General features: G+C 42.9%; 1 protein-coding gene across 1 annotated transcript; it reads left to right on the top strand.

Moving 5' to 3' along the window:
* Positions 1 to 15,531: 15,531 nt before the first annotated feature.
* LOC147625685 (ABC transporter B family member 6-like) lies at positions 15,532 to 56,249 on the top strand. Its single transcript, XM_086817195.1, has 13 exons — positions 15,532 to 15,658; positions 15,869 to 16,037; positions 16,130 to 16,931; positions 17,418 to 17,472; positions 17,563 to 17,738; positions 18,068 to 18,268; positions 18,367 to 18,626; positions 18,800 to 19,110; positions 19,203 to 19,423; positions 19,528 to 19,868; positions 20,101 to 20,930; positions 21,047 to 21,288; positions 54,183 to 56,249. Exons 3-13 carry the CDS (start codon positions 16,560 to 16,562, stop codon positions 55,410 to 55,412), a joined length of 4,239 nt encoding a protein of 1,412 aa, XP_086673321.1. The 5' UTR covers positions 15,532 to 15,658; positions 15,869 to 16,037; positions 16,130 to 16,559; the 3' UTR covers positions 55,413 to 56,249.
* The last annotated feature ends 4,310 nt before the right edge of the window (positions 56,250 to 60,559 follow it).

Here is a 60,559-nt window from a genome sequence, read left to right as displayed (position 1 = left end):
ACTATCCTCCACCTGAATAAGCCAGATAGAAGGAAACTTTCACTGATATAATTTGATCATCTGAGCAATTCAACGCTTTTTTCCTAATCAAGATTAGGCACAGCTGTTGATCCACTCAATCGAGAATTTTATCAGGGAATTAACTATCTACTCGAATCCTAGCGTAATCCTAAGATTTTTTAGTTTGATTATTAAAACTCCACTGATACCAGCCTAACCCCATCCGGCCCATGGGTTAGCCACCACCCTGCCACCACTGGAATCGGTAGATCCAAACAAGTACTCACCCACCCATAATTGAAATGCCTTTCTGAACTTTAGCTTTAGAAAACAGATACACACACACTCCTCTTTAAAACTTTAATATAAAAAAATCCATTAACAAACAATTTACTGGTTACACCTGTCATACTTCAAAATTTCCATTGAGTCTTTGTTTCTCACAAAACAGTATCACTCTGGACTCTCCGTTGAGACCAGCGAGTCAACAACGAGATCCAGTGATTATAATAACATTGGTCTGTCATACAATATCTTCCTCGACATACGTATGGGTGTCCTCGGCACCGCGAGCCCGTGCATCGCCTAGTCAGAACCCTCCAGGATCCTCCTTAGGTGTCCTGGCACTTCACTCAGGGACCGCTTCGTCGGCCCTCGCCCATCGTACCGGAAGCGCACCATTTTAACCATACCGAGGCTGGTCAAGACCTCGGCAGGCCTTGCCGTGTGAGCTGTCCCTCGAACACTCCCCGCCTATTGCAACTGAACTTCCCCTAGATAAACATATATACCAAATGCTCCCTCCAGCATTCTGGCATAAGATAGTCTTTTAAGAAAACAGGGTTTCTATGCAAGTTTTGTTTTGATTTTTGTTTGAAACCATGAATAATCTTAAATCTGTATCCCAATACTTCTAGATCCAGGTCTGAATTCCAAACAGAATTCCTTGAATTCTGTTAACTTGATCCTCAGATCAAAATCAAAAGTCTTAACTAGTTTCAGATTCGGTGGGTGTTTTGAGTGCATTTTTCCTAAACTGATCACATCGTCATTGACGATGTGATTAGGTCTTGGTCAATAGTCTGAATCAGAGTTTGGGTGGTCTGGAAAGGTTCTTCCTAAACTATCTTTCTTGAAAGGTACTATTTCAATTTCTCTTTTTCTAAGTTTCGTTCGACGAATATTTGCTTACAGATTTCTAAAACATGGATTTCTTAAAAGGAATAAAATAATCATTTATCTCGATCTCCGACTTCGATAGTTTAATTGAAATATCTCATTACCATCTTAGTGAATATGAAATGGTAGAATTTCCTCTCACATATTATCTACCTATTTATTTTTCTAATTTTTACGAAAATTAATAGAAGATTAAAGAGAACCCTTATTTAATTATAAAGATTCTATATGCATCTAATTATGCATAAAATCCAATTCTGATGAAAGTCACACTTTTATCATCATAAAAAAATCATTTATGGTGAAAATCACTCTTTTAATAAAAAATATCTTTTATGCACCCATTTATGCATAAAAAACCATTTATGATGAAAATCACACTTTTAATATAAAAAATATATCTTTTATGCACCCATTTATGCATAAAAATCATTTATGATGAAAATCACATCTTTAATATAAAAAAATATCTTTTATGCATAAAAACCATTTATGATGAAAATCACACTTTTAATATATAAAAAATATATCTTTTATGCACTCATTTATGCATAAAAACCATTTATGATGAAAATCACACTTTTAATATAAAAATTATATTTTATGCATATTTCTATGTATGAAAATCAAATATGATAAAAGTAACACTTTTATAATAAAAATTAATCTTTTATGCATACTTCTATGCATGAAAATCAATTATGATAAAAGTAACACTTTTAGAATAAAAAAATAATCTTTTATGCATACTTCTATGCATGAAAATCAAATATGATAGAAGTAACACTTTTATAATAATAATAAAATCTTTTATGCATACTTTTATGCATAAAAATCAAATATGATAAAAATAACACTTTTATAATAAAAATTAATCTTTTATGCATAAAAATCAAATATGATAAAAGTAACACTTTTGTTGCCATATACATATGCAGTGATGTGTGTGAACACACTTAGGACCGTCGGGGCACTTTTTCCCTCTTTAGGAGGTTTTTTCCCCCGGCTTGTATATACGCCCATTATTCTAGGGCTAACTTATCTTTTGTACATTGACACAATCTAATACATTGTGTGTTGTGTGCATTCTTGCTTCTTCTTCTCCAAGCTTTGTGTGCTTTCCTGTAACCCTAATTCCAACAATTGGTATCAGAGCAGGCATCGGCTCTCAGGGCTACGCCGCCAGCACCCTCCGACTCACGTTCTCCGATTGAGGTGAGATTTCACGAGCGTTGCAGGTCCCTATACTCTGCAAATCGGCCCATAGGGCTTTGCTTTCTCAAAAATCGCATCTGAGGTCGTTTCGGGCTCCGTTTTTGCATTTCAAGTTCTCCACAGGTGTTTTCGTCATTTTCTGCAGAAATTTTGACAGTGCAGTTTTCTGCAAAACAGGCATACGTACTCTTGTGGACCGTGCTACATAGCACGAGTTGTTTTTTGTTCAGTCTTTGCTAGCTTTTGCATCAGTTTCAGTCAGTGGCCATGGCTGATAACAGCAATGATGTATTTCGCATGTTGTCTGCTGAAGACAAACTGGATGGAGACAGCAACTACCCACTTTGGGCATACATGATGCAGCATGTTTTGGTTGCAAAAGGAGTGTGGAACATTGTGCAGGGTATGGATGTACGTCCAGGTTCTGTGAATGTAGGATCTGTTGAGGATGTTGTAGGTTCTAGCAGCTCTACTGTTGCTGCTGTTTTACCCACTGCTGAACAAGCTCGTTGGGATGGTAAAGATGCGCAGGCTCATGCCTTGATTGCACTTTCTGTCAAACGTAACATCACCCCACATATTCGTTTAGCTAAAACAGCAAAACAGGCTTGGGATATTCTAGCTGGTTTGTATGCAGGTCATAAAACGAGGCAAAAATCGCTTACCTGCGTAAAGAGCTAGAATTGAAGATTATGCAGGAAGATGATGACATGAATGTTTTTCTTGCTGAGATTAAAGATCTCAAAGAACAGTTGATTTCTGCAGGTGAGATTATTCCTGATCATTCTCTTGTGTAGACTGTTCTTGATGCTTTACCTGAGACATATCAGACTTTTGCTTCCACGTGGAGACTTCTTACTGAGGACAGACCTAATGCTGTCAAGTATGATACTTTAGTCAACAAGCTCTTGCAAGAAGCGTAGTCCAGGCAAAACAGGGCCAGGCAGCGTGCAGTTGATCAAGCATTTATTGCTGCCCAGCAGCAGAGAAGAAGTGGTAAGGCAGCCCCTTCCACTGTTTCTTCTCCTATTAGTAGGTCTGCAACTTCTTCTCCTTCCACAGGTAGCAACAATAAGTCTGAGAAGGCTCTTGATAAAGGCAAGAAAAAGACCAAGTGCAACTATTGTAAGGCAAATGATCATGTCATTAAGAATTGCCCTAAGCTAAAGGCTAAAGAGGCAAAGAAGAAAGAGTCAAATGCAGCCATAATAGCGGATGCTTCTACAAATGTAGATTCTGCAAATGTTGTGCAGGATACAGAATGGGCGTTTAGTGTGTATTGCCAGTATGACCCATCTGTACATGATGCATGTTTGGCAGTTTCTGTTAACTCTCATGTTTGGTATTTTGACAGTGGTGCTACAAAGCACATTACCTCGCATCGTGATATGTTCACTTCTCTTGAGGCTGTCCCTAATGGGAATACTGTCACATGTGCCAATAATGCTTCTTACCCAGTGAAGGGCATTGGTAAAATTATGCTTACGGCTGCAAATGGCAGCGCTTTCACACTTTCAGATGCTTTATATATGCCAGGGATAAAGAAGAATCTATTGTCTGTCTCTGCGCTTGCTAGACTTGGACTTGTAGTCAAATTTGTGGATGACAGATGTATTGTTCATGATTTGACTTCTGGTGATACGATTATTGCATCTGGCACCTTATTTCATGGGCTGTATAGGCTCAATTCTTATGACAAGTGTGTGGAAGATTCAGCAAATGCAGTTTCTGATGAAAAGGCAGTTTCAGATGCAAAACTATGGCATGCTCGTTTTGGTCATCTGAACTTTGCTAGTTTGCTGCGTTTGCAGAAATTTGATATGGTTGCTTCATTGCCCCCTCTTGAGGCACCATTAAAACATGTTTGTGAAGGCTGTATTTTGGGCAAAATGCAGCGTTCTGCGTTTCCAAAGGATGGTTCTGTGCGGGTCACTCGCAAATTGCAACCTGTACATAGTGATGTATGTGGGCCTATGCAAACTCCGTCATTTGGTAAACACTTGTACTTCGTGACTTTCATTGATGATTACTCAAGGCATGCATGGGTATATCCACTGAAGGCAAAGTCCAAAGTGTTTTTGTGCTTCAAACAGTTTTTGCTTATGGTTGAAAATGTATCCAATTGTAATGTGGGCACCCTCCGTTCTGATCGAGGGGGGGAGTACATGTCTAAAGAGTTTGATGCATTTCTGGCTAGTCATGGGATAAAACACCAATGTACAGTGCCGTATACCCCTCAGCAAAATGGAGTTGCTGAGAGAAAAAACAGGTCACTTATGGAGATGGCACGATGTATGGTCAAGAGCCAAGCTTTGCCACATGCGTTTTGGCTTGAGGCTGTCATGTGTGCTGCATATGTACTCAACAGGTGTCCCACTAAGGCCTTGCAGTCTATTACTCCATACGAAGCTTGGCATGGCAGGAAACCTTCTATTGGTCACTTGCGTGTCTTTGTTTGCTTGGCCTATGCTTTAGTGCCTGTGCAACAACGTAGAAAATTGGATGATAAGGCTTTCAAATGCATTTTTGTTGGTTACAGTGCTGAGAGCAAGGGTTACAGATTGTATCATCCGCAGTCAAAGCGTATCTTGATTAGTCGAGATGTTGTTTTTGTGGAAGATGCTGTGCAGCCTTTGTTATCATGTACCAAAGAGACAAGTGTGAGCTCACGGGATGTATTTGATACGTTGTTGCCTCTATTTACAGGTGGGAATTCAAATGTAAGTCCTAATGAGGCAAATATTCAGCCTATGCAGATTTCAAACGACATCATAGATCAGCCTATTTCTGATGCAGATTTACAGGATATAATTCATGAGGATAGGGCTGAAAATGAGCAGACTAGAGGTATGCCTAAATGGCTGGTGCAAACCTTGCGTGATAGTAAAATTGATGCACCTATATCTAGTCGTACTCGTTCAGGTTTTCAGCATGCCTCTTATGCATCAGATTGTTATGCTTTGGCTGTGTCTAGTATGTGTGAAGAAGAAGAACCTCTTTCATTTGATGAGGCACAAAAATCAAAACATTGGTTGGCTATAATGCAAAGTGAATATGATGCTATAATGAAGAATGGTACATGGTCTTTGTGTGATTTGCCTATTGGTAAAAAGGCCATTGGATGTAAGTGGGTTTTTAAGTTGAAACGAAAGCCAGATGGCAGTGTTGATCGCTATAAGGCTAGGCTTGTTGCAAAGGGTTATGCTCAAGAAAAGGGCATTGATTTTGATGAGACCTTTGCTCCCACTTGTCGTATGACTACCATTCGTAGCATTTGTGCATTGGCAGCTCATAATGGTTGGAATGTACATCAGTTGGATATAAAGACTGCGTTCTTGAATGGAGATTTGCATGAGGAGGTGTATGTATCGCAGCCTCGTGGTTTTGTTCAAAGAGGGCAGGAAAACAAAGTGTGCAGGTTGAAAAAGGCTTTATACGGTTTAAAGCAAGCTCCACGAGCTTGGTATGAAAAGATACATGCATATTTGACTGCACATGGTTTTCAGAATAGTCCAACAGAAAGCACTTTGTATGTTAAACGTGTGGATGATGTACATCTAATCATTGCTCTCTATGTCGATGACATGCTGCTCATAGGACCAAATGAAAGTCATATTGCTGATTTTAAGGCTGATTTGAATGCCTCTTTTGAGATGTCAGATTTGGGGCATTTGCATCATTATTTGGGGATACAATTTAAGCAATGTGATGGAGGTATTGCTTTGTGTCAGACAAAGTATATTGAGACATTGTTGCGGAGATTTGGCCTTGAAGACTGCAAGCCTATTGCTACTCCAATGGAGACAGGTTTGAAGTTGAGTCTTCATGATGCTGGAGATCACTTTGATGTCACACTCTATCAGACAGCTGTTGGTTGCCTTATTTATGTATGCATTACAAGGCCGGACATTCAGTTTGCAGTCTCACAGGTGAGCAGGTTTATGCATAGCCCAGGGTCTCAGCATTGGAAGGCAGTTAAACACATCTTTCGCTACTTGAGTGGCACCATACATCTTGGGTTGTTTTATCCCAAGGGGGATCGTTGCCGCCAGATTTACATGCCTTTTCGGACTCAGATGACACAAGAGTGTCCACAAGTGGTTTTTGTTTCATGCTCGGTAGCTCATGCATATCTTGGTTGAGCAAGAAGCAACCTACTGTGGCCACTTCTAGTTGTGAAGCTGAGTACAGGGCAGCTTTCACACAGCTACGGTTGAGTGTGTGTGGCTCAGACGACTTATCGCTGATTTGGGTGTTGGACAGGAGTCTGCCACCTCTATCTACACTGACAGTCAGAGCGCATTGGCAGTTGCGAGAAACCCAGTTTTTCATGCTCGCACAAAGCACATTGAGGTGCATTATCACTATGTCAGGGAGAGACTCTCAGCAGGAGAGATCAGCTTGGCCTATGTGCCAACACAGGACAACCTCGCCGATCTTTTCACAAAGGCGCTTCCTCGTGAGAACTTCGAAGCTTTCCGCAAAGCTTTGGGCTTGCTCCCCTTTGTGGATTGATCTACTTCGGGCATGGCACTCCCCTATACATGAGTGCCAGCTCTCGTTCACACTATCACTCCTAGGGGGGATTTGTTGCCATATACATAGGCAAAGATGTGTGTGAACACACTTAGGACCGTCGGGGCACTTTTTCCCTCTTTAGGAGGTTTTTTCCCCCGGCTTGTATATACGCCCATCATTCTAGGGCTAACTTATCTTTTGTACATTGACACAATCTAATACATTGTGTGTTGTGTGCATTCTTGCTTCTTCTTCTCCAAGCTTTGTGTGCTTTCCTGTAACCCTGATTCCAACAACTTTTATAATTAAAAAATAATCTTTTATGCATACTTCTATGCATGAAAATCAAATATGAAAAAAGTAACACTTTTATAATAAAAATTAATCTTTTATGCATACTTTTAAGCATAAAAATCAAATATGATAAAAGTAACACTTTTATATAGTAAAAAAATAATCTTTTATGCATACTTTTATGCATAAAAATCAAATATGATAAAAGTAACACTTTTATAACAAAAATAATCTTTTATGCATACTTTTATGCATAAAAATCAATTATGATAAAAGTAACACTTTTATAACAAAAATAATCTTTTATGCATAAAAATCCATTTTGATGAAAGTAACACTTTCATAATAAAAGAAAATTATTCCTTTATGCATAAAAATCTATTTTGATGAAAGTAACACTTTTATATAAAAAGATTATTCTTTTATGCATGAAAATTAATAATAATCAATATGCATCTTCTATGCATGAAAATGACACTTTTAGAGTTTAGAATTGATAGAAATTACTCTTTTAGCATAATAAAAGCTAATTCTTATTTTTAAAAATTTTGCCATAACCTCCTTTGAATGGCTAACCATTTTTTAAATTTTCTTACTTAATTTTATCTTAAAAATTAACTCTAATTAATTTAAAGTAACCTATACTAATCAAAATTCACTTATAAAAGAGAAAACATTATAAAAAGTTTAATTCCAACAATTATCACTTAACTAGGATAAAGAAGGGTTGATTCTAAGAAGAGAGAGAGGAAAAGCCTTTCGATCAAGGCAAAGCATCCATTTATCACTTCAAACAATCATAAACATTAGAAAAACATAAAATCAATAAAGAAAATTATAAAAATCTCTGCTTACATAATTTCTTGGAGCTTTCCTTTGGCTTGATGGTTTGAGGGTTCAACTCTTGTTTGAGTGGCTACCAATCTTCTAGAAGAAGGAAGGTCAAAAACTAATTAATTCACAAGTGGAAGTGTCTGTATGTATATGTGTGGTAATATGTGCATGCATATACATGTATGTGTCGATTTTATGTGCATGTGCAAGTGTGTGTGATTAGACGTGTGTCAATTCTATGTGCTTATGTATGTGCACACACGTGGAAGTATATGTGTGTGGAGCATGCATATACATGTATATGTCGATTCTATGTGCAAATGCAAGTGTGTGTGATTGTGCATATGTTCATTTTGTGTGCTTATGTATGTGTACCCACGTGGAAGTATATGTGTGTGTATATGTGTGCATATGTGTGTCGAGTGTGTCCGCACAACTCTGTGTGTACGCAGGTGCATGTGCGAGTGTGTGTGCTTTTATGTGTTGATAGTGTGTGTGTGTGCACCTTTATGTATTAAAGCCTTAATAAAGGTGGCTCTCATGTTACCCTCACATCGAGACTATGTATATTGACTCTCTATGTGTGCACGCGTATGATTGTATGTGTGGATAAAATTGCATGTACGTGTGCAGCACCATGTGTGCGCTTATGTGTATGCATGTGTATGTGTCTCTATGTGCGTGTACGCAAGAGAGTGTGTGTGTGCATCTGTGTATATGTGTGTGTGGATGCACGCCTATATAGATGTGCATATGTGTATCCATATGTACATGTATGCACGTGCATGTGTGCTTGTGTGTGTGTGTGTGTGTGTGCATGTGAGCGTGTGTGCACATTCAAGTGTATGCATATGCCTGTAATTACATGTGTATGTCTATATGTGTGTTGTGCATGTGTTCAAGTCTGTATATACAAGCATGCGTGTGTGTATGTGCATCATGTGTACATGTGTATGCATGCACACATGTGTGGGTGTATGTGTTTGATTAGGCATGTGTCAATTTTGTGTGCACGCATGAGTGTGTGTGTGTGTGCACGCGCGCCTGTATGCATGCATGTGTATATCTCTGTGTGAACATGCATAAGAGAGTGTGGGTATGCTAGATGCACGTGTGTATGTACGTGTGTATGTATGTGCATGTGTGTGCGTGTGTACATATATGTGCATGCACATGAACTTGTGTGTGTATATGTGCATGCGCTTGAGTGTGCATGCACGTGTATGTACGTGTGTGTGCAAGCATGCAAGAGTGTGTATACGTGTGTATACCTTTATGTGTATGTGCGTCATGTGTATATGTGTGCGCATGTCCGTGGGTGTGTGTGCACACACATGCATTTATGTGTCAATTCTATGTGTATGTGCAAGTGCGTGTGTGTTTATTATGTGTTTGCACACAAGTGGAAGTGTATGTGTGTGTCGAGTGTGTGAGAACCAACTTTGTGTGTACACACATACATGCGAGTGTGTGTGAGAACCAACTTTGTGTGTACACACATACATGCGAGTGTGTGTGCCTTTATGTGTCAATAGTGTATGCACATGTTTATGTGAGTGCATCCTCATCTATAAAGCCTTAATGAAGGCGGCTCAAGTTACCCTCATGCTGAGACTGTGTGTTGACTCTATGTGTGCACGCATATGATTGTATTTGTCGACAATCTGTTGCACAGTGGAACAAATCGAAATATTAATTAAACTTTCACGTCAAATCATAATTTGCAATAAAATAAAGCATAGATACATAAACACCATATTGGGTCCAATTTGCCTCCCATGTGTGAGACCCGGTCTCACACATGAGTATTTCAACAATTTATTAAGATATGAAATAATTTGGTACAATCAGTCTCTTTGGAGACATTATCTCATCTCATTGGAGAAGAGAAGAGAGTATAGAAAGAAAGGAGAGCTTCATCCAAGGAACATGCAATTCTTACAAATCACGTTTAATAGAGTTCTCTCTCTCTCTCTCTCTCTCATGAAATAATTAAACCATACAAGAAAAACAGTAAAAGAAACTGATACTCCTTGTAGACTTTTGCTTGTCTCAGCCTGTCCCAGTTCCCTGTATGTAAATATAGGCCTGCAACTTGCAATGGCTGTAACTCTCTGGCCTAATATAGTTGAGTTCAAATAGTGTTGGTCTACAACATAGCCCGGGTCATTGTGCTAAATTCTATTGTATATAAAAATATGCTACTTTGGAGAGGTCTATTTTAAGAAAAGTTTATGTTTTCTATTAATTAGCCGTTTAGCATGTATATATATATATATATATATATATATATATATATATATATATATATATATATATATATTGCTATAGTTTGATATTAAAGTATATTTATTTTTACTTTTGATATTTTATTCAATCTTAAATTATTCATAATAGTCATTTTGGACACGTGTATCTATCGACACCCAATGTTGAGTCTTATGAAATATATTCATGACCACCACTCGCTTGCTTCCATTATCACATCCAATGATTTGCACTTACATCAACTACGCCAGTTAATTAATAAATTAATTGACTAAAAATGCAAGTAACCATATGAAACTTCATATCATCGAGATGCAACCAATACTTTCCACGCATGTATGGATTCACATACGTACATATAAAGTAAGCTAAGATCACCCGGATTTAGAAAGGCGTCCTAATCTAAACCCGTCTAGGAGAATTCATAACATAAAAACCAGGGAATATATATAGAATATTCCATGAATTCTTTAGCAATCCATAAATACACAACATGGGAATATATAAAATATTCTATGAATTTATCCTCATAACACAATCACATGTGCGTGTGTACTGTGTATGCTTGTGTGTACGCGCGCCTATGTATATGTACATGTATGTGTCTTTGTGTGCATGTACGCAAGAGAGTGTATATGTGCATCTATATGCATGTGCATGTGAATGCATGCATGCATGTATGTGCGTGTGTATGCATACGCATGCACTTATCTATGCATGCATGCGTGTGTGTACCATTTGGAGTGTGTGCATACACGTGTATTTGTATGTGTATGTATGTGTGTGTTATGTGTGCATGTGTGTGTGTGTGCATGTGTGTGTAAGTGCAAGCATACGAGTGTGTGCACGTGCATGTGGGTGATTGGGTGTGTGTCGATTCTGTGTGCATGCATGTGAGTGTGTGTGTGACTTTGCATGCATAAGAAGCTGTGTGTGTGTGTATGTGCGTATGTAAGTGTATGATTATGTGTGTATGCTTGTGCGTGTCTATGTATGTGAGTGTACATGAGTGCATGCAAGTGTGTGTGTGTGTGTATGTGTGTATGTACGCACGAGAGCGTGTACATTTGTGTACAACCGTGCGAGTGTGTGTATATGCATCACGTGCATGTGTGTGGGAGTGCATGCATGCATGTGCATGTGGGTGATTAGGTGTGTCGATTCTATGTGCATGCATGTGAGTGTGTGTGACTTTGTGTACATGCGCAATCATGTGTGTGCAATCATGTGTGTGCACGTGTGTATGCAAGTGTATGACTATGTGCATGTATGCTTGCATGTGTCTATGCGTGTATGTATATGCTTGAGTGTGTCTATGCGTGTATGTATATGCTTGAGTGTGTCTATGCGTGTATGTGATTGTGATTGTGTATGCGTGTATGTATGTCTGTGTATGCTTATGTGTGTCTATGCGTGTATGTGTATGTGATTGTGCATGAGTGCGTGCATGTGATTGTGATTGTGATTGTGTATGCGTGTATGTGTATGCTTACGTGTGTCTATGCGTGCATGTGTATGTGATTGTGCATGTGCGCATGCACGAGAGGGTGTGTGTGCATCTGTGTGTCTATGTGTGTGGATACACGTGTGTATGATAATAAATATTTTTCAAAAATATAAATGATTATTGCTTTCCTTTTTTATTTTCATTGGTGGAGATGTGTGGTGAGGTGTGCTCACTTCTTATATCCTCAAATAGATGCACCTTACATATAATGATGGGGTGTTCTATTTTTTAACAATGATAGAGAGAAAGAGAGATATATTTTCATTATATAAGTGACCTCCCTACAACATTGTCCCTTCTTTACACAAAAAATTGATTTTGAAATGGGAATAAAGCTTTAGCCTTCACTCTTTAACTCTCTCTTCTTACATGTGGTAAAATGAGATAGCCAAACAGTGACAAGTGAGTGAATACTGTGTGGCAAGGGTAAGAATAGTGAGAATAATAGTGTAGAGATTCTATTATAAAAGCCTAAATGTAATTAAAAATATATAGGAAACAAGTGGGGGAATGCTGTGTGGCAAGGGCAAGAATAACGAGAATAATAGTGTAGAGATTCTACTATAAAAGCCTAAATGTAATCAAATACAAAAATATATAGGAAACACATCTATTACTTTGCTTGTTGGGCAACTTCTCATGTTGTACCAAGGGCTCTTTTTTATATAGTTATGAGCCTTTTATACTAGCTACCATGATACTTCAATGGCTTTCGAAATAGGAGGGTGCACAAAACATGATAGAAAACTCAAAACTCTACTTAAAAGAATAGCTTAGGTGAATTGCTATACTAAGGTAACCCATGTCATCCAGCTAAATATTCTAGATGCAACAGAACTAGCAACACCTATTTTTTCTCTTGATGTACATCCTCATTACATCTTGGGAGTGAATGAAAAGCTTCCATCATGTCACTTGCCCCCTAATTTTGGCACTTCCAATAATGTAAGAGAGTGTTTTAGTATCACTTATCTAAGTCAAGTATACTTGTACACACAACAACAAAGTTAGAGTTTATAAAAGATATAAGCCAAGGTCCATTAGGTATATTGGCATCTCAATATGGTGTTTAAGTGAGGGTTTTAAATAATACCAATTGAGATTGTTTAAAGCTTGAGTGTTATGTTTGCGGCATGGATAAGCCTAAAAGGAAATATAAGCAAAAATTACGGGGAGATACCTTAGTGCTATAAAATTATGCAATTGCCTTTTCTTTCTTATATATGTAATCTCAACGCATTCTTGCATTCTTTAATTGAGTTATTGACTTACATCCTCCATGACCTTATACACACCATCCTTCCACCATCTTCAATGTTATGCTAGACTCAAACTAGCCTTACAACAAATGAAGTGAGATAATTATTGTGTTTTTTACTTATAGATGATTACCACTTTAGTTAACCACCCTAACCACCATTGTCAACCAATGGATATTATTGGTGTAACAAAAACCATGTATTTGTAACAGTGCACATTTTAGATGGGCCAAATAATTATAAAATCATTCTTTTGAAAAAGTGTTATTGCACATTTAAAGATTGATATGTAAGATCTAAAAGTGCACTTTAGATAGTTGAGAAGGGAAGGTGCACACCTCTTTTGCCTTGTGATATTTTTTATCGTTTAAATGAAAAAGAAGCCTTAATGTATGACGGTGCTTGTAATTTTTACAATAAACTAAGGCCCCTAATGCTTATGAGATCTACTTTTTTCTTAAAATAAATGTTATCACGTGAAAAACATCCAATGCAAATATCCAACAAGGGTTGATAGTCATGATTTGCAGTTAAATCACTTCATTATAAGATGTTGAGCTCTTTTCGTATGTCACATCTAGATCATAAATGCTAGCTTGTATGAATCAAGCATGATATTTTTGAGGTTGGGTTTTTTTTTTCATGTTTAAGTTGAATGTATGTTGTTTGCATGACCAAATACACAATGATACACCCAAAAGTAGACAAATACCTTGCTTGTAAAATTGTAGTTCAAACTTAGAACAAAAGGCTTGTGACCTAATAATGCATTGTACTTCTTCAAAAAATGGGAGTGTTCGAACTTTATATATCAAAATAAACATTTTGGAAGAAAAGGTCAGAGACATGTTACATCGATGAAGTGGAAGCAATAGAAATGTTTTAACTTTAGGAAAAAGTCAATAACTTTGACACCGCTTTTAAAAGTTTGAATCGAATGGAAATGATGTACTTGCTAAAAGCACTCCCAAGTTCCAACTAGATTACAATAGTATTACCTTCAGATATATTTTAAACAACCTAGAATATTAGAGAGCACAATTTTGGTAAACTAAAAAGATGGTGGACATCCTAGAATATTAGAGAGCACAATTTTGGTAAACTAAAAAGATGGTGGTTGAGTAGGGGAAAAAACTTATGCTATCATGTTTCAGTGCCATGCACAATAAATAATCAATGATAAAGAATGTAAATGTGTGGTTGCGATGAAAGGGAAAGGAGTCACTAAGCATTTTCATGATGGACTTTGTGGCATTTTTCAAGTGCGATGAGACAAGATGGGAACTTACCTTAAGAAATTCAAAATAACATGGCATCTCATTAATGTGGAGAGAGGAGAGAGAGAGAGCTCACGTGGCATTTGCTTGTGGTATCTTTGGAACTAGTGTGTACTTGTTTGACTAAGGGGCACATGAAATGCTCAAAACTTTTTCATGATATACTCTAAACTTGCTTGTGGTATCTTTGGAACTACTGTGTACTTGTTTGACTAAGTGGGCGCATGAAATACTCCAAACTTTTCATGATATACTCTAAACTTGCAGGACTTCATCAAAGAGTGAATACTATAGTGTTAGTGCAGTGCGTTGAGGTTTGATCCTTACGCGCTGTAGTTGGTGGATGTGTTTGAATATGTCTCGTGAACAGGCCTTGTCAAACACGACCCGAATCCTTGTACCACTACACAACAGCCATTGCAACTAGTAGAGGTTATTTCAACATCTCAACTTCTTAGTGATGACTAATAGAGTTTTATTGAATAAACTACTAGCATTTAACCCATGGGCATTGTGGCAGGTTGGTTAAGGGAGAGCACCAAAACAAAGAAGTACTTGGTTCAATCCTCGTCCGCCACACCCACGATATGGCATTTCCTTTAGTACCCTCTTATGCAATGCAACACATATCATCTACTAACATTCAGGTGTTCGCTCAACTTTGTGACTTGTTTTGGTTTGCAATAATCTGAACTAGATGTGTTAAAGTGCATTGCCTTGGCATGAATGTTGATTTGATTGGCAATGGTCTTGTTTCTTCCTTTGCATGGCTTCACACCATCCAATCGGTGTGCAAATGGTTGGATTTGTACAACACATGAGCTCGACTTCAATGCCGATGATGAGTCAATGGCGTTGAGGCAGTCAATTGGTGGGAGATGCGAAACCCATCCTTCCTTGGTTGATGGTTGTTGAAACCAACCCTATATGTTGTTGCTTGTCATGTGTGTTCCCTCATCCCTCGTTTCCTCTTTGTAGTTCATCTCAAGATGCGTTTGCCATGGGTGCTAGCATTCATGTATGTGGCGTGTGCATGCTATGCCAGGGGTCATGGAGTCGTGGTTACACACAAGGTAACACGCATGATGGGTGAGGGAGCTAACGGTGCCCTATTAACAATCTACACACATACTACAAGGGCCTAGGGATTGATTCTCCAAAGCAATTTTTTGATTAGTCAAAGCTAAGAGCGAGTCCAAGGCAAACCTTCACGTTTCAACAGACAACAACAGTAAAAAAGAAAGAAAGCTGCAGAAGTTAGCGAACCTGTGCGGGCTTGCCACGGGTGATGGTGATCGCTCTGTGAGGTAAGAAGCCCTATATTTTGCGATCTTCTTGTCTCTGTCACTGCGTTTGCCACTGCATGGTTTCTTCGCCGGCCCCCGACTCGGCGTTGCCCTAGTTTTTCCGGCCTGCTGCAGAAGAACAACTTGCATGGTAGGGTTTGAAGAAAGCATGGCGAAACACAGGGGATGAAGTGCTGATTTCTTCAGTTTGGAGGGATCAAACTCTTGCAGTCTGCGGGAGAAACCTGTAAGCAAGCCTAGCAGCGTGGGAAATAAACCCTAGCATCTTGTGGAAGAAACCCTACCTAGAAGTCTGCGGAAAAATCCCTACCAGTCTTGGGAGCGTTTGCGGAAAAAAACAGTCTTGGGAGCGTTTGCGGAACAAGTCTGGAGATAACAGGTGGTTTTGATGTTCTGCCATATCTGATTTGCTTTGCAATCATTTGCAAAATGCGCAGTTGATTTTGCGTCCTTCTCCCTTCATCTTCACAGACGGAATTTGGTGCCAGCTTTGTAGTTGTCGTCATGAAACCTCCGCCAAGGTAGAGGGGCCGTTTGGGCGCCATGAATGCTCTGGGAAAAAGTTTTTCTTTCAGGAATTCATCTGAAGGGTTGTTCTATCTGCCACATTACAGAGGATTTTAGTGGAGTATGTTTTTGTTTCAAAGCTTCATCGGGCAAGGTTGCCTACGTTGTAGCTTAGCAGAGGATACGAATGACTCTTTGCCACACATCAGAGATTATAAGCAGCCCTAGTTGCCTAAAAGCTTATCAATTGGCACAGTGCTCTCAAAGCAGAACTTAACAGTTTCCCTAGTCGCCACCCAGCAGAAGATCTCAGTGTTCACAGCAACCAGATCATCCTGTGGATTTTCTATGGTTCTCTGGGTGTTCCTGTTCGAGTGAGCTCCAGCCCTTAAAGATGATGCTGCCCAGGGGCTTGTTTGGCTGGTCACCTCCACATGTACAGCCATTGACCCCTGTCTCAGAAGTTTCTGAACCACCAGAGTCTCCTTCTCCCTACTTGGACGTGGGAGCGGATGCCATCCCTGTTGACGAAGATGGACTACCAGAAGAAATGGAAGAGACCGAGCCTCCACCTGCTGCGGTTCCTTTCTTCAGGCTGTTTGCATATGCCACCCCATTTGACTGGTTTCTGATGGTCATTGCTGCCATAGCAGCTGCAGCTCATGGAGCCGCTTTGCCAGTCTATCTGCACTTCTTCGGACAGATTATCAATATGTTCAGCTCGCAAGACTTGACTAGTTCTCAGCTGTATCATGAGTTCACCAAGGTGCGTATGCTTGGGCCATTCCACGACATTAACAGGCAGCTACCTTGCAATTGAAGTTCTATGGAAATAAACCTGGATGTTTGTTATGTGACAATTTTCCTTGGAAGTTTAGGAGGATAAAGATCGTGCTTCGTGGACCATTAAGTCTACTGAGTTGCCTTAGTAATTTCCAATGTTTATGTTTGCCACAATTTTTATGGGTGTTGATTTCTTGTCTTTGTTTTTAGTTTGTTAGCAAGCTGTGTGCTTGCCCAGAAAGGAAGCATGTGCCATAGATGCTGTTGGATCATGCCTTGCACTGCCCATGTGCTCATGTCTTGATAAAAGCTTTCTTCTCTTTGCCAGTGCTGATTTGAGTATTTGCCTTACCTGATAACAATGGGTTTTTGAAGGCTAGGATGTATGTTGTGTCAATGGGATTCTGAAGGCTAGGATGTTTGATATGTCAATTGTTAATCTGATAAGTAGTGGATGCAATTTTTGCAGCATTCTCTTTCCATTCTGTACGTTGCAGTGAGTGCCCTAGTTGCAGGCTGGATTGGTAAGCACTTGCATCATCAATCGGTTCAACTAGATTGTTTTATTCTATTTTGGATGATCACATTTTTTATATGAGCTCTTGTTTCAACAGAGGTATCATGCTGGATCTATACGGGAGAAAGACAGACAGCACGGATACGCTCCAGTTATGTGCGTGTCTTGTTTAACCAGGATATGGGATTCTTCGACACTTATGGAAACAATGGGGATATTGTCAGTCAAGTTTTGAACGATGTAGTCCTCATACAGTTTACCTTGAGTGAGAAGGTGATATTTTTTTGTTACTGGTGAACTTTGCTTCAGCACTGGGAATTGAAAACGTGTGTGTACGTGAGGTGCTTCTATGGTCTTCTTGAAGTCACTTGTACTTTGGACTTACACAGGATCTTTTGATGATTATTGCAAAGGCTTACAGATATAGGTAGTAGGTAGTAGTATCACGAGGCAAGAAAGAAGTGACTACAGAGTGACTGGATTTAGAAGGCTCTCACTGTCTTATATCTTTAGACTTTATTAGTGCCCAATTGAGGAAGATGTTTAAATTGCTTCCTTTGTGCGCAAAGTGTAGCTCTTACTCAAGATTGAATGTCTAACAGGTGGGAAATTATATACACAACATGGCAACTTTCCTAGGAGGGCTTATCGTGGGGTTTGTTGGCAGTTGGCAAATTGCTCTGGTTACTTTAGGGACTGGGCCATTTATTGTGGCTGCTGGAGGCATTTCAAATATCTTTTTACACAAGCTTGCTGAAGATATTCAAGATGCATATGCTGAAGCTGCCACGATAGCCGAACAGGTTGTGAATGATATATATTTTTTTTCTGACAGTCTGGTTATGTGGGAATGAGCAATTTTGTTATCTTACATGAGATGCCTTTTGTGTTGGAAGTGTAGGCAATCGCTTATATTCAGACACTCTATGCGTTCGCAAATGAAACACTTGCCAAATATTCTTATGCAAATGCTCTTCAAGCTACACTGCGATATGGTGTGCAAATCAGTTTGGTACAAGGGCTTGGTTTAGGTTTTACATATGGACTTGCCATCTGCTCGTGTGCCTTGCAGTTGTGGTTTGGGCGATACCTTGTGACAAGAGGCCTTGCAGATGGGGGCGATGTAGTGACTGCATTGTTCTCCATAATTTTGAGTGGCCTGTAAGGAACTTTCTTTCCTTTGCCTTAGCCCTATTTTAAAATTTCTTTGGGTACAAGCAGCAGGGCTAAATATGGTTGAAGAAATATGAAATGCATCTACTATAGTAATGCTGTTGGTGTGCTCTGGACTCAGTTCTCTATGAGGTGCTAAATATGCACTTTTCTTCTGTAAGTGGCTTGAACCAGGCAGCAACAAACTTTTATGCCTTCGAGCAAGGAAGAATTGCAGCACACAGGCTCTTCGACATGATTAGCAGGTCATCTTTTAGTAACAATGAGGATGGGAAGGCTTTGATCAATGTTCAGGGGAACCTTGAGTTTCGAAATGTGTATTTCAGCTATCCATCCCGCCCAGATATACCTATATTGAGTGCTTTTTTTCTTAACATACCTGCTAGAAAGACAGTTGCCTTGGTTGGAAGGCATGGTTCTGGCAAAAGCAGTATAATTCCTCTGGTAGAGCGTTTTTATGATCCCACATTAGGTATGTGCTTTTTATTAGGTCTTTGAATGACTTTTACTTTGAATTTTACATTGTTAGGGAGTAGCTTATCTTAGAAAAGTTTTTCATTTTAGGTGAAGTTCTGCTAGATGGAGAAAATATCAAGAATTTTAGGGTGGAGTGGCTTCGGAGTCAGATAGGGTTTGTAAGCCAGGAGCCTGCCCTATTTACATCGAGCATCAAAGAGAATATTTTGTATGGTCGCTCTGCAAGTATGGATGAAGTTGAAGAGGCAGCAAAAATTGCACATGCCCACGCTTTTATCAGCTCTCTTTCGGAAGCTTATGACACCCAGGTAGTTATATTTCCAGCAGCAGTGTTCCAGGTTGGCTATTGGAGTAGGGATCTTTTTGATGAGAGGGGACCATAGTAAGATTTTGATTGTAATGTTTTCTGCAGGTTGGTGGGCCCATTCTTGGTCTGTCTGAAGATCAGAAGCTCAAGTTAGCAATAGCTAGGGCAGTGCTAAAAAATCCTTGTATTTTGCTGCTAGATGAGGCCACAGGTGCTCTTGATATCAAGGCTGAACGAGTTGTACAGGAAGCTCTGGACCTGTTAATGCTCGGTCGCTCCACTATTGTGATTGCACGGCGCCTTTCTGTAGTTCGAAGTGCAGATATAATCGTTGTCCTAGAGGAAGGTCAGGTTGTTGAGCAGGGAACCCATGAGGATCTGTTAGCTGGTAATGGCTTGTATACAGATCTTGTTCGGCATGAAGAGGTTGCAAAACCTCCAAAGCGGTAAGATGGCTTGCTATTAAACCTTCCAAAGTTTACCAATGAAGCTTGAGATAACTAACAAGGGTATTCGGGTGTTAAGAGCACGGAAGTTGCTCTTCCTAAAGATCTGTGGGTTTGTGAGGCTACATCATCACATTTTTGGCATCTCTTAGAAATCTGAATGAATGCATGTAAAAGTATTTGAACCATTTGTGTAAACACAAAGCTTAGTTGGTTTGTTACCATCTTCCAGGGTATTAGCGAAGCCTTTCAGAGAACTTACAGCTTCTCAATCACAGAAAGAGCAGGCTGTTGCTCCTGTATATAGGGAAGCCCCTATGTCACCGGTTCATCAAGAACCACAGCCATCACAGCTGGTAAAATCCCCTTCTCTTCAGCGTCAACACGGAGCTCATGCATTGCATTCGTTTGATTACAACAGCATTCAGGAGTCTCCAAAGCTGCACAGCCCCCCAACTGAACAGAGGCATGACAATAGCGTGCCCTTTGATATTCATGAGAAAGTCTCATTTGTAAACAAGCGCCAAGACAGTTTTGAAATATGCCTGCCTTCTCTACCCAAATTGGATGTTCATGCAATACAGAGGCTTTCCTCGAGTCATTCTGATCCAGAGTCTCCTGTATCTCCACTATTGACATCTGATCCTAAAAATGAAAGGTCTCACTCTAAAGCATTTAGTAGAGTCAATATTCATTACATAGATCTTGGGCCAGATGTGAGCATTGTAGATCCAACAGAGAAGAGTAGTAACCAACCTCCATCTTTGTGGCGACTTGCAAAACTGAGTTCTCCAGAATGGTTTTATGCAATCCTTGGGAGTTTGGGTGCTGCAATATTCGGTTCGTTCAATCCTCTTCTAGCATTTGTCCTTGTTCAGGTGGTGCAGAATTATTACGAATTGCAAACAGATGAGAGGCATGCAATGTATGAAGTGAATAAATGGTGCCTGGTGGTGGTAGGAATGGGTATAGTAACAGTGGTGGCCAATTTTCTCCAGCATTTCTACTTTGGAATAATGGGAGAGAAGATGACAGAACGAGTTCGCAGAATGATGTTTTCAGGTGCACTTAAATGTTTTTTTTTTTTTTGGGGTGGTCTAGAGAGCTGTTGGCACCTATGGTTTTGGCATGATTACAATTGCAGAGCTTGACATTTGGCATGAATGTTCTGGCTGCAGCTATCTTGAGAAATGAAGTTGGTTGGTTTGACGAGGAGGAGAACTGTACAGATTCTCTTAATATGCGTTTGGCTAATGATGCTACGTTTGTTCGAGCTGCTTTTAGCAATCGTCTGTCAATACTTATCCAGGACTTGACAGCCATGATTGTAGCATTTGCAGTGGGAATTGCATTAGAATGGCGGGTTGCTCTAGTTGCTCTCGCTTCTGTTCCATTTCTTACAGTATCAGCAGTGGCTCAGGTTGGTTTTAAAGCTTTACATTTTTTGAAAGTTGTTGCTCTAAATACACTTGCAAATAGGTGGAATGTAGATTGCTCCAATGATATCTGTCCTTGTTGTGGCCTGAAAATGTGTGAGTACTTGGTTTATGGCCAAGAAATGGGATGAATTTCCCTAGACTAGCAGGCATGGTCACCAAATATCTGGGGAGGCAGGATTTTGAATGAAAACCCATTTTTTGTAGGAGCAGCCAAGACAGGAGCAGCAAATGCTAAAGCAGCTTTGGCTACAAGCTAAAGCACTTCTTGTACAGAAAGTAGACGATTGATGACTCAATGACACAAAATTCTATAATTTTTTACTTAGCATTAACAGCTTTGAGTACCTAGATGTAAAGGCAGAATAAAAAGTTCTTATCAAAGCTGGAAATTTTGAAAACCTAAAAATTATGACAGGAAAAAAAGCACACTGAGCAAGTTTTCCCTTTTGAAAGGAGCAGAGGGCGTTGCTGCATTGAAATACTAATCTACTTAAGCAGAACACTCGTTGAAGAGGAGTCTGAACTAGCCTACTAGGGCGCATACTTGTACTGGCTTCACATAAACTTCAGTCTCTGAGTACAATGGGAACCACCGTGGTGGGGTTTTGTGAAGATGGGCAAAAATTTGGATATGACTATAAAAAGGCATCAAACCTATAGTAATGTCCTAAAATTGCTGAACCTACCACTAGATTTCCCGAGCATCCCTGCACACGAACACACAAGAACAAGATACATGATGTGGCTGTGCCACCCAAATGGTCTTCTCCGGGCCCACAGACAGAGTTGCTTATAATAACAGAAAGCATGCTGCTATTGGATTTTCGCCAGCTTTCTGAGCATAACCACGAGCAACAAGGCGAGCTTTGTACTTATCTCTCAATTTGTAAGTTCAGATTTTTCTGACCTTATGAAGGTATATACTTATCCTCAGAATGAAACTTGACTTTAAAACTCTATTTGACACCAATGATCTTCTGATGTAATGGGCATGGAACTATTGTTCCGCTCGATAGAAGACATCTTTGTGTCCATACCCTTCGCCACCCACTGCAGCAAAGCAAGGGCCTGCTCAGGAGTTTCAGGCTCATCAATATCCTGTAAGGTACTCATAAGCGGTATGACTAGAAGAAGCAAGCCGAGAAGATCTTCGAGGCTGGAAGATAGAGCAGCTGCCTTAGAATGCAACTGGCTATCAGAAAGGCTAGAGTCCTGTAATGATGTGTGGACCCACGGGGGTGGACCAGACGTCTCAAATCTGAAAGAAGAAGAAGGTACTGTTGCACAAATGGATGCATCCAGGATGACAATGGATGGAGAAGCAACAGCCAAATGTGAAGAAGATAACGGAGAGGCTGAAGATACCGATGGAGAAGATGCAGGAGGCAATCCAACTCTATGTAAGGGGCTGGACACAGTAGATACAAGGGCTGAAACAGTAGGTGCAATGGGCTGAAGTGGTGCTAAACTATCGGAATCATTGCGGGTGAAGAAGCTCACTGTGGTAGATGAGAAAACTCTCCAATACTGGCTGGAAATGGGTCCAAAATCTGCTTAGAAGAGGTCATGGAAGAAGAATCAAGTCCAAATAATGTCTCATTGGACCGAGCATCTTGAGATGTGATAATATCGTCCACATCCGGATCCCAAAACCGTTATCCTTTGGATCTCAAGCTATAGTCTTTGAAAATCATCCTCTTGGACCTAGGGCATGCATCCATATTTGATAGTGATGTGTGAACACACTAGGACCAGCTGGGGCACTTTTTCCCTCTTTAGGAGGTTTCTTTCTCCGTGCTAGTATACACCCATCTTGGGGTATACTTATCATCTTTGTACAACACATTAATTATCTATCTATCATCTCATTGTATGCTCCCTTGAGCTTCTCCACTGTGCGCGCGTGCGCATTTTTGCAACCCTATTTCCAACATTTGGTATGAGAGCATACACTCCTCGTCCTTGTGCTGTTGCCTACCCTTCATCCTGAGTTGCTTGTCTTCCTGAATCGGATCAAGGAGTCCTTTTGGGAGAAGAAAGAGGACCATGAAGTGTGAAGTACTTTGTACTAAAGTTTTGCGGTCGAATTTTCGTTTCGGGTGCGTTTTGGGGACCGTTTGCGCGGTTTTTAGTTATTTGCGGACATCTTCAGGGATAGGATTTGCACTGTTCTTCATCGGATTGTGGAGTAGTTTTGTTATATCTGCTATAGACGAGTGTGCAGATAGACGAGAAAACATCTACGGGCTTCACTTCAGCGACATCGATCTCTACGTCTTACGAGTATAATTTCTACTCACTATACTCTGCATTTCTTTCATACTCCTTGCAGGTCTCCATTGTCAGCGACCTTATTAGTAGCCACCTTGGTTGCATCAAAGAGCACTTAGCACTTAGCAGGTTACGTGATTACTTACTTGGGTATTATCAGAAATGGCAGACAATGATGTATTCAGATGTTATCCGTTGAGGAAAAGCTTAATGGGACCAACTACCTGTTATGGTCCTATATGATGTGGCATGTATTGGTAGCCAAAGGGCTATGGAATGTTGTGGTTGGTATTGAGAAACGTCCTGGTTCCTCTGATGAATATGGTGCAGAAGGCATATCTGCAAACACGGACTCAGCATTACCACGGCATAGTATACCTTCTACACAAGAACAAATAAAGTGGAATGGAAGAGATGTGCAAGTACATGGCGTTGCTTGCTTTGTCAGATAAGAGAAGTATCATTCCTCACATTCGGTTATGCAGGACTGCTAAACATGCTTGGGATGCACTTGCGTCAGTGTACCATGTATGTAATGAAGCACGTGCTGCTTGTATATGCAAGCAATTAGAGTTAGAGCATATGGATGAGGGAGACTCCATGGACAGTTTTCTTATAAAAATCAAGGATTTTAAAGATTAGTTGGTTGGTGTTGATGAAATATATCTTGACAGTTCATTGGTGCCTACTGTCTTGAATGCTTTGTAGGACTCGTATCAAGGTTTTGCTTCTACCATCAGACTCATGATGAAAGGCAATCCAAATGCCGTGAAGTTTGAGGAGTTGGTTTCTGTGCTCTTGCAAGAAGAGCAATCCAAGCAAAATAGATCTGTCATGCGTATAGGAGATTAGGCTTTTGTTGCAAGTCAACAAAGAGGCAAAGGTAAATCCTTTCCTAAGGGTAGTTACAAGCCGAAATCGGAGTCATCGAGCAAGCTTGCAAATAAAGCACATTACTTCTTATCGCAATTTGTTCTTATCACTTGAATCTGCTCCACAGGGAAACATTGTAACATGTGCAAACAACTCCATATATCTTTTAAGAGGAGTTGGCAAAATTATTCCCATTGCTGTAAATGGTGGAACAATCACGCTTGACAGATGTATTGTTCATAATCGCAGTGACGGTAAGACAATTATTGCTTGTGGTACTTTGTCTCATGGCCTATACAAGCTAGATACATATAAAAGACATAGGCATGCTGCATGCACAGTTTCTACCACAAAGGCAATGGGTGATGCTAAGGTGTGGCATGCGCTCTTTGGTCACTTGAACTTCGGCAGTTTGTTCATTTGCATAAATGTGACATGGTGTCTGAGCTGCCACGTCTTGAAGCCCCTATCAAACATGTTTGTGAGTGCTGTATTCTTGGAAAAATGCAGCGGGCATCATTTCCCAAAGATGGTTTAGTTAGTTACATTTTTGGTTGTCTTGCTTATGCCCTTGTGCTTGAGCAACTTCGCAGCAACCTTGATGATAAGATTGTTAATGGAACTCGCGGCGGTGAGTGCCCGGGGGACTAGGGCCTTTGACACACTTGTTGATACCATCAAAAACATAAAAGCTGGACAAAACATCTTCAAATGCTGAAAATGGATCTTGCACATGTGACACCACATAGAGGCCGGAATGGGCCGACCCCTCTCCCCCCCCCCCCCCCCCCCTTGGAGTATTTTATTACCCAAGGAGAATAATATCATGTACAAGCTTTGAGGGCCTTACTCTCCCCACGGGAGATGCCGAATTATCCATATACAAATGCCATAACACAGCCCAACATGAGGCAACCAAGCCGGAACATAGGCTGTAGAAATGCCGAGCCAACAACATAATCCATATACCTCTGTGTGGATATTGATTCTTCCCAAAAACCACGGGTCTTCAATGTTCATGCAATAGAGTTGGTACAGCAAGTACAAAGACTGGTACAAGAAGTACAATGGCTAGAAATCATAATAAATGATTAAATACCCTTGCCTTTAGTATTTCTTCGCGATGGAAGCCTCCAAAACAGTCCCCAACAGCCGGTATTCTTTACGAGCAGCCTTCAAGAGAGAGAGAAAGAGAGTAGCCATCATTAGGGAAGCCTTCAACGGTGGTAGAGGCTAGTGTGCAGCAAGAGCGCCTCTATTAATGAAGAGAGAGGGCTCCAATTTATAGATTTGGGCCTCCCATGAGCTAAAATGGCAAGAGAAGGCTACAATGACAAGTGGAGAGCCACACAATAGCTGAAGTGACAAGTGTGAGGCCACTTGTCTCACTTTGATCCACTTTCTAACAGTGTCAGGCCACTTGTCTCACTTTGGTCCACTTTCTTGCCGTATGTCCCAATCTAAGAGATGGGTCCTTCCATAAACTTTATCTCTAAAAATATCCCAACTGGTAGACATTCTGTCATAGGCACTTTGCCAACTCTTGGTATCTGCTCGATTCCAGATGTAATGACGCGAACAAAATTTCCATTAGAGTCGGGCCAAAAATAGCAACTCTCCTAAATTTTAGGAGTGTGGTCCTTTGTATTCTAGGATAATCCCTCATTCCCAAAGCTTGTACTTTCCAAATATTTAGGCATCCTGGAGTCCACCAGACCCCTTTTATACTGGGAAATGTCCAGGCTAGTGACATCCTTTCCAGCTTCTTAAAGTTGTCCGCAACTTTAAGCTTCAAGCCATATATTCAAGATATAATCATGTCCCATCAAGTGGGCGAGACGAGATAGTCTCAAAAATCCAATATATTTGAAGAATCCATGTCTCAAAGAAATGGGTGAGACTAAATAAGTCTCCATAATAGCAATATCATGTTCCAAAATAAATGCGCGAGACAAATCAGTCCCATAAGTCCAGATATCATAATCCATGTCCCATGCAAATATTTCTTCTCTATAAACTGGGACAGATTCGTCCATAGAAATTTCTTGTGAAGCCCAATATCTATATAAATCTCGTCCAAGAAAGAAATCTCCATAGATATAATCCATCCCAATAAAGGGAGCCATAAACAATGTTTCCCTGAAACCATCTCAAGGCAAATAACACCACCTTTCTCCTTGCATGGCATATCCTTAAGATATCCCGAGATATATCTCCATATAGCTTGCCTGTAAGCTTGATAATATAATCCACAATATCCATATGGGAAGAGTGCTAAACGTGTGCACATAAAGCCAACTCCACACTTCCAAGATAAAATTTTGTGAATTCATAAATCTTTAGATCAACAAGCTGTCTATTGCTCATGCTCTTGCTTCATAAGCTATGAAGCGGCTGGCCATGCTTAACAGCAATGATGGTAAGTGTGGTCCCCACTTGAGATCTTTTCTCTTCCTTATTGATAGAAGGAAGCCTCCGCTTCCAAGGAAGTCTATGCTCTGATACCAATGTAACTCGCGGCGGTGAGTGCTCGGGAGACTAGGGCCTTTGACACACTTGTTGATACCATCAAAGCATATCAAAACACTTAACATGGCCATAACCTTAACACATATCCATCATCACTTTGCATAAAACATAAAAGCTGGACAAAACATCCACAAATGCTGAAAATGGATCTTGCACATGTGACACCACATAGAGGCCGGAATGGGCGGACCCCCCCCCCCCCCCTTGGAGTATTACCCCCCTTGGAGTATTACCCAAGGAGAATAATATCATGTACAAGCTTTGAGGGCCTTACTCTCCCCACGGGAGATGCCGAATTATCCATATACAAATGCCATAACACAACCCAACACGACGCAACCAAGCCGGAACATAGGCTGTAGAAATGCCGAGCCAACAACATAATCCATATTCCTCCGTGTGGGTACTGATTCCTCCCCAAAAACCATGGGTCTTTATGCAATAGAGCTGGTACAGCAAGTACAAAGGCTGGTACAAGAAGTACAATGGCTAGAAATCATAATATGATTAAATACCCTTGCCTTCAGTATTTCTTCGCGATGGAAGCCTCCAAAACAGTCCCTAACAGCCGGTATTCTTCATGAGCAGCCTTCAAGAGAGAGAGAGAGAGAGAGAGAGAGAGAGAGAGAGAGAGAGAGAGTAGCCATCATTAGGGAAGCCTTCAACGGTGGTAGAGGCTGGTGTGCAGCAAGAGAGCCTCTATTAATGAAGAGAGAGGGCTCCAATTTATAGATTTGGGCCTCCCATGAGCTAAAATGGCAAGAGAAGGCTACAATGACAAGTGGAGAGCCACACAATAGCTGAAGTGACAAGTGTGAGGCCACTTGTCTCACTTTGATCCACTTTCTAACAAGTGTCAGGCCACTTGTCTCACTTTGGTCCACTTTCTTGCCACATGTCTCAATCTAAGAGATGGGTCCTTCCATAAACTTTATCTCTAAAAATATTCCAACTGGTAGACATTCTGTCATAGGCACTTTGCCAACTCTTGGTATCTGCTCAATTCTAGATGTAATGACGCGAACAAAATTTCCATCGGAGTCGGGCAAAAAATAGCAACTCTCCTAAATTTTAGGAGTGTGGTCCTTTGTATTCTAGGATAATCCCCCATTCCCAAAGCTTGTACTTTCCAAATATTTAGGCATCCTGGAGTCCACCAGACTCCTTTTATACTGGGAAATGTCCAGGCTAGTGACAGTTAAATGTATTTTTGTGGGGTACAGCTCGGAAAGTATGGGTTACTCTCTCTATCATCTTGCTTACCAAGCGGGTTCTTGTGAGTAGAGATGTTGTATTTCTAGAAGATGCAATTTAGTCCTTGCTTTCATGTAAAAAACAGAAAAATACATATTCGCAGGACATATTCGACCCTCTCCTTTCATTGTTCAATGTAGGACACATCGATGTAGAGCATTTGGGTAATCAAAAAAATGCTGAAATCACCTCAGACAGGTTACAAATCAGCATGTTTTTCAGTCCACAAATCAGCCTATTGGTGAGGCAAATGTGGATGATGCAGTTGACGAGGAAAGAAGGGAAATTGAGGAGTCAAAAGTATGTAGATTGAAGCAAGTAATATATGGTCTTATGCAAGCTTCCAGAGTATGGTACAAAAAGATACATGCATACTTGGGTGCACAGGGTTGTTGCAATATCCCAACTGACAGTACCCTCTATATTAAGGAGACTAAGGATGTTTTATTGGTCATTGTGTTATACGTTGATAACATGCTGCTCACAAGCCCTAATGATGATCATATTTCAGCTTTTATAGTTGATTTAGAGAAGCCTTTTGAGATGCCAGATCTTGGATTGTTGCACTATTATTTGGGCGTTGAGTTTTGGTAGCATAATGATGGCATTGTTATGCTGCAAAGGAAATACATAGATGCATTGTTGAAGAGGTTCAATCTTGAAAACTGTAATTTGTGGCTACACCTATTGAGGAAGAAGGCCGAATGAATCCGGCTCGGAGGAGCTTAGATAACTATTTTTTTAACTCGCCCTCTAAAGTCTTGGAAAGACGATATGGAAACTTGCTACTCTGATGAGGTACCACGGCCTTGGCTCTAATACACATTCATCTATTCATCGTTTTGCTCCAGGTACTTGGTGAAGGTAAAACGCAGCATTCATATTCATTTACAACATTCATACTCAGTCTAGAACAGTCCCAAACAGCCCCTCTCTCAACCTCAGCTTTGCATCCCTCCCTCATTCCATTGGGAAGAGTGCATAGGCTCGAGATTGGACATCTTTGGTGCTTCTACAGCGGTGCACAGTTCAGCCCAACACTTGTCTTCAGAGGTCTTGCGTTGGTTTATCGTCAGTCACACCGTCTCAGTCTCTTTTAAAGATAATAAAGCAAATACTATCTCGGTAACGGGATAGGGGGCCCTTCAGTGGGTAATTTGGGATCCCATACGGTGTACAGTTCTCCTCTCTCTCTCATATCTCTTTAAAGTTTGAAGTCATTAAAGTGGATTGCTAAACTCGCGAAACTCAGGATACAGAAGACGGTGTGAGCATTTCTGTGACAGGATCCTCCAATACGTATACTTCCGCTACATGTTACATTGGTATCAGATTCATCTTGTCCACACACACTGCATCCTAGCGTGAGGGCATCCTTGGATGGTCAGATTGCATTCCGGCACGACCACCGACTTCAGCATCATGTCTACAGAGGAGAGTACCCATCAGCCGGAAGAAGTCTCCCCTGAAGGAGACCTTGCTCTTCCGACTACAGCAGACACCATAGCTCTTCTTAAGAGCTCAGAACCAACTGCTCATGGAGCGTCTCCAGCTCTTGGAGGCAGCAGCAGCACGTCCTCCTCCGCCTCCAGCAGCCCTCGACTACATCTCCCTCTTCTTTCAGATGGAACAACAAAGAAGATAAGACGAGGCCCACAGGAGAGAAGAAAAAGCTGAAGCTGAAGCTGAAGCAAGAAAACAACAAGAAAAAGCAGAAAGACGGGACTATGAGGAAGCCCAACGTAGGATCGACGAAGAACGACGTCAGGCTCAACTCGCCGCTCGGGAGCACCAACGAGAGCTCGATCGAGAACGTATGTTACTCGAGCACCAAAGGGAAAAGGAGGCCATTCATCTTTGGTACCACCACCTCTCTTCGACACCCCCCGCCTCAAGTGCCACCAGCCAGCAGTTCGCAGCATCAACTACCGTCATTCGCAGTCAACCAAATTTCAGTAAGTATGATGGTAAGTGTGATCATTTAGCAGTTAATCAGTTTATTCATCAATTTACTGCTCATTTTCCATTAGCTAGGATCACAAATCCTCAGGATAGAGTCCATGTAGCGGCTCCCCATCTCACTGGTGAGGCAGTCACTTGGTGGCAGCATTGGTGTCACAGCTTTTAGCTAGGATACCTTTGTCCATGACCTGAAGACCAGATTCCTCCCGCCCCAGTACATGACCGGTCTGGCAGTTGAGTTCTATGGACTCAGACAAATAGGATCCCCAGTGCTTGAGTTTTCCGGCAAGGTTATTACTTTAGCACAGCAGATAGGGCAATCTGCGCATGCCAAGATGGAGCAATTCATTCGTGGATTGGATCCTAACATTCGGTTCACAGTTCGCAACTTTGAACCCAGTACATATGATCCGGCTTTGACTCTCGCTCAGAATGAAGATATGAAAATGAATGGAGGCAAGCCCAAACAGTCATCCTAGTCCAGTACCAAACCCCAACAGCAGCAATTTGCTGCACAGCCAGGGAAAGGTAATGCATCTTCTAAAGATGCTAAGAAGGACGGCATAGCTCTAGTTTAGGGGGTAAGAAAGATAAAGAGTCTAAGCCTAAGGGGGTGTGACATAATCTTAGGAATTCAATGGTTCCGTCAGTATGAGCCTATTCCCGATTGGGGGCAGGACACTTTTACTATCTGTAAAGGTTTTCCTGAGCCTGTCATGATTCGTAGGGATAGAAGCATTCTTGGTATCCCATTGATTTTGCATCTCCAAGCCCGACGAGCTATCCGCAAGGGAACAGAAGAGCACTACTTTATGTTCGTGCTCAAACAGCCTCTACCTCATCGGTAGCATCCATCTCATCTTCAATCCCTCAGTTAGCAGACCTCTTGTCCAGATATCAAGACATTATGCTTAGGGACAATCTCCCGCCCAATCTCCCACACCCTCTCACCCTAAGGACCATCACATTGATTTGATCCCTGGATCGGATCCGTGGGATCTCCCCCGAGACAGATATGCACGCCTCGCCCTTGAGTCCTCCCGACAGTTAGCTTTACAGGGAGACACGGCTTGTTGGTATGGACAGATGACATCTTGGTTCCAGGCACATGGTTTTAGCATGGATAGATTGCATCCCTTCCAGTATTCTCTGGATGCACCATCTCTCACTCTCACACGGACAGAGATTACCAGTCTCATCCGTCAGGATTTAGTTCAGCTGGACATTAGGAGGACATGGATACAGCCGACTGAGGAGCTGGGCACGAAGATGGCTTTCTACAGAGAGCATTTTCTTCAGCTCACAGCAGATGGTTTTGTGATCAGACCCAGTTACATGGATGTACACTTGTCTCATGCAGTACGATGTGCTATTGGTCAGATTCGCACATCCTCACACCAGCTTGAGATTGAGATTGGCCGATATAGAGGTATACCAGCTGAGGCCAGGATATGCCGAGTATGCCATGGGGAGCGAGAGACAGAGCTGCATTATATATGCCATTGTACTGCATACTATGAGATACGTGGTCGTTTCCACTGTTTATTCAGAGAGGGTTTTGGACCACTTTCCAGAGTCATGGGGTACCAGGACTAGAGGTGTTTGGGATTGTTCTTGCTTGAGCCGCGGAGATATAGAGATAGCCTGCTTAGGCGCACAAAGCCAGACTCAGAGGCACATTACAGACTTCTTTAGTCCAGCCATCACTGCGCCAGGTGGACCACAGCAGCAGCAGGACATGGATACCGCCCACAGGCGGTACACTGATTGATCGTGCGATTGAGCTTGGGTGGTCTAGACGCCCACGACTATGGAGGAGGGCATCCCAGCATAGACGGAGGTTGCAGCGGCGGATTCGGATTATTCTTGCGAGACATGCGGGACACCCAGTCAGGGTGCTGACCACATAGGATATTGAGGAGATCCGCCAGCATCCGATGCGGCACATATTATGAGATGGAGGCACCTCCATAGTGTACCCCCCCGTCCCACATGATATTGTATCCCCTCACTGTACTCCACTCACCTCCATAGTGTACCCCCCCCCTCACTATATTCACACCCTATAAGGGTTTCTGTTTACCTTCCAGTTCCAGTTTCATTTTCTAGGTGCCAGTAGTATCATCTTTATTTTTCATTTTCTGGTGTTTTTTATCCAGACATTGTATCAGATCCACCATAATGTAACTTTTTGGTCTCATAGGTCATTATGGCCTTTTGAAGACGTTAATATAACATTTCATTTCATTTCATTTCATTTCATTCTCTCTCTCTCTCTCTCTCTCTCTCTCTCTCTTTCTCTCTCTCTCTCTCTCTCATGTGCATGAAATGCCATGGACATTCCTAGATGCTCATCCAGAAGAGCGCAACTAGAAAAAGAATGATATGAACCAGATGATGGAGCACAGAGTACTATTGGCAGTATGGACTTGGAAATAGATGGAAGACGTGGAAGGATGTACTGTCAGCTGCGTTAGATGCAAAGGAGGACAGTCGGCTCCAGATGATCTCTCGGTTGTACCTGATCGGAGGCGTCGGCTGTAGTGCAGGAGGCTGTCGGCTGCAAGCGACTACATGGAATATGAGCTAGACTAATCGGACAAGCATTAAAAGGATTTAATGAACTGTGGACGGGCCGACCAGCACTTGGCCAGTTTGCCAAGTCTTTACAAAGGCCTATAAATAGGCATGAAGGCTCCTCATTGTAATGATTCAACTCTTTATGAGTTAGGTCCTTAGGGTCCTTAGTCTAGGACATTGTTTTGGGTGTCTATCACCTTTTGTATAAGGCAGCCTAGGGCTGTAGAAAAGTACCTTTTTGTACCATATGAATATACTGAATTTCCAGTATATCTCTCTCTCTCTACTCTCTCTTCATGTCTACGTTTTGCATCAACATGTTTCCAGTAGTGTTTAGGGCTGAAAGAAGACCCCCAGAGCTTCCGCGTGTTACATTGGTATCAGAGCATCAGGCTCAGCAAAGCTAAACACTGAATCAGTCCCATATGATGGTGTACAGGTCCAAGGTACATGAAAGTACACGGATACGGAGCCCAAGGCAAGGAACACAGAATCGGGAAGAGCTCCCAAGAGGTTTGTTGGTGGTGTTCCACAAAGCCAGAGGGGATGGCAGTCCTGTGAGCCAGATAGGTTCTCGGGCAACGGTCCCAAGGGAGGATTATCCTCCAAGGGGTGATGTGAGAGTGCTAGACTCATTTCTCAGGAATGAAGACCAAGACAATGTTCAGAGTCAGGGCAAAGAATGGATTGGGGATTGGAGGGAACAGATGCATAGATCTTATTCTGAGACAGAGTGGTGTTGAAGACCGGGCCGGGTTTTAGTGAAAAGGGTTGCAAGAGTTGGATGGGTGACAGAGGGACTCCGGGAATAGAGTGGGATGATGACAGTCATCCAAGAACAGGTTGGAATCCCGTCATCAAGTTTAGTAGAGGGGGATGTCATGTGCATAAAATGCCATGGACATTCTTAGATGCTCATCCAGAAGAGCGCAGCCAGAAAAAGAATGATATGAACCGGAAGATGGAGCACAAAGTACTATTGGCAGTGTGGACTTGGAGATAGATGGAAGACATGGAATGTAACCCGCGGAAGCTCTGGGTAGTCTTCTTTCAGCCCTAAACACTCTTGAGAACCATCTGATGCAAAAACGCAGGTATAGAGAGAGAGAGGTGTGGTGGAAATTCAGTATATTTCTATGATACAAAAAGGTATCTGAATCTGCAGCCATGGGCTGCCTTACATAAAAGGTGATGACACCTAAATCTGTCCCCTATGGGACCTCTAATGATCCAATCCCCTAGTGGGAGAGAATGAATGAATCTATGAGCACTTGGGCCTATTTATAGCCCTTGAAGTCCATGGGAAACTGGCCGACTGCTGGTCGGCCAGTATTAAATGCATAAATGCTATTTAATTCATCCGACTTGGTCCTCCTCCTTGATCTTGATGCGCCTGCTGCTGCCCCTGTTTGCTGGTTCAGCCGACCACCTCCATGAGCAGCCGACAGTCCTTTCTGTGCAGCCAGCACCAATGTCCTGCAGCCGACACACTTCTGATCTTTAGCTTGTTCTCCACGCCGGTCTCCAGTCTACACTGCCACAAGTGCTCTGTACTCTTTCATCTTGGTTCTACTCTTTATTTGGCTGCCTCTTCTGGATCTAGCCCTGAGAATGTCCATGGCATCTATGATGCACATGACATCCCCCTCTGCTAAACTTGATGACCGGAATCCAACCTGCTCTTGGATGACCGTCATCATCCCAATCCTTTTCCCGAAGTCCCTCTGTCATCCATCCATCCCTAGCAAACCCTTTTCTCTGAAAATCCGGTCTGTTCTCCAAACCACTCTGTCTCAGACGAAGTTCTATGCATCTGGTCTTCCTCTAGTCCACAATCCATTCCTGCCCTGACTTTGAACACCGTCTTGGTCTTCTTTCTTGGAACTGAGTCTGGCACTCTCACATCACCCTTGGAGGATAAACCCCCCTTGGGACCGTTGCCTGAGAACCTATCTGGCTCACGGAACTGCCATCCCCATCTGGCAGTGTGGAACACCACCAACAAACCTCTTGGGAGTTTTTCCCGATCTGTGTTCTTTCCTTGGGCTTCGAATCCGTGTACTTTCCTGTACCTTGGACCTGTACACCATCATATGGGACTGAATCAGTGTTTAGCTTTGCTGAGCCTGATGCTCTGATACCAATGTAACACGCGGAAGCTCTGGGTAGTCTTCTTTCAGCCCTAAACACTCTTGAGAACCATCTGATGCAGAAACGCAGGTATAGAGAGAGAGTAGAGAGAGAGAGGTGTGGTGGAAATTCAGTATATTTCTATGATACAAAAAGGTATCTGAATCTGCAGCCATGGGCTGCCTTACATAAAAGGTGATGACACCTAAATCTGTCCCCTATGGGACCTCTAATGATCCAATCCCCTAGTGGGAGAGAATGAATGAATCTATGAGCACTTGGGCCTATTTATAGCCCTTGAAGTCCGTGGGAAACTGGCCGACTGCTGGTCGGCCAGTATTAAATGCATAAATGCTATTTAATTCATCCGACTCGGTCCTCCTCCTTGATCTTGATGCGCATGTTGCTGCCCCTGTTTGATGGTTCAGCCGACCACCTCCATGAGCAGCCGACAGTCCTTTCTGTGCAGCCAGCACCAATGTCCTGCAGCCGACACACTTCTGATCTTCAGCTTGTTCTCCACGCCGGTCTCCAGTCTACACTGCCACAAGTGCTCTGTACTCTTTCATCTTGGTTCTACTCTTTATCTGGCTGCCTCTTCTGGATCTAGCCCTGAGAATGTCCATGGCATCTATGATGCACATGACATGGAAGGATGTCCTGTTAGCTGCGTTAGATGCAAAGGAGGACAGTCGGCTGCAAATGATCTGTCGGCTGTACCTGATCAGGGGCGTCGGTTGTAGTGCAAGAGGCTGTCGGCTGCAGCCGACTACATGGAATATGAGTTAGACCAGTCAGACAAGCATTAAAAGGATTTAATGAACTGTGGATTGGTCGGCCAGTTTGCCAAGTCTTTACAAAGGCCTATAAATAGGCATGAAGGCTCCTCATTGTAATATGAGTTGGGTCCTTAGTCTAGGACAGATTTTGGGTGTCTATCACCTTTTGTATGAGGCAGCCTAGGGTTGTAGAAAAGTACCTTTATACTGAATTTCCAGCATATCTCTCTCTCTCTACTCTCTCTTCATGTTTGCGTTTTGCATTAGCATGTTTCCAGTAGTGTTTAGGGCTGAAAGAAGACCCCCAGGGCTTCCGCGTGTGACACTCTCTCTCACCTCTCCCTCAAGCCTCTTGACTCTTGAGTCTTCCAACTTCCAAGCCTCTAGGCCTCTCTCTCTCTCTCTCTCTCTCTCTCTCTCTCTCTGTAACACCCGGAAGCTCTGAGAGTCTTCTTTCAGCCCTAAACACTCTTGGAAACCATCTGATGCAAAACGCAGATATAGAGAGAGAGAGTAGAGAGAGAGAGATATGCTGGAAATTCAGTATATTGCTATAGTACAAAAAGGTACTCTTACACACAGCCCTAGGCTGCCTTGAAGAAAAGGTGATAACACCCAAAATTTTGTCCCCTATGGGACAATCCTAGTGACCCAAACCCCTAGAGGGTTGAATGAATATAACATTGAGCACCTACGCCTTTTATAGGCCTTGGACCCCCTGGACTGCAGTAGTCGGACAGCCGACAGGCCCCCCTTTTCCCCATATATATTGGTCGGCCACCTGAAATGCTGAGGAGTTGAAGCACCTTCTTCAGATCCAGCCGACTCCCTCTGTAATGTAATCGTCAGCACCTGTGTGCAGCCGACAGAGCCTGTGTGCCGCTTTCCTTTTCTTCCATGCTTTGCTCTAAGTCCAACACTTGGTCCTCTTTTGTGTCTTGTGCTCAAAATCTCTGATCCTATCTGGTTCATAGTCTTTATCTGGCTGCCTCTTCTGGATCAGCACCTGAGAATGTCCATGGCATCTTTCATGCACATGACATCCCCCTCTGCTAAACTTGATGACGGGATTCCAACCTGTTCTTGGATGACTGTCATCATCCCAATCTTTTCCCGAAATCCCTCTGTCATCCATCCATCCCTGGCAAACCCTTTTTTCTGAACGCCCGGCCCAGTCTCCAAAACCACTCTGTCTCACAATAAGATCTATGCATCTGTTCCATCTAGTCCACCATCCATTCCTGCCCTGACTCTGAACACCGTCTTCGTCTTCGTTCCTGAGAAATGAGTCTGGTACTCTCACATCACCCTTGGAGGGTAATCCTCCCTTGGGACCGTTGCCCGAGAACTTATCTGGCTCACAGGACTGCCATCCCCTCTGGCTCTGTGGAATACCACCAACAAACCTCCTGGGAGCTCTTCCCGATTCTGTGCTCCTTGTCTTGGGCTTCGTGTCCGTGTACTTTCCTATACCTTGGACCTGTACACTATCATATGGGACTGAATCAGTGTTTAGCTTTGCTGAGCCTGATGCTCTGATGCCAGTGTAACACGCAGAAGCTCTGAGAGTCTTCTTTCAGCCCTAAACACTCTTGGAAACCATCTGATGCAAAACGCAGATATAGAGAGAGAGAGTAGAGAGAGAGAGATATGCTGGAAATTCAGTATATTGCTATAGTACAAAAAGGTACTCTTACACACAGCCCTAGGCTGCCTTGAAGAAAAGGTGATAACACCCAAAATTCTGTCCCCTATGGGACATCCTAGTGACCCAAACCCCTAGAGGGTTGAATGAATATAACATTGAGCACCTACGCCTTTTATAGGCCTTGGACCCCCTGGACTGCAGTAGTCGGACAGCCGACAGGCCCCCCTTTTCCCCATATATATTGGTCGGCCACCTGAAATGCTGAGGAGTTGAAGCACCTTCTTCAGATCCAGCCGACTCCCTCTGTAATGTAATCGTCAGCACCTGTGTGCAGCCGACAGAGCCTGTGTGCCGCTTTCCTTTTCTTCCATGCTTTGCTCTAAGTCCAACACTTGGTCCTCTTCTGTGTCTTGTGCTCAAAATCTCTGATCCTATCTGGTTCATAGTCTTTATCTGGCTGCCTCTTCTGGATCAGCACCTGAGAATGTCCATGGCATCTTTCATGCACATGACACTCCCTTTCTCATTGCCCAAGGCTCAAGCCATCTTCAACCATCATACCATGGCATCCTCCTCACGTGCCAGGGCTTCCCGTAGAAGGACAACGAGATGGACATGGTGGGAGGAGGTTAACTACACCCCATCCGCTCATGGAGACGGTTCTCGGCCATGGGCATGCAAGCTTTGCCCGTACCGGCAAACAAGTGGCGCCGACAAAGTGCGAGCCCACCTCTTGCATGAGAGTAGGCATGAGGCGAATGTCATGTCTGAGAAGAGACGAGAACTTCTTGACAAGCTTGCCGTCTACGAGGCGGTCGAAGCGGCAAGAAGGATACCACGAGTGGCCGTGGATCCCGCGACGATGGAGAGAGGAACTCAAGCCTCTACAAGGAGTCATGTGGTGGATCGGGATCATGCACGCCATCACCTTCACCATCTAGTCGGAATGTTGCTCCATCCACGATGCCGGCACCCTCCATCTCCATGGTCTCTCAACCATTACGTGGCCCACGGCGACAATCTACACTTGGGGAGAATTGGAACCCCAAGTTGAAGGAGGAGGTGGATATGGCGGTGGCCCGCTTCTTCTTCCATGACCACATTGCCTTTCAAGCGGCTAGGTAAGTGCAATTGATCATTGCCAATTCATCATTCATGTTTTCATCATCCTAGTCCCCTTCTCATTAGTAAATTGCTTTCTTGAATAGGTCGGCATCCACGAGCAACAAGACGGGCCTTGTACTTATCCAAAGTACCATCTGCATGAAACTTGACTTTGAAGATCCATTTGACACCGATGACTCGTCGATGTAAAGGCTGTGGTACTAAATCCAATGTATGATTCCTCTCAATAGAGGACATCTCGGCTTCCATAGCTGTCGCCACTGTGGTTGGGCAAGGGCCTCCTCTGGAGATTCGGGCTCATCAATCGTCTGCAAAGTACTCATAAGAACAAATTCATTGTGGGAGTGGGAACCCGAGAAGATCTCCTCAGACCGGATGAAGAAGTAGAGACCTGGTCATGCAACTGACTGTCAGAAAGGCCAGAATCTCAAAGTAATTGCTGGACCCAACGGGGTGGACCAGCCCTCCTCACAAATGTGGAAGAGGAAGTATCCGCAGCTGGAATGGATGCACCCGGGGCAGCCGGGGATGAAGAAGGGACGTCCGAGCGTGTGGGAGATGATGTAGAGGCTGTCCCGACTGGTTGAGAAGTTCCGGAAGACGTTCCAGTACTCTGTATGGGGCTGGAAACAGCAGAAGCAGGGGCTGAAACAGTAGCAACAGCGGGCTGAATTGCTGCCGAAGTCACCGGAGGCACAGGGGGTGATGAAGTGCCTGATGGGAGCAAAGAAAATTCACCGATATCGGGCGGAAATGGATCAATATCCTTAGAAAACTGCATGGGTGAAGAGGAATCAAATCCAAAGAGGGTCTCATCAAAGCGAGCATCACGAGATATGATGATGTCCTCCAACGCAGGATCCCAAAAGTGGTATCCTTTCGACTTCGAACTATATCCCGTAAAGATTATCCTCTTCGACTTCGGGGAAAGTGTAGTCCTCTTTTGACCTGGCATATGTACAAACGCAACACAACCGAAAACTCGTAAGTGTGAGACGGAGGGCTTATGTCCAGAAAACGCCTCCTCTGGTGTCTTCTCATCGACCGCCTTTGTGAGAGAGCGATTGATGAGATAAACTGAGGTAGCCACAGCTTCACCCCAGAAAGAGGGAGGAATGAAGATGAGATTCCGAGGAAGAAATCTGAGAAGAGAAGTTGGTGATCTTGTAGAGGTCTTCATCATGAACACCATTAGCCACAACCGTAAGAGTCCTCCGATCAAGCACCTCAATCACCTCATCATCGAAATAAATGCCAAGTCCCTTCCGAGCAGCCATGTTCACTGAAAACAAATTCTTCGAAATACGTGGCACATGTAAAACATCATGTAAAGTAGCAGAGGAACCAAAAGAAATGTTACCAACTCCATGGATAGGTAAGGAGGAGTCATCTCCAATGCGTACAGAAGAAAGTGGCTTGTAATCCTCCATAATGTGGGAATGTTTGGTCATATGTGCCGAAGCGCCGCTATCACCAATTCACTCAATTTCTTCATGTGTGGCACTCACCTCTGCATCAGAAGTGATCTCTGTGACCACAAGGAAGGAATCCTGTGAAGAAATGGGAGAATCTGTAACTACCATGTATGCCACTTTGGCATTTCCCTCCTCTGGAACTTTGTCCTTGCCTTTGTCCTTGGAATCTTTGTTAGCATCTTTGGAGGTGTCCTTGGCTTTGTACTTGGCTTTGGCGGCTTTGGAATCATTACGCTTCGCAAAACACCGAGCCTCCGTATGGCCAGGCCTGCCACAATAGGCACACTCCTCCTCTTTGGAACCTTTGGATTTCTTAGAATCCTTGCTTTTGCCCTTCTCGCTTTTGTTGTTGCTGCCTCCTTTGCCTCCTTTGGACTTGCCCTTACTTTGGGCAACAAAGGCAGAATCTGTCTTCCCTTTGCCTCTCAATAAACATACTCCTCAAGTTGCCTCTTGATCCTTGTGAATTCCCCAATCTTATCAATGATATTATCTGAGTCACTGAGTGTAATCTTCTCAAGATCCGCCTCCAACTTAGCAATCTTCACGGAAGATACTCTCCCGAACCTCCTCTGAATCTCATTCCACATCTGACTGGCATCACTCCGGGAAGATATAAATTGTGCCTGGATAGATGGTGTCATACAATGGATGATGATGAGACGGGCCCGTGCATCTAGAACCCCACGAAACGCGGGATCCACCAAGTGAGGAGTGGTGACAGAGGGCCACACACCTGCTCCTTCAAGAAGCAATTGCGTATAAAACGACCAAGTATGGTAGTTGGTAGCAGTCAGCTTCATGGAATCACTCACTTGAGGGGGTGAATAGGATGGCACATGGGAAGGGGTGGGATGAGGGGTTGTGGGAGGGGAGAAACAAGAGAAGTGGTGGTGGTGGGGAATATGGAAGGAAAAGAAGCAGGAATCTGGGAATTAGGTAGAGAAACAAGAAGCTAGGAAGAAGAAGGCTGTGAAGCTGGGGCTTGGGATCGGGGAGAAGATAAGAGAATCCCCGAGAGAGAAGAATGACTATGACCAGAAGCCATATCCTCCGATAACGCAGCAGAATCCTCCTCTTCAACAAAGCTGATTAGAAAATCAGCAAACTCCTCCTCGAAAGCTGAGTGCAGCCAAGAGAAAGGAAGGAGAAGACGGGATTGGAGGGTGGGAAACCAAAAGGAGAGGTAAGAAATGACTCCCCTGGGTTAAAACCCTGTTGTAGCACCAAAATACGGGGCTGAGATCTGAAAACGTAGATCTCAGGCTGAAAACGCAGCTCCTCAGTGGAAAACGCAGGTCTTCAACAGAAAACGCAGCTCCTCACTGGAAAACGCAGCTCCTCAATGGAAAACGTAGGTCCACAACAAAAAACGCAGCTCCTTTGTAGATGTAGATGCGGTGGATCTTTGCCTACAGCAGTAGATGTAGAAAACGCAGGTCCCTTTGCAACACTGGGCTCAGATACCATGAAAGAATGGCTGAAAATCAGAAAAACAGCAAATAGATCTTGACACGTGCAAAAGAACTGAAGTAGAAAACTTGTTATCTGCTGAAGTAGAGCATGAGGGCTGCCTGTAGGTGCATACAACCAACAGCGATAGCTGAATAATGATGTGCTAATGATGCTAACCCAAGCCACCTATTTATAGGTTGGACAAGAGCTGGTCGGCCAGTATAAAAACAGTGGGCTGGCCGACTATGCAAAAAATACTAGAATAATGTCTAAAAAATAGACAAAACAAAAATAGCAGAAAAATATCTAAAATAAGATGAATGCATGGCCTCATAAATCTGGCCAGATACAGCATGAAATATGCACATATATGCCCAATCTGGAGATGATAATGCCAACATTGCCATGGATCAGCCCGCTCATTGAGGAGGCCAACACCATGGTCTCCTTTGTCCTCAACCACCAAAGACTTCGGCATGAGTTCAACAAGAGGTTCTCTCTCTCTCTCCTCAAATATTCCGACACCCGGTTTGCCTACAACTTCCTCATGTTGGGCCGGTTGAAGGATTGTAGCGGTGCTTTGAGGGGGCTTTTTCTTAGCGACGAGTTTGTCGACATGCAAGAGTCACGTACAAACACTGGCCAAGAGTGTAGGTTGTTGGAATGATAGTCCTTCACATGTATTCTTTGGTCCTCTAGCATGGGAAGGCTCACTATCAATGGAGGATGTATCTAGAAGGTGCAACTTGGCACATGGGTCACCTTGATGTGACATCACTCATGATGTATTGAGGCCACTTGTATTTTCCTATTAAAGAGGCACAAAATACACACGTTACCTTGCTAGTCTTATCTTTTGCTTATTGTCTCTTTCTCATACATGATTTCTGTCACTCTCGAGTTCAACACCATAGCCATGTTTCTCTTCCAGCCACCATAGCCGTAGCTAACCCAAGCATTGTTTCCTACAAGTGGTATCAGAGCTTGCGCATCCCTAGTGCCCGTCATCAGCAAAACTGTTTTTTCCATCCGCTTATACTGCTGCTACACACGACACTGCTTAGGTGTCCTTTCTGGCTGCCATTGCCTGCAACAGTCACCTGTGTAAAGCCGCCTCTCTTGAGCGCGATGGACAGCAGCTCTTATGCTCACACCTTGGGCATCTATTGAGCAGTAGCCAGCTATATTTGTACTCCACCTGTCTACCTGTTTTAGCGCCGACCCGTCGCCTGACTGCTGTGTCGCCTGCTGCCAGCGCTACCGCCTATGCACCACCTACTGTGAAGAGCCTTGTACCCGCTGATTGGGCACATATACAGTGTCGACCATTACTGCTGCGTAACATCACTTGTTGCTGCCAGCCTAGCATCTTAGTGCCACTGACTATATCTGCTGCTCTCCTCAACGTCGAATGCCTCCTGTTCACTGTTGAAGATGTCGCCCTTTTCGCCGCCTTGCTTAGCCTATAGTGGCTATTAAGGCCTTTTAAGCCTTCTCTAATGCTTAATAAGCCTTATATTATAAGGCGTATTAAAAGCTTTAAAAGGGGAGACCCAGCATCAAAACAATACGAAGAAGAACAAAGCTTGCATCAAAAGCATCAAGAAGGTACATATTTGGGACTTTTTAAAATTTTCTACAAACGAGAAAAATTAAAGCATTAATCTCAAGTTTTTCACCATTTTTAAAAATTGAGGGTGGATTACAAGCATTGAAGGGGTGCTATAGCCTCCTATAGCGTCAATTTGAGAAAACCCTAATTTTTTCTGAGAGATGAAAATATGTCGTATGTAATGATTCAACCTCTGAGCCACCAAATGAGTAGGCCAAGTTGGAATCAAGGAAGGGTGAAGAAAAAATGTGGTGCTACAAAGCACAAATCTATGTTCTTGTGTGTGTCAAATCTGTGTCCTATAACGTCAATTTTAGAAAACCCTAATTTTTTCTGAGAGATGAAAATATGTTGTATGTAATGATTCAACCTCTGAGCCACCAAATGAGAAGGCCAAGTTGGAATCAAGGAAGGGTGAAGAAAAAATGTGGTGCTACAAAGCACAAATCTATGTTCTTGTGTGTCAAATCTGTGTGTGTTGTTTTTATGTGTATGTCTGGGTTTATTTAAGTCCAAGATATATGTTGTGTTGTGTTTTGTTATGTGTTGTTTGTGTTTGGAACATTTGTTTGCATGGCACCCTAGATCAAGTACTTGTTCTAGTTGTAATCACCTCTAGTCACCTATGATGTAGGCCATGTGAAATGTGTATGGTTGTTTGGTCCTTCTTCCTGTTTGGTTGTCCCTACTCATGTAGAACCCCTCATTAGCATGAGAAAAACTCATGACATAGGTGAGGAGAGATATCCCTTGAGGGGGGTTCCTACCCAAGTGGCACCCCTGACTAGCTTGAGAAACTAGACCATGAAGATTTATCCTTGACACAGCAGGAGAGATAGCCCTTGAGGGGGGTTTGTTCGAAGCAAGGCCATATCTCTGGTTGTATGAGTGTACTTGATCTAGTAGGGGTGTGTGTGTGAATTTTTCCCTTGGCAAACCTAACCTAAGTCCACATGAGCCAAAAGATGCCATGTTTGGACTATGGGAGGGTGTTGGAATGATAGTCCTTCACATGTATTCTTTGGTCCTCTAGCATGGGAAGGCTCACTATCAATGGAGGATGTATCTAGAAGGTGCAACTTGGCACATGGGTCACCTTGGTGTGACATCACTCATGATGTATTGAGGCCACTTGTATTTTCCTATTAAAGAGGCACATTAGTGAATGGAAAATACACACGTTACCTTGCTAGTCTTATCTTTTGCTTATTGTCTCTTTCTCATACACGCTTTTGTTAGAAGTCATCTCCTGTTTTTCTGTAGACACCAGGGTCTTTGTTGTGGGTGTGCCCACCCTTGTAGGTGTTTTCTCATTTTTCCTCACTCCCCGTATTTTTTCCCTATTTTTCTGTGGCTTGGGTGGCAGTCCTGTGGTGGAAGGAGGACCTCTGAAGCTGGCCGATTGCATTTGGACATGCTGCTGCTGGCTGTTTGTGTTGCTTTAGGTCCACGACCTCCCACATAAGCTGGCCGACACCCTTGCTGCTGTGGCCGACTGGTGATGATGGCTCGTCGTGGAGTTTGTGGTCCTGTCGGCTGTCCTACAGCAGGCCGACTGCTGTTTGGGGGCCATATAAAATGGCCCCACAGTCCCTTGTCACAGTTGTATCATTCCGGGATCTTCTTTGTGTATATAGAGCAGAGTTACACGCCTCTATCACTCTCTTGTGCTGTTGTTTTCTACATTGCGTTTGGTCGTGTTCCCAGATCTGGTCATCATCTCCGCTGCGTATTCTGACATGGTATCAGAGCCATAGGCTCTTGATAGTTCTTGGGATTTGTGTGAGCAAGACGGGGACTATTGTGTTGCTGATTGGTGGACTATTTGGGAAGAGAAGAAGCAAGAGGACGGCGGGCTGATTTGCTGGACAGCCACTTGCAGGTGTAAGTTCTTCTTTGTTCCCACCCACCCACCCTTTTTCAGATTACATCCCCGCAATGGCAGATCTGTTAGAGATGGCCGAGAAGCATGTGAAGATCCCTACACTCCCACGTTCCCAGTGGACCGTCAGTTGGACGGAAACAACTACGGGATATGGAAGGTGATGATGGAATCTGTTCTGGAGTCTTACGACCTCGCTGATTTCGTCGTTGTTGGGGTTCCACGGCCGGAAGTAGAGGAAGGGGAGTTACCATCGATCCGAAAGGACTAGGAGGCATAGGCACAGATGTGGGATCGTGCCAACGCCAGGGTCCGTTCGTTTGTCTTCCTCAACTGCACACCGCAGGTAAACAATCATGTAAAGCATATGACGCTGGCCAGAGGTATATGGCAGCATTTGGCTTCTCTTTATAATAGGGTATCGCCCATGAAGAGGATTTCCTTGGAAGTACAAATGCGGGTTATGAGCCCTGCAAAGTCGTTGACGATGCGGGAGCATATTAACAAGCTGCAGGCTCTTCAGCAAGAAGTTCTTCAGACTGGGAAGGAGATATCGTCAGAGGACATGGCCATAACGTTGCTGTCGCATTTTCCCTCTTAGTACTAAGCATTCTACTCGTCTTTGATTACCAGTGGCAGGCTTAGTACCATCATGTGGGAGAAGCTTGGGCCCATGGTCTTGGACCAAGAGGAACGATTCACGAACCCTCCTCAGGGTGGAGGTTCGGAGGCCTTAACTGGCCAACGATCGAAAGGCCGTAACACGGGCAAAGGGAAGGCTTCATCGGAGAAGTCTTTTGAGAAGAAGTCTGTTTTACTGACCGCGAGAAACTAAAGGCAGAGAGGACCTGTAATGATTGTGGCGAGAAAGGCCACTATTGGAGGCAGTGTCCCAAGCGGAAGACCGAGAAGGGTGAAGATTCCTCACAGCAGCAATCATGAAGACTCCGGCTTTTGTGCACCTGGAGGTGATGGACACCGATGTTTCATTTTCTTCAGGCAGGAGGAGGTTGGAGGATTCTCCGCAAACAACGGATACTCGGGAGTGGATTCTAGACGGTGGTGCTTCCAGGCACATGACTCCTCGTTCAGATTTACAGGATCTCTGCAGGTATTTTGGTCACATTCTTACTGGGGATACATCCACTATCCCAGTTCACAATGTGTTCCCGATGGCAGGATGGAGATAGTTCCCGATGGGCAGAGGGGGGAAGCATTCCTCCCAGGTGTTGTATGTTCCGTCACTTAGTTTTCATCTGCTGTCAGTGCATCAGGTTTGCAAGACTGGCGTACGGGTGGAGTTTGATGAGCACTTTGTTGCTCTTCGGGACAAAGCAATAGGCCAGTGGTTTGGGAAGGCGGAGTGGAGAATGGAGTTTACAAGCTTTCAGCACTCTCTCTCCCAGGTCTTGAGGTTTGTGATGAGTGGCAGTTTGGTAATGGCCACTTAAGTGTGGATACGCTACAGGTGCAATCTTTCCGGGACCAGATGGTGGATAGCTTGCCAGTTGATGGCAGTAGCTGGCAGGAACTTTCTAGTATTGATGTTGGTAGTTTTTGTGTTCGTCAGTCAGAGGAAACTGAACAAGTAACTTATGCTCTGATGTCTCGTAGTATTCGAGACAGAGAAACTCCTGTAGATAAGGATGTTCTTTCCACAGGGACCTTTCGGAAAGCCAGGCAGGTGGCAGTTGATTACTTGCAGAAGGAGGTGCATTCTCCAGGCTTTGTGGTTCCGGATTCAGAGGGGGTGGTTGACAGGTTTCAGAAGGCCTTGCGTGGTCTTCAGCAGGTTTCTAGGACCTAGGCTTTGCACCGTAACAGGTGTTGATTCTTGTGAGCAGTGTGATGCCTCTTTGACTCAAAAGTAGAATGGTTCATTGATTTGGTTGATAGACACCAGATTGGACGGGAGCTTCCTGATGAGGCAGTTGAGGTCATGGTTGCAGATGACTCTTTGGGAGGGAGGGTTGCGTATCCTGTGGTTTCTACGGCATGCGAAGGATCATGGACTCTTTTATACAGGAGGGGGATTGATTGATGGAGTCTGACACCACGGTTAGAGTTACTCAGTTTGGGGAGGAGATCTAGACACGAGGAGATCTACTTCAGTTCCAGGAGCAGTTTTATGGAGCAGTAAGAGGCAGTCATCTTTTGCCTTGTCGTCGACAAAGGCAGAGTACTGGGCTGTTTGTGATGCTGCTTGTGAGGATGTAAGGTTGCAGAGGTTGCATTGCAGGATTGGGCTTCCACCGGAGGAACCCATGGTCATCTAGAGGCACTTTGTTCGTGAACAGATCGTTGCTGATGACATCTTGCTAGAGTTCTGTTCGACGGAGGACAGTACGGTGGACCTCTTCATGAAGTCGCTATCTCAGGATTTGCTCAAGCGGCACCCCAGCTCCCCACAGCTAGGAGCTGAGAGGGGGTGTTAGAAGTCATCTCCTGTTTTTCTGTAGACACTAGGGCCTTTGTTGTGGGTGTGTCCACCCTTGTAGGTGTTTTCTCATTTTTCCTCACTCCCCGTATTTTTTTTCCCATTTTTTTCTATTTTTCTGTGGCTTGGGTGGCAGCCCTGTGGTGGAAGGAGGACCTCTGAAGCTGGCCGACTGCATGTGGACATGCTGCTGCTGGCTATTTGTGTTGCTTCAGGTCCATGACCTCCCACATAAGCTGGCTGACACCCCTGCTGTTGGCCGACTGGGATGATGGCTGGTCGTGGAGTTTGTGGTGCTGTCGGCTGCCCTACAGCAGGCCGACTGCTGTTTGGGGGCCATATAAAATGGCCCCACAGCCCCTTGTCAGAGTTGTATCATTCCGAGATCTTCTTTGTGTATATAGAGCAGAGTTATACGCCTCTATCACTCTCTCCTTTGTGCTGTTGTTTTCTGCATTGCGTTTGCTCTTCTGTTCCTAGATCTGGTCATCATCTCCGCTGCGTATTCTGTCAGCTTTCTGTCACTCTCGAGCTCACCACCATAGCCATGTTTCTCTTCCAGCCACCATAGCCGTAGTCTCTTGGTGGGAGCATGTGAAGACCACGGATGCTATGGTGAGGCCCATAGTCTACCTATTGAGGATTGTAGATGCTATGTAACCATGCATAGGCAAGGTCTATGAGGCCATGGATCACATGATAGAGAAGTTGAAAGACTTCGTGCCTGACGAAGACAGATACGAGGAGATCCATGCCTTGTGTCTAGGAAGGTGGAATTCCTACTACTCTCCATTGCATGTAGCATCTTATGTGGTGGACCCATAATTCCAAGGCAACAAGCAGGAGAGCGACCGAGAGGTGAGCGCTGGATGGAGGATCATCTTGGACCGTCTTGTGCCTGATGCATCGGTTAGGCGCAAGATCAGGGACCAGCTTTCCATGTACAAGTCATTTCATGGCTCCTATGGTTGTCATGATGCACAGATCGATCGCTCCAAAGTTGGTGTTGCTCTATGGTGGGAGGACTTTGGTTTGGATGGATTGGAGCTACAACAGCTTGCCATCCGCATACTTAGCCAGGTCGTAAGCTTACAGCCACATTGCCCCTAGGAAGAGGAACCGACTCGGGGTAGAGCGTGCCAATGACCTTGTCTTCGTCTCAGCGCGAACTTGCGAATGCTTGCAGGAGCGTGACCAAGAAGGCAGATCCCTTCACCGAGTGGGAGATGAGTCAACAAGAAGAGCAACAAGAGGATGAGGTGCAGGAGCAGCATGTCAGTGAGGATGAGAGTGAGGATGAGCTTGATGCTCCTTTGGCACAAGCTACCCATGACCATGAGGCGAGCACTTCACGTGGATGATCATTCATGGATCATGATTCATGGGCCTTACTACTTAGCCAGCTCTGATACCACTGTTGGGGGTTAGGGTTTCGGAGAAACAGAGAACACACACACACACACACACACACCATGTACACAGCAGCAAGCTCTCAAGAGAGTGAGAGAGATGGTGATAGCTACTCAAAGTAGATAGGATACAAAGATGTGGAGCAAGTGAGTTGACTCCACAATATCGAAATACACACAATAAGTGTGGTGTCGTTTCACACCTAATATCCAAGGGGGAAAAACCCGAAGGGAGAAAAGTGCCCTTGGGGCGGAAGCACCACTCTCATTGACCCACTCAACCTTTGTTGGTGTGTCACTAACCTCTATGGAAGAAGTTATATCTGTGATCACGAGGAAAGTATCCTGTGAAGAGCTAGGGGGAGAATCTGTAATTGCCATATATGCCACTTTGGTATTACCCTCGTCCTTCACCTTTTCCTTGCCTTTGTTCTTATGAGAATCCTTGTCAGAATCCTGAGAGTTATCTTTAGCTTTGTATTTGGCTTTGGTTGCCCGAGAATTGTCATGTCAAGCAAAGCACTTGTCACATGCACTTTGCTATTGTAGTGCATAGTGACAATATGGCTCATCATCAGTGCATCATTTTACAACAGTAAGACCCTTTAGGATATGATATTGTCATATGCCATGGCCCCATTGTAAGCCCCAATCCAGGATATGTTAGGGACGAGCTACGTAGGTCTTTCCTCGGCCTTAGAGTGTTAGTGAGCGAGTCAAGTCCCTTAACCCTCTTGAAGAGAATCATTCATGCATGTAGAAGTCAACAGAAGCCTTAGGGTTTGCATCAATTCATGGTTTGCATTTGCATAGCATTCATTTCATGCGCATGTGATCCATTGCATAAGCCTCTAATAAGCATTATACTATTTATCCATATTTATCATCCAGTCGGGAGCATTTAATGTCAAGTAGTCGGCAGCATTTAATGTCAAGTTGGCCAGCTTATTTAGCATTAAATTCAGCATATATCATTAATACAAGTCGTGTAGCTTTACTACCCCAGTTAGCCAGCCGACTAGCCATATATGCTCATATAAATAGCCAGCGTTGCATCTCATCATTACATCTCTGGAATCTCAGCATTCAGCGCAACAAGCATCAGCGTTTTGAAGCATACAAGCATCCACCCTTCACCAAAACGCATCATCATCAGTATAGGGAAGAAGCGCTTCAGTCCATCTGCGTTTCTGAGTCCCACAGCAGATTTCAGCATCCATATTCATCATCGTTTTCTCCATCTTCCTGGGTGAAGGTAAACGCAGCATATTCAGTCATTCCCCTTGCATATTCACAGCCTAGAACAGCCCCAATTCAGCTCCTTTCTCAGCCACAGTTTGCAGCCTTCCTACATCCCCTTGGAAGAGTGCATCGGCATTGAGATTGGTCATCATCATTGGTGCTTCTACAGTAGTGTACAGTCAACGGGACTCTTGGTCTTTCGAAGGTCCTGCGTTTGGCTTATCTACAGTCCGAAGTCAGTCATTCTCTTCAAAGTAATAAAGCAAACACTCCTAGCAATAGGAGGGGGCCCTTCAGTGGGTAATTTGGGGCCCAATAAGGTGTACAAATTTGCATCTCTCTCTCTCTCTCTCTCTCTCTCTCTCTCATCTCTTAAAGTGTGAAGTGATAAAGTGTTGCTAAAGACTCACGAAACTCAGGATACAGAAGGTGGTGTGAGACTTTGTGTGACAGGATTCTACATCTACGCATAATTCCGCTGCATGTTACATTGGTATCAGATTCAGCTTGTCCACACACACCACATCCTAGCGTGAGCATCCTTGGATGGTCATACTTTACTCTGGCACGACCACCGACTTCAAAAAATGCCTACAGAGTAGAGTACACATTAGCAGAAAGACGTCTCCCTCAAAGGAGACCATGCTCTTTCACCAACAACAGATACCATAGCTCTACTCCGAGCACAAAACCAACTTCTCATGGAGTGTCTCCAACTCTTGCGGGTTGTAGCAAAACCCACTCCACCAACTACTCCCAACTTCATCTCTCTCTTCTTTTAGATGGAACGACAAAGACGAGAAGATGAGGCCAGAGTCCAAATGACAGGAAGAAAAAGCTGAAGCAGAAGCAAGAAAGCAACAAGAAAAAGCAGACAAACGGGATTGACCTCGCAGCTTGGGAGCACCAACGAGAGCTCGATCGAGAGCGCATGATACTCAACCACAAGCGGGAAAGGGAGGCCATGCATTTGCAATTTCAACACACCCTCTCTTCGGTTTCATCTCTCTCTTCTTTTAGATGGAACAACAAAGACGAGAAGATGAGGCCAGAGTCCAAATGACAGGAAGAAAAAGCTGAAGCAGAAGCAAGAAAGCAACAAGAAAAAGCAGACAAACGGGATTGACCTCGCAGCTTGGGAGCACCAACGAGAGCTCGATCGAGAGCGCATGATACTTGACCACAAGCGGGAAAGGGAGGCCATGCATTTGCAATTTCAACACACCCTCTCTTCGGTTTCTCCACCTATAGGTGCCACTAGCTAGACTCCCGCGACATCAATGACCGTCGCATCCGGACTCGACCAAACTTTAGTAAGTATGACAGTAAGTGTGATCATTTAGCTGTCAATCAATTTATTCATGAGTTTAATGCATATTTTCCTTTGGCAAAGCTAATAGATTCTCAAGATGAAGTCCATGTAGCAGCTCCCTACTTGACAGGTGAGGTAGTCACTTGGTGGTAGCATTGGTCTAGTTTACATACATACCAGATCACAGCAGTCACAACTTTTCATTGGGACACCTTTGTCCATGACCTAAAGACCACATTTCTCCCTCCCCAGTATATGACCAACTTGGTAGATAAGTTCTATGGACTCAAACATAACGGGTTACCCGTGCTTCAGTTTTTCGGTAAGGTTATCACTTTAGTACAGCAACTAGGGTTATCTGAGCGGGCCAAGAAGATCAATTCATTCGTGGATTGGATCCTAAGATTCGGTACACAGTTCATAACTTTGAATCCAATACATATGATTGGGCTTTGACTCTCGCTCAAAATGAAGAAATGAAGATGAACGAAGGCAAGTCAAAACAACCGCAGTCTAGTACCAAACCCTAGCAACAGCAATCTGCTTCACAGCCGGGGAAGGGTAATCTGTCTTCTAAAAGGACAATAGTTCTAGCTCTAGTTTAAGAGGTAAGAAGGATAAGGAATCCAAACCTAAGAAAACCCCCGAGAAAAAGGCTAAGGCAAGGATCAATAGAGGCTATCTTCCTCCAGAGGAGCAAAGGAAGTACCAGTTAGAAAACCGATGTTTCTATTGTCATACCATTGGGTATGGTAAGAAGGATTGTCAGAAATGGCAAGCGGAGCAAGCCTCCAAGTAGCCTTCTGCCATAGTTGCCACAACACCTCTCTCTTCTCCAGTACTGCCTACTACCACCAATGCAGTTTAACTCTTACCTTCTATGCATCCTATGCCGTCAGTGGTATTTGATGCTAAGCAGGAGGGTGAGGGTGAGGCTGTACATAAGATCTTGATCCGAGCTTATGGCTTTGCCAAGGGCCGCCAGTTTGTAGTCCTATTTGACATGGGCAGTTCTGAGGACGCCCTCTCTCCCAAGTTGGCTACCAAAATGAACTGGACATTAGTGTCCTATCATTTGGATGTGGACGGGTTTACATCGGGTCTGTGCATCCACATTTCTCAAAAGGCACATCAGTTTTCCTTTCAAGTTCAAAAGGCCTCATTCTAGCGAGATTTCATTGTCTCGCCTCTTTTGGGGTGTGACATGATTTTAGGAATCCAGTGGTTTCGCTAGTATGAACCTATTTTCAATTGGGAGCAAGACACTTTTACTATTTGTAAAGGTTTTTCTAAGCTCATTATGATTCGTGGCGATGGGAGCATTCTCGGTATCCCTTTGATTTCTCATCTCCAGGTCTAACTAGCTATCTGCAAAGGAGCGGAAGGAGCATTGCTTTATGTTCGTGCTCAGACAGCTTCTACCTCATCGATAGCGGTTGTCCCATCGTCATCTTTAGTCCCGCAGTTAGCAAACCTCTTGTCTCAACACCAGGACATTATGCTTTAGGGACAAGCTCCCACCGAGTCTCCCACCCTCTCGTCCCGAGGATCATCAGATCGATTTGGTCCCTGGGGCAGAACCTCCTAGCAAGTTTTCGTATCGTCTTTCCAAGACTTTAGAGGGCGAGCTAGAAAAGCAATTATCTGAGCTTCTCCGAGCCGAATTCGTTGGGCCATCATCCTCACCATTTGCTTGACCCATCCTATTTGCCCAAAAGAAGGACAAGTTTGTACGCCTTTGTGTAGATTACAAGGCATTAAACAAACTCACCATCAAGAATAAGTTTCGTATGCTCAGGATTGAGTACATTTTGGAGCATTTAGATGGTGCCAAATTTTTCACTAAGATCGATCTCAAGAGTGGTTACCATCATGTCCGCATTTTTGAAGCTGACATTCCTAAAACAGCTTTCCGGACAGAGAGTGGTCACTATGAGTTCGTAGTCATGCCATTTGGGCTTACCAACGCATCGACAACCTTCAATAAAATGATGTCCAAGATTTTCGCAGTACTCATTGGTAAGTGTGTTTTCTTATTTCTTGATGACATACTTAGATATATTTGTGACTAGGGCGATATTTGTAGTCGCAAAGCTAGATGGGTTGAACTCATGCATGAGTTTTACTTTGAGTTTTACTTTGAGATATGATAGCGAAAGGGGTCCAACAATCGGGTTGCGGATAGATCACCTGAAGTTGATGCTCTGTTAATAGCTGAGATATTGGCTGATCTCTATCCTTTCTTTAGGGGAAGGGGATCACTTCATTGGAAGGATACAGCAGAGCTAGTTTAGACTGGTAGCAACTCAAGATATTTGGGAATTCTGGAATCCGAGATGAGTCATGCCGAAGAGAAGGTGGTTCAGTAGTATTCCATCGGAATGGACTATTGATCAGAAATGGGAAGGTCTGTGTGCCAGACATCGATGACGTTCGAAAAAAGATGCTTATTCGAATGCTATGATGTACCAAGTGCAGGGCCCGATGCACTCGTTAAATACTAAATTACATCTCATTTCTTTGTTACAATAGTTATTTCAAGGGATGCCCACTACAATGCTCTATATATGCTGTTTTCTGTTGGTGTTTGACCTTTTTGTAGGTGTTAATAAATATATTCCCAAAAATCTCTCTCTCTCTGATATGTAAACTTCACATATCTGCTGGTGCTGTGTGTGTCAGTGACCATGTTTTGGATACCCTTTCTTCGACATACATGAGTTTTGCCTCACATATTTTTCTGGCTACTCAGTAGGATGTACTTGTTAGTTTTAGTTTTTCTCTTTACATTCCACTGCTTGATGGGCTCAGATCCTTGTGGTCTTCAGTTAGACGTTGATGACATCTCTCTCTCTCTCTCTCTCCTATGTTTTTTGAATCTTTGTAATGTTGCTGTGCAGAAACTGTGGCTTGAAGGGTTTGCTGGCGATATACAAGAGGTGCATAAAAAGTCTTGTGTGGTGTTGGAAAACGCAGTAAGGAACATTTACACTGTTGTGGCATTTTCTGCTGAAAAAAAGGTGATGGCAGTCTATAACAGGCACCTCTCTAAGATTTTAATGCGCAGTCTTCTGGATGGGCAATTTAGAGGCCTGGCATTTGGGGTCTCTCAGTTTCTTCTATTTGCATGCAATGCACTCCTCCTCTGGTATGTAGCCCTAGTTGTGAAAAGATCTGAAGCAGGTCTCTCAACAGTTCTAAAGCAGTTTATCATCTTCTCGTTTGCAACATTTGCTTTGGTGGAGCCATTTGGTCTAGCCCCCTACATTTTAAAACGGCGAAAATCTCTGGTTTCTGTGTTTGGGATAATTGATCGCAAGCCTAAGATTGATTCAGATGACTCCTTGGGGCTGCGGCTGCCAAATGTTTATGGAACACTGGAGCTGAGAAATGTTGATTTTAGGTATCCTTCTCGACCAGAAATCATGGTTTTGAACAGTTTCAGTTTGAAAGTGACAGGAGGTCAGACTGTAGCAATTGTTGGAGCATCTGGCTCTGGCAAGAGTACGGTTATTGCCTTAATTGAGAGATTTTATGACCCAGTGTCTGGACAGGTTCTGCTGGATGGGAAGGATATTAAAACCTTAAATCTTAGATGGCTTCGGAATCACATGGGTCTTGTCCAGCAAGAGCCGGTTCTGTTTTCAACTTCCATCAGAGAGAATATCATATATGCACGGCATAATGCCACCGAAGCAGAAATGAAGGAGGCAGCACGGATTGCAAATGCTCATCATTTTATTAGCAATTTGCCTCATGGTTATGATACTCATGTGGGTATGAGGGGTTTGGAGCTTACTTCTGGACAGAAGCAGCGGATTGCTATTGCACGTGTTGTGCTGAAGAATGCCCCAATACTTCTGCTTGATGAGGCAAGTTCTGCAATTGAATCAGAATCGAGCAGGGTGGTGCAGGAGGCTCTCGAAACTCTGATTATGGGAAATAAAACCACTATATTGATAGCCCATCGTTTGGCTATGATGCGTCATGTGGACATGATAGTTGTGCTTAATGAAGGGCACATTGTTGAAGAAGGTAGCCATGATGCACTAATGGCAAAAAATGGTCTCTATGCAAGGTTGATGCAGCCACACTTTAAGTCATCTCTACGGCAACAACGGATATCATAAGATCATTCTGCCTCCCTAGTTTGGAATGTTTTCTGCTGAGAAAACCCAAACCCCCCCACCCCGGAAATTGCTGCTTCCCCACCCAACGAGTAAAGTTGTGGATTAAAATCTGGTGCAGCAATCATTCTGCCTTCATAGTTTGGATGTTTTATTGCTGAAGTCTACTCTCCATGCTCTCCTCCCCCCTCCCTCTCCCGTGCAGGGCTCCTCCCTCACCCAACATGTCCTGTTGTGAATTAAAATCTAGTGCACCAATCATTCTGCCTTTGTGGTTTGGAATCCTCTCCTCTCCCTTCCCTTTCATTCTCTTCTTCCTTTTTATCCTTCCAAATAACCTAAACCAACACCACCAAATCCTGTTGTGAATGAATAGCTTCTCTGCAGAAGCTTGTGCTAATACAATGTGCTTGTGGAAATGAGCTGTAGGAGGAAATAGGTCTAGACGCTGGAGTTGCTGAATTTCAGTTGTATACAAGATCAAAAGGCTGCTTTTAGGGTTGATGAGCTGTTGTGGAACTGTAACCCCTGAACATGGGATCAGGAGGGGTGCCTGTCGTAATTGGAATGTGGGTTTATATTTTATGTACAAGTACATGTACATATGCTGGGATACTATGACATGGGTCCATTGGCCCTCATTGTAGCACACATAACTTCACCAATATGTTTGTTGGCACCTGTGCCATATGTCTTACTGATTACAAGGTTATTATCCCTTTGTTTTGACAGATCTGATGGTCTTACCTGTAGACTGAGTATACAAGGTTTTCAGAAGCAGATTCTGTATCAATTATTTACAAGGTTTTCAGAAGCAGATTCCCATTAATTATGTATCAATTATTTTCATGGGCTGTTCAGTTTATCAAGCATTACATGAGTTCTAGGAAGGTTAGTTCTGGTGCTGCTTGCTTCTTGACTTGCAATTACAGTGTAATATGTGAGTTGTGATTTGCAGATTTCCATCAATTATTTTCATGGGCTGTTCAGTTCATCAAGCATTACATGAGTTCTAGGAAGGTTAGTTCTGGTTCTGCTTGCTTCTTGACGTGCAATTACAGTGTAATATGTGAGTTGTGATTTGCAGATATGAGACTGTTGCGACTTACCTACTGTTTGGAGCGTGATATGTATTTTGTGCAGTATGCTTGGCTCAAATTTTGAGCTATCCTTTTGCAAATGGTATAGTTACATGAAAGGTTATTAATGATGCCACTAAGGTGACAAGATTATAGCATGAAAGTTTTGGGCTTTGTGATGAAAACAATTTTTATATAGATAAAGGTGGTATTACTGAAGGTACCCACTCTTAAGTGAAGGTGTAAGGTTATAAGAGTTCTAGATTGAACTCTTTATTTAGACAGTAATGAGGGGGTTATAATCTTGTTATGTGGTATATCGATTAGTAGAAAACCTAAGGTGAGTAGGTTGTTTTATGCAGCTTCACATGTAACTATCATCTACCACTGCATTATATAACTCCATGGCACGACAAATGGTACGAAAGTAAATCAATGCACAATCATCAATTTTCATGGTATTCTTTTCCTACTTTTTGTGAGAGAACCATCGTGAAGGATTGGCTCCTCCTATTTTATCTATTGGTACTAGGGAAAACCCTTGGTTTTTTCATATTTTGCATGAAATTAGAGCCCAAGAAGAGGCTTAGATTTCATTGCTTAAATCTAAGAATTAGCTTAGCAATCGTGTGTAGGATTTGAATCCACTCTAAAAACATGAGCATTGAGCTTCATTACGTTGAATTAGGGTGAAACTGTCAAATTTGGTTCATGTATTTTAGTTTTTTTTATTATTGTTCATGCATTGTTGAATTGGTGAAGTAGACATCCTATCAAGTCCAAAAAATCACAAAACCTCCAAAAAACCAGGCCAAACTAGCTCTGGGGCAGGGGACATAAGCCCATAGTCCCATGTAAAAAGACGTAAATATGGACAAACCAGGCAGTATATGTGAGCCTAGAGACTGTTGCGCAGTGAAACAAATTGAAATTAAAATAACTAAATTTTCACTTCAAATAATAATTTGCAAGAAAATAAAACAGAGAGACATAAACACCATATTGGGTCCAATTTGCCCCGGAGTCGCTGACTTGGGGAGGATTGTAGAATTGGTGAAGTAGACATCCTATCAAGTCCAAAAAATCACAAAACCTCCAAAAAACCAGGCCAAACTAGCTCTGGGGCAGGGGACATAAGCCCATAGTCCCATGTAAAAAGACGTAAATATGGACAAACCAGGCAGTATATGTGAGCCTAGAGACTGTTGCGCAGTGAAACAAATTGAAATTAAAATAATTAAATTTTCACTTCAAATAATAATTTGCAAGAAAATAAAACAGAGAGACATAAACACCATATTGGGTCCAATTTGCCCCGGAGTCGCTGACTTGGGGAGGATTGTAGGATGGTATATGGGTAGGGGTGGGAGCAAGACCTGGATGAGAGAAACTTAGAGAAGAAAGATTAGGAAGAGGAAAAGTCTACGGACTTAGTGTACATAGTTGCTTATTAAGACTAGTAATAGAGGCCAGACCATTTTTAAGTTTGGCAGACCTAGTGTGACAAATAGTCAGTTATATTTGTGTCATTTTTGACAATAAGCAATACACAATCGTTCCCTTGCAATAGTTTACTTGTGAGCTCCTTCTTCTTCTCTCTTCTTGCTTGCTTGTATGCTTTTGAATTCATGCTTGCTTGATGGATACATGCTTGAGTAGGTTTGGTTGTAGGCTTCCCACTTCGATTAGCTTCTTCTTTTCCTACTTTCTGTGAGAGAGAACCATCGTGAAGGATTGGCTCCTTCTATTTTATCTATTGGTACTAGGGAAAACCCTTGGTTTTTTCATAATTTGCATGAAATTAGAGCCCAAGAAGAGGCTTAGATTTCATTGCTTAAATCTAAGAATTAGCTTAGCAATCGTGTGTAGGATTTGAATCCACTCTAAAAACATGAGCATTGAGCTTCATTACGTTGAATTAGGGTGAAACTGTCAAATTTGGTTCATGTATTTTAGTTTTTTTAATAAATTGTTTATGCATCGTTGAATTGGTGAAGTAGAATTATTCAAAACCTTCTAAAAAAAAACACTTAATTAGTTGCATCAAAACTATTAATTAGGATTTGAAACAGTAAACACACCCTATCAAGTCCAAAAAATCACAAAACCTCCAAAAAACCAGGCCAAACTAGCTCTAGGGCAGGGGACATAAGCCCATAGTCCCATGTAAAAAGACGTAAATATGGACAAACCAGGCAATATATGTGAGCCTAGAGACTGTGGCGCAGTGGAACAAATTGAAATTAAAATAATTAAATTTTCACTCAAATAATAATCTGCAAGAAAATAAAACATAGAGACATAAACACCATATTGGGTCCAATTTGCCCCGGAGTCGCTGACTTGGGGAGGATTGTAGGATGGTATATGGGTAGGGGTGGGAGCAAGACCTGGATGAGAGAAACTTAGAGAAGAAAGATTAGGAAGAGGAACCACATGGGGAGTAGGTAGTGAAGGTGCTGGAATATCAATTGGAGAAGGAGCAACAATACGGAAATCTCCTTAAGCCACGTCCTCTAAAAAGAAACCGTCTTCGAAACAAGAGGGTTGTAAAAAAACAGCAATTAGCCCCCTCTCAAGCTATGCACAGCAAGAGGAGAGAAAGAAGAAAGGGAGGGAGAGTGGGAAAAGAGAAATAGAGAAAGCAAATCTCTCAAGAACCCTGCCCTCATAGCACCTAGAAGAGAGCTTCAACCTCCAATAGCAAAAAGGCAGCAGTCCCAAGGTACAGATGCAGAAAATGTAACATGTGGATGAAGCATCTTCTCCAATTAGAAAAACGTAGCACCTCTTGCTTGTAAATCAGCATTTGGCTCTGATACCATGAAAAAAAGAGCAAACATAGGTTGTAGGCCCAAAGCACAAACTGTAGAAGGCTGTGAACACTTGATTATTGCTAAAATTAGCACGAGGGAAGCCCATAGGTGCTTACAAGCATAAGAGACTGTTTCTACAACCGATGACCTCTAGCAGATAAGCGAGAATGAGAGGGAAAATGAGGGGAAGGGTGTGCACCTTATACTCCTATGAGCTGGTTAGCCAACTGTTATAGCAAGTCGACAATTGTCACGTAGCATAAAAATGCTATAAAAAGCCTAAAAATGGTAGAAAAATCCTAAATAATATCTGCAAAAATATGCTAATGCAGGGTCTCATAAAATGACCAGTACAAGCATGAAAAGGTGTATGTAGATCCTTTGGAGATGATATATATTCGAACAGAATATAGTCGAGTTCATACTTAAAATTATGGGAATAGTGTTAGTCTACAAACTTGAGCTGGCCGTTTTGCTAAATTCGGTTATATGTAAAAATAGACTACTTTGGAGATGTCTATTTCATGAAAATATTACTTTTCTATCAATTAGGTTTTCAGTATACATATATTATTATTATATGATATACAATATATTTATTTTTACTTATGATATTTATATTATTTAATTTGAAAAAATAATAATTACAATAATAATCAATCTTAAATTATTCATAACAGTCATTTTGGTCACACGTATCTATCGACACCCAATTTTGAGTCTCACAAAATATATTTGCAATAAATTAATTGATTAAAAATAAACATCTATATGAAACTTCATATCAATCAGCCGATGCAACCAAACTCCCATGCATATACGGATTCACTTGCATATGCGTAAAATAAGCTACGATTGCTCGGATTTAGAAAGTCGTCCCAATCTAAATCCTTCTAGGAGAATTCATAGCTTAAAAACACCTGTGAATAAAATATTCCATGACTTCTTTTAAGAATCCATAAATAACACAACATGGGAATATATAAAATATTCCATGAATTCATCCTCCTCATAACATGCCACAGGGGTGACAAGCAACTGTCCTCAGTTGTCACAAAGTCATAAATAATCATGGGCGATTATCCCTATAAGATGCAATCATGGACAGATAGGTAGCCAGTGCATGATCAGGAAGCCATTGAGAATCTTCGATAGGGTGTCCTTTATACACTCAACAAAAAAAGTAACACCTCTCTTTGATTGTGTACTCAACAAAAAAAGTAATTGAGAATAGCAAATAAAAATGAATTCACTT

This window comes from Cibotium barometz, chromosome 23, assembly GCF_041138505.1.
Source record: "Cibotium barometz isolate CiBa-2024 chromosome 23, ASM4113850v1, whole genome shotgun sequence".
Lineage (NCBI taxonomy): Eukaryota > Viridiplantae > Streptophyta > Polypodiopsida > Cyatheales > Cibotiaceae > Cibotium > Cibotium barometz.
The sequence above is the reverse complement of the archived record's forward strand: the minus strand, read 5'-3'. Positions and strand labels throughout refer to the sequence as shown.

Bases quoted from the DNA above. Each gene is read 5' to 3' on its own strand.
- LOC147625685 (XM_086817195.1), top strand. From the start codon at position 16,560: ATGATGCTGCCCAGGGGCTTGTTTGGCTGGTCACCTCCACATGTACAG. The intron at 18,627-18,799 runs GTAAGGAACTTT...TTCTTCTGTAAG, and splicing joins TCCATAATTTTGAGTGGCCT to TGGCTTGAACCAGGCAGCAA. The intron at 19,869-20,100 runs GTAAGATGGCTT...ACCATCTTCCAG, and splicing joins GTTGCAAAACCTCCAAAGCG to GGTATTAGCGAAGCCTTTCA.